Source organism: Lissotriton helveticus, chromosome 7 (assembly GCF_964261635.1).
Source record: "Lissotriton helveticus chromosome 7, aLisHel1.1, whole genome shotgun sequence".
Classification (NCBI taxonomy): domain Eukaryota; kingdom Metazoa; phylum Chordata; class Amphibia; order Caudata; family Salamandridae; genus Lissotriton; species Lissotriton helveticus.
Genome location: NC_136068.1, coordinates 454155131 through 454227219, shown reverse-complemented (window position 1 = coordinate 454227219; position 72089 = coordinate 454155131). Strand labels below are relative to the sequence as shown.

The 72089-nt window shown below is 44.0% G+C and overlaps 1 long non-coding RNA gene across 1 annotated transcript; it reads left to right on the top strand.

Annotated features, from left to right (window-relative positions):
• Nucleotides 1-30896: 30896 nt before the first annotated feature.
• On the top strand, nt 30897-56686 carry LOC144766811 (uncharacterized). Its single transcript, XR_013597938.1, has 3 exons — nt 30897-31069; nt 54899-54986; nt 56553-56686. It is a non-coding gene; the product is annotated as an uncharacterized LOC144766811 (long non-coding RNA).
• The last annotated feature ends 15403 nt before the right edge of the window (nt 56687-72089 follow it).

Genomic DNA, 72089 nt, shown 5'->3' with positions numbered 1-72089 from the left:
TGATATTGTATGTATGCGTGTAAATTAAATAAAGAAGCATTTGCAAAAAATTACTGGTGGCACGTAATGTAAAAAAATAAGAGTGTCAGGGAAACTGAATATTTAATTGTTGTTGATGGTCCCAAGGCAACAGCGTGAGCAAGGAAGTCACCGCAGCTGCGGACGGGAAACTGAAAGTACGGGAATGGAGGGGGGAGTGAGAGCAGAGATCGGGGTGGAGGACCATGGAGAGAGACAACAATGAAAACATTAAAGCATGGCGCTCGTGAAAGGGCTTCATGCTGATATTGTATGTATGCGTGTAAATTAAATAAAGAAGCATTTGCAAAAAATTACTGGTGGCACGTAATGTAAAAAAATAAGAGTGTCAGGGAAACTGAATATTTAATTGTTGTTGATGGTCCCAAGGCAACAGCGTGAGCAAGGAAGTCACCGCAGCTGCGGCCGGGAAACTGAAAGTACGGCCGGCCGGCCAGCCATGATTAATTAGTTAGGGGAGGAGAAGCCGCAGAGCGCACGCTGGGCGAAGCCCTTTGATGTGCTCTGCGGCCGTGAATGCGCGTGCTTGTTTGCTCACGTGATACACGTGAACTTAATGAAAACCGCAGCGCAAGAAGCCCTTGGTTTTACTAGGATTTTGAGCACTTGAATTCTCGCTCCGCTCGATGCGCTTGCGCGCATCGATAGGTCGCGAGACCTAAAAAGGGACCACTTAAATCAATTGACCTGATTGCGCCGTAAGACACACGGAGCCCATATCAATTTTAAGAAGCAAGAGGATACTTCATTTAGCCTGGGCTTTTCCCCCCTCTTTTAAAGGCATAATGACAAGAGGAGATACTGTACCGAAACAACAATGCAATAATGCATAGATCGTGATTTACACCCTCTGTAACAGCAAGCTATTGGGAGGTCTTCACCAAGCTGGGACTTTTTATTTCGAAAAAGTATTATCAAGGGAGGCCTGCCCCCTTTTTTATAAGCAGGTGTCTGCATGAATATGTGTCACAAGATACCAGAGTCTTGAAAAAGATGGATTTATAAGGTTTCTCCATCGAAACGCGTCGACGCTATACCTCCATACACAATCCGTTCAGGGGGCAGTGGTGCCTAAAAAGCTAATTATAGAGTGCTTAACTCTACGCCTTTGAGATGTTACTATAACGGATGTGTAACTAGTTAAGACTAAGCTGTTTAGTCTAACTCGAAAGATGAGTTGCTTCGTGTAGTTTAATGTTAATTAAGTGGTAAAGTGTTTGACTGATATAACCAGAAATTCGTGTGGGACTCTGTTGTAATATTTACAACACTTAATTCAACCTACTAGCCTAACAAAGTCAGTACATGATGTGCCATTTTAGATGACAGGAAGAACTGTAAGACTGCATAATGCGCTTCACTGATGTACACCATAACAAGTGTTTTTCAACCGTGTGCATGCAACGCGCACGCAGCCACTTTGCATTACCCTTCAATTGGGAATAAGATGTTAAAGAATGAAAAAAACAAGAAGACAGAAAGTCTGGTACACTGTGAAGTGTCACCTTGATGTACCAGCTGAGAAACGAAACCAGGCCATGATAATTAAGTGCTTGAAGGTCGGCACTAAAGATAGTAATCTCTTCGTTCCCAGCATCAATGAGATGCAAATAAGCAAACAGCATGACGCGAAAACTCTTTGTTTCATTCGTTAAAAAAACAAGGAGGGCGTGGGAGAATGGAGGGGGGATTGAGAGCAGAGATCGGGGTGGAGGAACATGGAGAGAGACAACAATGAAAACATTAAAGCATGGCGCTCGTGAAAGGGCTTCATGCTGATATTGTATGTATACGTGTAAATTAAATAAAGATGCATTTGCAAAAAATTACTGGTGGCACGTAATGTAAAAATATAAGAGTGTCAGGGAAACTGAATATTTAATTGTTGTTGATGGTCCCAAGGCAACAGCGTGAGCAAGGAAGTCACCGCAGCTGCGGACGGGAAACTGAAAGTACGGGAATGGAGGGGGGAGTGAGAGCAGAGATCGGGGTGGAGGAACATGGAGAGAGACAACAATGAAAACATTAAAGCATGGCGCTCGTGAAAGGGCTTCAAGCTGATATTGTATGTATGCGTGTAAATTAAATAAAGAAGCATTTGCAAAAAATTACTGGTTGCACGTAATGTAAAAAAATAAGAGTGTCAGGGAAACTGAATATTTAATTGTTGTTGATGGTCCCAAGGCAACAGCGTGAGCAAGGAAGTCACCGCAGCTGCGGCCGGGAAACTGAAAGTACGGCCGGCCGGCCAGCCATGATTAATTAGTTAGGGGAGGAGAAGCCGCAGAGCGCACGCTGGGCGAAGCCCTTTGATGTGCTCTGCGGCCGTGAATGCGCGTGCTTGTTTGCTCACGTGATACACGTGAACTTAATGAAAACCGCAGCGCAAGAAGCCCTTGGTTTCACTAGGATTTCGAGCACTTGAATTCTCGCTCCGCTCGATGCGCTTGCGCGCATCGATAGGTCGCGAGACCTAAAAAGGGACCACTTAAATCAATTGACCTGATTGCGCCGTAAGACACACGGAGCCCATATCAATTTTAAGAAGCAAGAGGATACTTCATTTAGCCTGGGCTTTTCCCCCCTCTTTTAAAGGCATAATGACAAGAGGAGAAACTGTACCGAAATAACAATGCAATAATGCATAGATCGTGATTTACACCCTCTGTAACAGCAAGCTATTGGGAGGTCTTCACCAAGCTGGGACTTTTTATTTCGAAAAAGTATTACCAAGGGAGGCCTGCCCCCTTTTTTATAAGCAGGTGTCTGCATGAATATGTGTCACAAGATACCAGAGTCTTGAAAAAGATGGATTTATAAGGTTTCTCCATCGAAACGCGTCAACGCTATACCTCCATACACAATCCGTTCAGGGGGCAGTGGTGCCTAAAAAGCTAATTATAGAGTGCTTAACTCTACGCCTTTGAGATGTTACTATAACGGATGTGTAACTAGTTAAGACTAAGCTGTTTAGTCTAACTCGAAAGATGAGTTGCTTCGTGTAGTTTAATGTTAATTAAGTGGTAAAGTGTTTGACTGATATAACCAGAAATTCGTGTGGGACTCTGTTGTAATATTTACAACACTTAATTCAACCTACTAGCCTAACAAAGTCAGTACATGACGTGCCATTTTAGATGACAGGAAGAACTGTAAGACTGCATAATGCGCTTCACTGATGTACACCATAACAAGTGTTTTTCAACCGAGTGCATGCAACGCGCACGCAGCCACTTTGCATTACCCTTCAATTGGGAATAAGATGTTAAAGAATGAAAAAAACAAGAAGACAGAAAGTCTGGTACACTGTGAAGTGTCAGCTTGATGTACCAGCTGAGAAACGAAACCAGGCCATGATAATTAAGTGCTTGAAGGTCGGCACTAAAGATAGTAATCTCTTCGTTCCCAGCATCAATGAGATGCAAATAAGCAAACAGCATGACGCGAAAACTCTTTGTTTCATTCGTTAAAAAAACAAGGAGGGCGTGGGAGAATGGAGGGGGGATTGAGAGCAGAGATCGGGGTGGAGGAACATGGAGAGAGACAACAATCAAAACATTAAAGCATGGCGCTCGTGAAAGGGCTTCATGCTGATATTGTATGTATGCGTGTAAATTAAATAAAGAAGCATTTGCAAAAAATTACTGGTGGCACGTAATGTAAAAAAATAAGAGTGTCAGGGAAACTGAATATTTAATTGTTGTTGATGGTCCCAAGGCAACAGCGTGAGCAAGGAAGTCACCGCAGCTGCGGACGGGAAACTGAAAGTACGGGAATGGAGGGGGGAGTGAGAGCAGAGATCGGGGTGGAGGAACATGGAGAGAGACAACAATGAAAACATTAAAGCATGGCGCTCGTGAAAGGGCTTCATGCTGATATTGTATGTATGCGTGTAAATTAAATAAAGATGCATTTGCAAAAAATTACTGGTGGCACATAATGTAAAAAAATAAGAGTGTCAGGGAAACTGAATATTTAATTGTTGTTGATGGTCCCAAGGCAACAGCGTGAGCAAGGAAGTCACCGCAGCTGCGGACGGGAAACTGAAAGTACGGGAATGGAGGGGGGAGTGAGAGCAGAGATCGGGGTGGAGGAACATGGAGAGAGACAATGAAAACATTAAAGCATGGCGCTCGTGAAAGGGCTTCATGCTGATATTGTATGTATGCGTGTAAATTAAATAAAGAAGCATTTGCAAAAAATTACTGGTGGCACGTAATGTAAAAAAATAAGAGTGTCAGGGAAACTAAATATTTAATTGTTGTTGATGGTCCCAAGGCAACAGCGTGAGCAAGGAAGTCACCACAGCTGCGGCCGGGAAACTTAAAGGACGGCCGGCCGGCCAGCCATGATTAATTAGTTAGGGGAGGAGAAGCCGCAGAGCGCACGCTGGGCGAAGCCCTTTGATGTGCTCTGCGGCCGTGAATGCGCGTGCTTGTTTGCTCACGTGATACACGTGAACTTAATGAAAACCGCAGCGCAAGAAGCCCTTGGTTTCACTAGGATTTCGAGCACTTGAATTCTCGCTCCGCTCGATGCGCTTGCGCGCATCGATAGGTCGCGAGACCTAAAAAGGGACCACTTAAATCAATTGACCTGATTGCGCCGTAAGACACACGGAGCCCATATCAATTTTAAGAAGCAAGAGGATACTTAATTTAGCCTGGGCTTTTCCCCCCTCTTTTAAAGGCATAATGACAAGAGGAGAAACTGTACCGAAACAACAATGCAATAATGCATAGATCGTGATTTACACCCTCTGTAACAGCAAGCTATTGGGAGGTCTTCACCAAGCTGGGACTTTTTATTTCGAAAAAGTATTATCAAGGGAGGCCTGCCCCCTTTTTTATAAGCAGGTGTCTGCATGAATATGTGTCACAAGATACCAGAGTCTTGAAAAAGATGGATTTATAAGGTTTCTCCATCGAAACGCGTCGACGCTATACCTCCATACACAATCCGTTCAGGGGGCAGTGGTGCCTAAAAAGCTAATTATAGAGTGCTTAACTCTACGCCTTTGAGATGTTACTATAACGGATGTGTAACTAGTTAAGACTAAGCTGTTTAGTCTAACTCGAAAGATGAGTTGCTTCGTGTAGTTTAATGTTAATTAAGTGGTAAAGTGTTTGACTGATATAACATGAAATTCGTGTGGGACTCTGTTGTAATATTTACAACACTTAATTCAACCTACTAGCCTAACAAAGTCAGTACATGACGTGCCATTTTAGATGACAGGGAAGAACTGTAAGACTGCATAATGCGCTTCACCGATGTACACCATAACAAGTGTTTTTCAACCGAGTGCATGGAACGCGCACGCAGCCACTTTGCATTACCCTTTAATTGGGAATAAGATGTTAAAGAATGAAAAAAACAAGAAGACAGAAAGTCTGGTACACTGTGAAGTGTCAGCTTGATGTACTAGCTGAGAAACGAAACCAGTCCATGATAATTAAGTGCTTGAAGGTCGGCACTAAAGATAGTAATCTCTTCGTTCCCAGCATCAATGAGATGCAAATAAGCAAACAGCATGACGCGAAAACTCTTTGTTTCATTCGTTAAAAAAACAAGGAGGGCGTGGGAGAATGGAGGGGGGATTGAGAGCAGAGATCGGGGTGGAGGAACATGGAGAGAGACAACAATGAAAACATTAAAGCATGGCGCTCGTGAAAGGGCTTCATGCTGATATTGTATGTATGCGTGTAAATTAAATAAAGAAGCATTTGCAAAAAATTACTGGTGGCACGTAATGTAAAAAAATAAGAGTGTCAGGGAAACTAAATATTTAATTGTTGTTGATGGTCCCAAGGCAACAGCGTGAGCAAAGAAGTCACCGCAGCTGTGGACGGGAAACTGAAAGTACGGGAATGGAGGGGGGAGTGGGAGCAGAGATCGGGGTGGAGGAACATGGAGAGAGACAACAATGAAAACATTAAAGCATGGCGCTCGTGAAAGGGCTTCATGCTGATATTGTATGTATGCGTGTAAATTAAATAAAGAAGCATTTGCAAAAAATTACTGGTGGCACGTAATGTAAAAAAATAAGAGTGTCAGGGAAACTGAATATTTAATTGTTTTTGATGGTCCCAAGGCAACAGCGTGAGCAAGGAAGTCACCGCAGCTGCGGCCGGGAAACTGAAAGTACGGCCGGCCGGCCAGCCATGATTAATTAGTTAGGGGAGGAGAAGCCGCAGAGCGCACGCTGGGCGAAGCCCTTTGATGTGCTCTGCGGCCGTGAATGCGCGTGCTTGTTTGCTCACTTGATTCACGTGAACTTACTGAAAACCGCAGCGCAAGAAGCCCTTGGTTTCACTAGGATTTCGAGCACTTGAATTCTCGCTCCGCTCGATGCGCTTGCGCGCATCGATAGGTCGCGAGACCTAAAAAGGGACCACTTAAATCAATTGACCTGATTGCGCCGTAAGACACACGGAGCCCATATCAATTTTAAGAAGCAAGAGGATACTTCATTTAGCCTGGGCTTTTCCCCCCTCTTTTAAAGGCATAATGACAAGAGGAGATACTGTACCGAAACAACAATGCAATAATGCATAGATCGTGATTTACACCCTCTGTAACAGCAAGCTATTGGGAGGTCTTCACCAAGCTGGGACTTTTTATTTCGAAAAAGTATTATCAAGGGAGGCCTGCCCCCTTTTTTATAAGCAGGTGTCTGCATGAATATGTGTCACAAAATACCAGAGTCTTGAAAAAGATGGATTTATAAGGTTTCTCCATCGAAACGCGTCGACGCTATACCTCCATACACAATCCGTTCAGGGGGCAGTCGTGCCTAAAAAGCTAATTATAGAGTGCTTAACTCTACGCCTTTGAGATGTTACTATAACGGATGTGTAACTAGTTAAGACTAAGCTGTTTAGTCTAACTCTTGTTTTTTCACTCTCTTTTATACTTTCATGCAAATTGTTTTTTATAATTCACTGTCTTTTGTGATTTTATGAAATTTTGTATTGATTGACAGGATGTTTCCGTGTTTTTAACTTGAAAAATTCTTTTTGTATTGAGTACAATAAATACATGTCATATGATGTTTACTAAGTAGTAGAGTGACTTCCTTATTATATGTGGCCGAATCTTGAAATGTGTGACTAAAATGAATGGGTATAAGAGTAACTCAGGCTGACTGTGTTTTTTTGCGCCGTGTTCTCTACTTAAGTTTTCTACCCAAGGGATATTTTCCTTATTTCGCTAGAGCATGAGAGCCGGAGAGGCGAGCACTTAGATTAGGAACGGCAACCACCACATCACACTGAAACCTGAAGCTTGACCCACGAGAACCCAACAGCACATAGGGATTGGAATACCCCCACTTAAGCGCAACTCAAAGGGGCAGGGGGGACTGTTTCGTTAAAAGGGATGTTCAGATAAGCACACCAGAGTAACAATATTGTGCAATATGTACTGGATATGACGTAAATAATGTCTATGTATATTGATGATGTCTCGAAAACCTAATAAAATCTGCTTGTAAAAAAAATGAATAATGTGGTGAATTCAAAAGTGTTAACATAAAAACTGATTCGAAAATGCTAATTAGACAATGGCAGCTTAATCATTCTATTAAGCTTCTGCAACAGATTTCTCAACCCTTTGCATGCCTGTGCTTTCACACACAACAGTATTTCTTATATTGACCAAGAAATGTTATGCAGAGTGAAGCAACGTACAACGTTTTTTCTTTTATCTTGAATGTAAACAAAAAGAGTGAAAAGGGTACATAAAGATTTTCAGGCAAAGGAAAATAATTTAACAATGACATAATATTGTTAAAAAATAGTGCACAATCCTTGCTAAATGCAATATGTCAGAAAGGTGATGGGCATGCCCATTATATTTTGGTACCGTCATCGTGTAAGTCACCCAGAATGATAAAAAGACCTGCTCATAGAGTTATATATCAAGTGTCTCTGATAGATTAGAGCAGTGATCTTCAATAGAATTGTAGCTTTTTTTGCGATCTTGTAAGGCGTGCTCCTGAGATTTGTAGTCAACGTGTTTCAGTCTGGTGGTTGTAGGCCTCTTCAGGACTGGGCAAGGATGTGTATCAATACTTAAAGAGATGAATTGAGATTATACAGTTTAATTGTCTACATGACCCATTTATAGCTTAATATCAATCTATGTGGTGGAAATAAAGACATGAATGAGTGAAGCACACATGCGTGGCATGCAATGTACAGTGTCATGTAAGGCATAAACATATATATGCAAAAACAATGTGGACGAACCCACTCAGAGAGAAGTCAGGACTCACTGTTATAATGAACAGTACCAAGAAACCATTAGGTTTTGTTAAAAGACCCCTCACACCCTTCGCATCTTGATGAAAGTGTGACTATAGACGGTACCCCTCCCGGACCCTGAATTTCCTGCCTAACACTCTAATTCAGTGTTTTTACGGTCGGTTAGTAGGTATACAAACACCACTAAGCACCTGCAACACACCTTAGCAGGTGTGTTGTAAATTCACCTTTCACGTGGCAGGATTTTTGCCACTCACGCACTTTTCACTCGGCCATGACGAAAGCCCATTCATTTTTTATTTAGGGCTGAAACATGTATACCTCATTTCTGACAACTAAGAGCAAAATGACTCCAGTAGTTGCGCCATATGTTTTTAACCGTATCCTGGACCGCCATTAATAAACACATAAGGCAAGGATTCCCAGAGATACTTTTAACTTTCACTAAACCACCTGACACAAAAATTCACCACACCAGCTCTGCTGTAATCAGGCATCGTAGCACAACCGGGGGGCATTCTACCACCCGGTTGGGACCCCAATGATGAAGCATGACACCAACCAGGTTCGTGTGTGAGGGGTCTTTTAACAAAACCTAATGGATTACTGGCACTGTCCATTATAACAGTGAGTCCTGACTTCTCTCTGAGTGGGTTCGTTCACATTGTTTTTGCAAACATTTGAACTGGGGATAGGGACGTTCCCCATAATCTTCCTCGCTCTCTCCTTGATTTATAACAAAAAAAATATTCAATTTATAAACCAAGATGCAGTAAAAGTTGCTCCACCGCTGAATTACTACAGAAACTGCTATCATGCCTTTACAATAGGGTGTCTGAATGACATAAAACTGATATATATGGATTAAAAACAACATAGGAGTGCACCGGCCTATGTCTAGACAGTATACAAAAAGCAATGCATGCTGCTGTGCATTAGAGCTGTAATCCCGGAGGTTTGGGTGCAGGGTTATGTTCTGTTGTGTGAAACTCTGGATTACCAAAATGATTCCACCTCGACGCTCATTAGAGCATATGATTCCACAAGGATGCTCACTTGAGCATATGGAATGAGAACGCAGCCTAAAAGTAAAGATAAAGCGCAACCTACACACAAAAAGCGGGGTCACTTTTTTTTTTTTAAATGTTTTTATTATTTCAAAATACAAACAAGACATTAAGGAGGTCCATCACAATTATTCAATACCATGCAGTACATTCTGATAAATGACACAACAGTAAGTCAATAAGGTAACATCCCTCCTGGGTCTTATGTCAGTTGGTCCTCTATCATATCTAGGAAGCGGGGTCACTTGTTGATAGACTGTAGTGACACATCTCATTGGAACTTATTTGAAGCTGTAACTCAGGGTCCAGTGGGGGACTCACACCTCTTAGCACAGCTTGGTGAGTGTGCTCGGGTCGCGTCTGCGATCCTTGAGACAACCTCAGCCTTCTCTTCTGGATCATTCGCAGTCAGCATGCGGAACAGTTGCTGGAGAGGGGAAGAACCCCCCGCAGTGGAGCGAAAAGTACTCAGCTGCGTGGTGTGAGCCGAGTGCTGAAATGTGTCTGCTGTTTCTGAACTGGTGTGGTATCCTCCTCCCTGGTTGTGTGAGCCTCCTATCACTTCAGTTTTTCACTCATCACCCTATTTGTGCCATACCCATGTGGATCATATAGTGTCCACTCCCCACTCCATGCTACCTTTACCTTCTGTGTGGAAAACAGTCTAACATGGAGTAGATGTCTATGTGCATTGCCAACTGAGGGAGGAGTCACTTAACCTTGTGACTCAAAAGGCTTCTGCAAAGAAAAAGTTCAAATGTTCAAGCCCAGCCATAGATGAGGGGAGTATGCAGAGCATCTGAATCTACAGCACTACACACTACGAACAGATGCTTATGGGGTAAGTAGCATTTTCCTTACATGCCAAGAGTGCCCCCCGAAGGACCCAGATTAAGGCTCGACCAGTTGCCAACATCAATATGCTCAGGAGAAATTGCCCACAAGGGTGTATTTTCCGTTCAGAATTACAAGATATGGGGCACAGATTTATAGGTAGCGGTTATCCGACTTGCTTATTAGAAAATACTAGACATAATATTCCCCAAAAATGAAGGAAGGAGCTACTCAAAGCTAAAGTACAAAGAAAAACAAATAACAAGAGACTCTCACTGCTGCTTTTAATATGAATAGTCTTGTGATATACATAATTCTGAATAAACATTGGGAAATCATACACTGGAATCCCAGTCTTAATCAAGTTACACATTTCAAACCCTCCATTATTTACAAAAACTGGAGCATTATTAGAAATTTGGTTTGCCATAGTTATTTGGTCCATATAGGAAACCATAATAGAATAGGAGTGTGCACCATACATTGATTACGTTCAAAAGATAAATCAAACTGTCAAATCAATGAGATTTTAAAGGATGTATCAAAATCTTCTTTTTATTTGGTCTGATTCACATTAAAACGATAAATACAGCCAACAACAGCCAACACGTTTTGTCCAAAACATTGGACTTCTTCACGGCAGATAGCCAACTGAAATGTATGTGGGTGAAGCTTGGGATTACCCATTCAACGGTAACAACTTTGGGGCAGATTTATGATGACTGGCGCATCGCCAGGGATGCGCCAGTTATTTTGCGCCGCTGCTCCGCCACCCATGGTGCGCCGCATTTATAATGCGGCGCACCATGGGGCAAAAACGGCACAGATGCGTGACGCATCTGTGCCGTAAAGGTGGCGCATTGCTGGAGTTGCGTCGCAAGCGCGACGCAGCTCCAGCAAGGCTCGGGGGTGCCCCATCTTTACAATGCTGCGTCAAGACCTACGCCTGCTTCAAGCAGGCGCAGGGTTTTGACGCAGTATTGGCCTGAAAGTGACTGAGTGAAATCTTATAGATTTCACTCTGCCACTTTTGCGAGGCGCACCTGCCCCGGAACGCCCATCCTGCGCCGGAACGCCCACAAGTGGCGCAGGGCTTTACAACGTGACGCATCTGCCTAGATGCATCACGTTGTAAATGGGTCGTAGGGATGCGCCACGTTTACGCCTCAGTTGCGTGACGCAAACGTGGCGCATTCCCAACATAAATCTGCCCCATAGTACCTAGTCTCATTGTCTTCTATAGGCCACATTTCGATGAAATGTTAGACAATCCTTTTAATTAAGAATGAAAAGAGAAGGAATGGATAATTCCAGTAAGTCCACTCCCGGGCCTTCCAGGTCAGGTGGGCCAAGTATACATCAACCCTAAGTGTCAGCACCCAAATCAGTGCTGACCGTTCGTGTCACTTTCAAAACCGCACCAGGGAAGTTCGCAAAAGCACCCTTGGCCCGGGAGTGGACTTACTTGAATTAGCCATTCCAATTGCACCCACAAATAAGGACAAAACATTGATTTTTATGTAAAAACAGAGAGAGAAAGAGATACTCATTTAGAGGCGAATTGCACAATGTGGGAGCAGCAAGCTGGGATCAATCCTGACTTCCTAAATTGACCAAAGTTTGTCACCCTAGGCAAATATTTTATTGTATCACGTTCACTTTTCTTCATTATTGCATGAGAGTACCTTGAAATTTGTGAGTTCTGGATGAGTGCTGTACAAAAACCTCTCTTGTGTTTAATTCAATTGAGCATAGAGATTTTCCACATGTAATAATTGCATAGGGCACATATAGGGTGCACATAACAATTGACTTGCCTCTTAGTTCCCCGAATGCATTTTCATTAGGTTGAGAGGGGAATGTGTCTACCTTCATGTTTGAGACTATCACTTTTAATAGTTCAGTTCATCTTTATTTCGGTTCTTTAAAGCATAAAAGCATATACAAACATTATAGACAAGGGATGAATAACATTTGCGAAATCAAGTATTGTTTTATTGGTTGGTTGATAGCTTTATTTCGATATGCAGATATCATAAAAGCATTACAAGAATATATAAAACAGCACATCGTGAAAAAAAACCTGTTATAAGTTAAAAAACAGATGAAATAAAAGAGTTCGATTAATACATCAAATAAATTAATTAAAAAGTGAATTCAATTGAAATAGACAGTCTTTTTAAGCGGATCAACCATGCCCATTTTAAAAATTTGGAGACGCCACAGACTATGGGGGAAAAAGTGTCAGTTAATAAAATCCGTAAAGCCACCATATGCTGGCGAGTTCCCAATTGTCTACAAAGTGGTTTGAGCCAGCGTCTTCTTGGACGGGAGTAATCAGGGCACTCAAAGAAGAAATGTGCTACAGTTTCGGACCTAGATGGACAGAGAGCACAATGTGGCGATACCTGCGCAGGCTTATTCCATCTTGAGAGCAGGTCTCCTAAGGGTAAGGTACCCACTCTAAATTTGATGTAAAGTGCCCGATCAACAGGTATTGTAATCAAGTCCAGATAGGGCTCGAAGGCAACGACGTCCTTGATTTTCAAATAGGCTGCGGTAGAGTTGCAGTGACGCGGATTACTGATGAGCTGGGCAGAGACCCACTCCCAATATAGTTTTTTTAGGGTTGCCTTTGGCGGGGCAGATTTTTTAGTCCAACAAGACCCCAAACCCATGTCCCCCAAAAGGTTTTTGATGTCCCTTAGCCACTTGATCTTATGCCAGCCGCTCGTTCCCATCACCTCTGACAGCCCGTCCGCATAAGTTTTCAGTTCGGGGACCCTCCAAAGGCGAGCCCATAAAAGGAGGGGCCGGAGGCGAGCCTGATCCTTAATTGGTTTACATCCCACATCAAAAGCACCGGAACTGTTGGGGTGCTCAGAGGGATAGCCAGGAGGTCCTTCAAACATGTATCCTCTGCCTTGGATAGAGCCTCCGAGTTACCAAGGCCCCATAACTCAGCCCCGTAGAGTGATGCAGTCACAGCTTTGGCTTTGTAAATGTCAATTACTGGAGCTACACATTGCCTAGATGAGTTGCGATACTCCCTTAGCAATGTTCCCCCCACCCTTTTGTGGCTAAGGGTCATTTTGTTAATATGAGGTAACCAGCTCATAGCGTCGCTCATGCGAATCCCCAAATAATCGAATTCGGCGACTCTCTCAAGAGGAACAGAGTTCAAGACTGGTGGACGACCAAGTTTACGTGGAGGGTGCATGATCAAGTATTTCGTTTTATCCACGTTGATGACCAGCCCTCTCTTTGAGCAAAAATCCTGAAAACGGTTCAGAAGCTTCTGTAGGCCCTGGGGAGTCTTGGAAATGAGGAGGGTGTCGTCGGCAAACAACAGGGTTGGAATCCGCACGCCCCCCAGGGAGGGTGCATCTGCTGGTTCGTCAAGCAGGTGCTCTACCACACCATTCACATACAGTGAAAATAGTGTGGGAGCTAATACACATCCCTGTCGGATGCCCCTATTGACCGGGATCCTATCTGTCTTTTCCCCATTTTGGCCCCATCGCACTTGTGCATAGTTGTCATTATGTAATTTGATGAGGAGCAACAGAATGTAAGGGGGCAGCCCGAGACCCTGCAGGACCCTCCAGAGTTCCTCCCTATCGTATATGTTTTATTAAAATAGTTAAAATCCTAAAACCATTTTGAAAGTTATGAAAATCAATTAAAACGATATGTTACCCTTCACAGTCCATTTCTACTAAACATGCAATTGACCATAAAGGAGGGGCTTGGTGTAAAGAAAATTAAATATAGTAGCTGACATTTTCCCAATAAAAGTACAAAAGCTACAGTACCCGTATACAACAACCCAAGAATATCATGTGACATATGAATGAGTACTGATTGATGATAAAAATAAATATATATCCAATTAATACAATGCACCCTGCTTTTTCTTGTGTAGCCACACTGTGTAATTATATCAACTAACACCATATACCACTACCTGGCTAGTGTACCATCTCAAAATGTGGTAGGCCTTCCTGTATGCCCTCACACCCCAGAGTGCGCACAGTGGTTTGATCCATCTCTGGCTGGATCCAGCATAAGCAGGACAAAAAAAAGGATGTGTTCAAAATTCTCAATGGCATGTTTACAAGTATCACAGTTTGGGGAAATAGTTCGGCAACACTTTAATTTCTGTGTCAATTTATTTACACGGAGTGTTCCTAGTCTAAACTTAATGTACGCCATTTGTGGTTGAATCTGGTCCATGTATGCTTCCTTGGCAGGGATAACTTTACAAGCCAAGAAAGCCTCTACCAGCCCCCCAGAACTCACTTTTTGGTGATTGCTATTAACTCTCTTATCCCAACGCTGCTTTGACTCTACCCTTTGTGTATGCCCCTATTTAAGATGGATTGGTCCAAATGTCATCAGGCCCAGGTCACATAGATGCAATTTGACAGAGGAGAAGTTCAGCGTTTTCATGCGACATGATGTCCTCCAGAGTTAGCCTGTAGTGGGCAACCTCCGATGTCGACCACAGCCTCACCCAATAGAGAAGTGGCTTTAGCACTGCTAAGTCAGCAACTCTTTTTAATCCAGTGTCATAGAAGAGTGGGAGGGTGGGTGTACTCTGCTGGAGGCTAACTAGAGATATCAAAAAGTTGTTTTCCTTAGATATCCAGCCTTTGGTGTTAAAAGCCCCCCAACTTCAGCACCATATAAAGCAGCTGCCTGTGTGCTTGCTCTATATACCTCAATAGCTGGGGATGCAGACCTAGGGGTAGTTGCCCTGTACTTGTTGGTGATGGCCATGGCAGAGTGTAAAAGAACTGCCTCGCTCTTATCCAGCTGAGCTTTCCATGCCCTGCTCTTATCAATACTAATCCCCAGATAGTCTAATGTACCTACTACCTGGAGGGGTTCCCCGTTCAGCTGAAAGTTCCCTCTGTGTGATTTGTGTGAGTTAAATACCATGATCTTTGTTTTGGATGGGTTCACCTCCAGCCTGCGGATGGAACAGAACTCCTGACATTTATTCAGAGGATCTCGAGCCTCGATGGAGCACGGAAAAGCAGAAGAGTGTTGTCTGCAAATAGAAGCACTGGGGTGGAGCGACCAGCTAGTTTGGGAGAGTCATTTATGCACTCACCTAAGAAGGAAACCACGCCATTTATAAAGAGTGGAAAAAGCTTGGGCGCGAGTACTCACCCTTGCCTTACTCCACGCTGTACTGGAATTAAATCAGTAACATCACCACCCGGACCCCATCTAACTTGTGCTGTGGTGTTGCTATGAAGTCTGATAAGAATATCCAGCAAAGATGTATTAATGCCCATAGCAGCCAAGGTGGACCAAAGATGATTCCTTGGGACCAAGTCAAAGGCAGCCATGATGCCCACAAAGGCTAATTAGAAATGGTCCCTAGAAAGCCTAAGGTACTCAAATGTTATGAGGTCGAACCAAAAGAGTCGGTCCACTGTGCTGACCCCAGCATGGAAACCCACTCGTAAAGATGCCTCATCGATCCAGGCCTGTATTCTGGCCAGGGTCTGGCGGATAAAAATCTTCTGCAAGTTATCTAAAAGATTGATGGGTCGGTAATTGTTTGGGGAACCTCTATCTCCCTTTCTGAAGCTTGAAATAATCTCAGCATTTTTCCAAGATCTGAGACCTGTCCACCTGCCAGTATATCATTTGAAAGTTCATTGATGTATGGGCCCCACACCGGAGGTTCAGAGCGAAACAGATCCCCGCGTATTCTGTCAGAACCTGAAGCCTTCCCAGAGGGCATATCCACAATTGCTCCAAGAGTTTCATCAAGCAAAACTGCAACAGGGAACTCACATAAACAGATACCTGATCCCGGGGTCGATATTCAGGGATGTCCAAACCTGAATTAGAAATAGAATAAATGTTTGAGAAATGACCGACCCATTGTTGGGGTTGTATTGATAATTCTAATGGCCAGATCACGGGCAACCATGAGAAAATATTTGCCAAAATGTCTGCGAGTCATTGTTACTGGATGTCTCAACTAAGGCTAGCCAATCTGCATGCATTCAATTTTGTTTGTTAATATAGGTCAGTGGTTTGGAATTTGATCAGGCTACCTGGATTCCCTCTTGATCTCCCATTTTAGCTGCCTCAATTAGCATGAACTTTGCCTGTCTGCTTTCTTTGTTGTAACAAGATGGAGGCTGTCCAGGTGTACAAATATTTTTACTCTCTTGAACCTTAGTACAGTGAGACTTCAGGGCACTGAACAGGGTAGGGTGGTAATCTAATAGCAACCCTTAGCATGGATGATCAACGAGAGGATTAAGTATCTCAATAAATGCTTTGTAAATGCTAGCTAGGGAGGTTGAGTCTATGGATAATTTAGACCATTTTATTGACTTTCTGTTGTTGTTCAGACTAACCCTGGTGTCAGACTTCTGTCCCAAGTGATTGAAATTCCAGTGGGAAGAACCTCCCAATTTGAGCAGCAGGGCACTATAACCACTATCTGTGCAAGGGAGCACTTCAAAGTCAACTGCTAAATGCCATAGCTCTAGACCCTATAGGACGAAATAAATTCTGCTGTGCTGGAACCCCGTGAAAATGTGTGAGCGCACTTTAGACCTGACGAAACCTTCCATAGTTTGCATAAATACCATGATTTAGAATTAGTGTAAACAGTTGCATCACTGACAGTGGCCAAGAGGAAAGGGAATTAATCTCAAGAGAAGGAATGCCTCTGGCTTCGTCTTCCAAACCAAAGACGGTGACAAACCATCCAGTGGTTTGAAGGTTACATTGAAATCTCCTGCAGTAACCAACAGACAGCGACCATCTCTCGAAGATTACAGATATGCCAATTGGTGTAGTGCAGGAGATTCCCTGTTAAAGGGAGATGAACAATTATAAACATTGTATAGGTCAACCCTGGTTCCTTTACGGCTTCTCAAAGAGAGATCCAGAATATCATTACTATGGGTTAACAGTTCTTTAACAGTTAAGTCCATGAAATTCTTGATATTATGTATTGTAGCATTCCGGGGGCGTGGTTTGGACGCCGAGGAAGATGGCGGTGTAAAGCGTTTCTCCTCCCGTGAAGCGATCCCACACCAAAGTTTGGAACGCTTCTTCCCAGCTGAACCCGAGATGTGAGAGCTGATTTGCAAATCGGAAAACAAAAGGAATGCAGTGAGCTGTTTTTCAAGAACGGGGCTGCTCGAGAACCGGCAAAACTTCGATCGAGGATCCGGACCGCCCCAGCTGTGAAGTCGGCGAGGAAGCGAGCGCGGTGTGCCACACGGACGACGAGGCGGACCAAATGCCCAGAGAGACGAAGAAGGTCTGAGGTGCAATGAAATTCTGAAGGGTTGAGGGCTCATACCTGCTCTGGGGCTACAGTGCTGTCGGATTTCGGACGCGTGAGTACTTTACAAATTCCGACCAGTCCGCCATGCTAGCTCTCTTGGCACCCAGCACCTTTACCAAGATGGCGGCCGCCATCTCTGTAACTGCCTAACACGACCCTCTGACGCCTCTAACACCGGCTAATCAGTTAATGGGCAGTACTGACTTCATTTAATAATGAGCTGACACTCGTAATACTGCTCAACTGCAGATTTCAACCAGCAACGAGGGTCTGGCGAACAAGTGGCAAACAAGTAGCGCACATGCTCTTCTATTATGCAGTGCTTGCCCCCATGACGCCACATGTCCTAACGGCCATAAGTGATCTCCTGCAGCACCCCGTGGCGCGCCTAAAATCAACGCCGAGGGTGTTTCTTCGAGGCTTCGCGTTTTGTGACTTGGCCAGCTATGTCTGCAGAGGTTATGTGTAGCTCCTCACGTGTAACTGCTCTCCACGTGTGACACAGAAGCAAAGCGATTGTCACCTGGGGGACAGGTCCTTTCAATTATCGTCAGATGCTAAGTCCCACACAGCGTTTCAATATACCGGCTCTCGCTTTCTTTGTCTAACAGAAATGACGTCCCAGCTCTAATCAACCTATCTAGCCTTCAACTCACATCAACGGGGGACGCTTTCCTGTGCTTTTCTATGCTGTGGGATTTGTTTCAGGATCTGTGGCAGGGCGCTTCCAACTGCAGGTGAGAGACTCTCCAAGTTCTTGATATTATCACAATAAGAAGCTGTGCGTGACGACTGCACGGGCCAAACACAGACATCGATCGAGCTTGATCTACGTGCTTGTAGAGACGACTCTCACGAGGCACCGTCTAGGATCCAGAGTAGATATAATGGACACCAAAGAGCAAACTTCCCTGAAAAGGCTCAAATCCGACCACTCGAACCCGGGATCACCTGTCAAAACCAAGAAAATCACCACCGAAGCAATAGACATGATCCTAAACAGATTAGATGAGGTTAAAGACTTGGCCAAAGCAACCAAGGAGGAAGTAGTGGCAATTTGGCAGGATATTAGGGACACTAACGCGCGTCTTGCAGAGACGGAATCCAGGATTAGCCGACTTGAGGACATTGAAGTCAAAACATGTGCGGCTCTGAAACATCTAAACATATCCTCAGACCAAACCACAAGAAGGCTGGCCGAATTGGAGGACAGAAATAGGAGAGGGAACCTGCGCATTTTCGGGGTTCCGGAGGGATCCGAGGATTCACAGGGCTCCTGTGTTCAATTTTTGGAATCATGGTTTGCTCCGGCCACAAATTTGACCTTCGTCAATCCTCTAGAGTTTGACAGAGCACACAGAGTACCGGGAAGGATCACTAAGACGCAAAAAGGCCCCAGACCCATCGTTTGTAAGCCACTGCGATATCAGCACGTGGAACAAATCCTCGCCTTTGTCCGGAAAAACAACCATATTCTATGGAAGGACGCCAAGATCTACATCTCACAGGACTATAGCAAAGACACAGTAGAAGTGAGGAAAGCGTTTCTGGCCCTGCGCCCACAACTAAAATCTAGGGGTTATCAATTTGGCTTTGTGGGTCCGGCAAAGTATAGAGTGATTGTTCGTGGGTCTCCTCACATCTTTTCGGATCCCATGAAACTTAAACGTATGCTAGATGATTTGGAGGAGCGCGACATGGACACCAATAATCCCGACAATATGGCGGCCTCGGCCTCTGGATACAAATGAACATTTTTGGAATATACTACCTATGATTCGACCCTATTGTTCGCACTGATTCCCCATATCTATGGGTCTGTGGCTCTGGTGTCTGCACGGCCAGGGTCTTATATTCGAGAGCCTCACCTGCTACTGCGAGCTCTGCCCTAGCGCACTGCTCTGGGTTAAAATTTCAGCAAACCATTGTGCTCTTGACTCCTTGATGCCGCTTCTATTTGTAATACTCACCTCTGTATGCACCTAATTGGCCTCTTGTTTCATTGTTTTAAATTACTGTTCTGCTCTATTGCTGTGACCGGTTACTAGGTTGTCTAAAATGTGTGGTATTTTCGCCTTTTCTCAAGTGTTAAAATTGTTGGCGAAAGGCGCAGCTGTTGATAGTAAGTCGCTCTTGCTTATACATCTTTTCCTTTAGATTTTAGGAAACCCCAGACCAGCAAGTCTGGTAACATAATTAATCTACGATGGCTTCCTTTCGGTTTTCAATCACAAGATTGTCTCGTTTACTGTTCAGTATGTAAGAATTGGTTAGAATAGCCGGAACTGAGGTTCCATGATTGAGTTACACTGCTCATGGTTCTGACAGGCATAGTATAAAGTTCAATGCTCAGAAGGTTGTTCCAATGTTTACGTAATATTAACATTGACGGGAGGGAATACTGCGGTTTTCCTCAAGTCACCATGCTTACTACTTGCGGTAGGGGTGGGTGGGGTGGGGGGAATGGGGGGATAGGGGGGGTATGTGTTGTATGCTCTGGTTCTTATTTTTACTTTCGTTTTCTTGCTTACTCTTTGTTTTGATAAGATGTGTCGTTTGTATGCCATCCCTACATGTTAAATAGGGATAGCGAGACACTTAACACAATGACTAATAAGAAATACGAATACAATAAACTGGTGAGTGAGAGGGCAGGCGTATAGCTGGACAGACGGCGAAGATTTAAACTTTGCGAATCTAATAAGGCGGGCAAAAGCCTGGCCGCCTACCTAAAATTCGAGGTTCAGAAGAACTCAATCAATGTTATTAAGGACTCTGCAGGGGTAGGCCATTCAGATCCACATGAAATAACGGACGTTTTTAAAGACTTCTATGAAACCCTATATGCTAAGAATACGGCTGTAGAAGAGGGTAAGATTCAGGACTACCTAAATGAATGTGACTTACCAAAACTGTTATCAGAGGAACAACGGAGTCTAAATGACCCGATCACGGAGATTGAGGTAGAGAAAGCGATCAAAGGCCTAAAGTGTGGAAAAGCACCTGGCCCTGATGGCTTTACGGCCAAGTTCTACAAAAGCTTTGCATCGGAACTGATAGATCCTCTTCTTCACCTATTCCAAGAAATTACTGACACAGGTGAGGTGAAGGGTACCTTAGCGGAGGCAATTATAGCGGTACTCCCCAAAGAGGGCAAGGACCCATCCCTGCCAAAAAATTACAGACCAATTTCCTTGATTAATCTCGATTGTAAGATCCTAGCTATGATTCTCTAAGCCCGACTCCAGCGAGTCCTCCCTCACCTGATACATCCATCTCAAGCTGGATTTTTAAAACATAGACTGTCCAGCGATAACACCAGAGTATTGGCACATGTGTTGGAAAAAGCAAAACTTCTAGATACCCCCACAGTGGCAATCACGTTGGATGCCGAAAAAGCCTTCGACAAGGTAGATTGGGCTTTTCTCGAAGCAGTGTTACACAAATTCAACTCAGGCACAACATTCACGAAACTTGTAATGTCCTTGTACGCCTGCCCTACTGCAAAGGTTAGAGCAGGTGGCTCCTTTTCCTCATCTTTCTGTCTAAAACAGGGAACGAGACAAGGATGTCCTCTCTCCCCATCCTTGTTTTTGGTAGCAATTGAACCGTTCCTATATCATATAAGGCATAACGATGCCATTGCCGGCGTGCCATTCAATGGCTGTACTGTCAAACTAACTGCGTACGCGGACGATATGCTCATTATGTTGGAAAGAGCTGATGAAGCTATTCCTGCGCTGATGAATACTATCGATGAATACTCTAGGGTTTCCGGCTATAAACTGAATAAGGACAAAACGGAGGTCAAACTCCTGAACAATGTCGGAAACAAAGACATACTCGGAACCTCTGGCCTTACCTGGCAACCACAATATTTTAAATACCTGGGTCAGGATTTCGGGAAAGACTTAATATCAACCTTAAAAGTGAATGAGGAGCTAACCTTAAAAAAGATCTCCACATTGTTGGACGGCTGGTCGCCCAAGTTTCTCTCCTGGTGGGGTAGGGCTGAAACTCTTAAAATGATGTGCACACCACTGGTTAATTACTTAGCTAGCATGCTCCCAATGACTTTTACGGACGACTTTATCAAGAAAGTGGATAAGCTGTTTGGGGAGTTTCTGTGGCGAGGGAAAAGAGCCAGGATTTCATTAAATAAGTTGCAACTGGCAAAAGAGAAAGGCGGCCTCGGCCTCCCCTCGTTCAGGAACTACCAGACGGCTTTCCTCTGCAAATCGGGTGCTCTTTGGCTGGTAGACTCCCCATCCTATGTTCCAGTGTGGCTAACTATTGAAAATTCTATCATCGCACATGCACCCCTTCCAGCCCTCCTTACCATGGATTTAACACACTTACCTCACTCCAAATTAAGCATGAGCGCAAAATCCGCTCCGATCGCGGATTTTGCGGATTTTCGGTAAATTCGCGGTCCGCGAACTCTCGCGAATTTACCGAAAATCCGCAATCCGCGATCAGAGCGGATTTTGCGGTCAAAAGTTCAAGCGAGCCTAATTTACGATGGCGCCGGCAAGCTGCCAGCGCCATCCTCAAATAGTTACTTAATTAGCTTCAACAGGAAGCTCTAATAGATAAGATACAGCAGGGGCTCGAGCGCCTGCTTTATTTTATCAGTTGGAGCTTCCTGTTGAAGCTAATTAAGTAACTTTTGCAGGATGGCGCTGGCAGCTTGCCGGCGCCATCGTAAATTATTTATGATGGTGAAAAACGGTGGTGTCTTCTTGAATAAATATGAAGGGCAGGGTTCATTCGGGCACGACGGTCCTGGCACAAAAAATAAACCTCAACAGGAAACACTTGCAGATATCAATAAAGCATGTGTCCTAGTTGAAGCTTAAATTCAGTGACTCATTCATCAGCCCAAAAACAATCGTGAGCGTTGTGGGGGCTGGGCAGGTGTGCCTTCTTCCCAAATATACCATCGAAAATCCGCTGTGATGCTGGCCAGAGGCATTTGCATCTTTGACTTTCACGAGCGCAATCCCCGTGCTGTTCCTGTGACCAGGAGCTTCTGTCTCTTAATCTGCTGCTCTGATCGGTCTCTGACCTTTTATACACACAAGAGGCATGTGCGCTCGCATGGAAGCCCCGTCCGTTTGGCCCCGCCCACACACTCGAGGAAGCCCCGCCCCCAAATCCGCCGATCCGCAAAATCCGCGGATTTTGCGGATCCACGATCCATGAATTCGCAAATTCGTGAATCGTGGATCCGCAAAATCCGCCCATGCTTACTCCAAATACATCCTGTTAAATACTCGACGAGCCCTACTAAGGCTTGACCAATCCCATAAAACTAACTCCGTAGTTAAAAAATCTACCTTGTTGTCGCTGTGGAGGAATCCTATGTTTAAGATAGATGGCAAAACCCTCTATTGGGATCTGTGGGCCGAAAAAGGCATTAACATGGTTAAGGACCTCTACGATGGTACACAGCCCATCCCTTTCTCGACATTGCAAACAACTTATAACTTGCCACCCATAGAATTTTATCAGTTCCTGAAACTGAAATCCACCATCTCTAAATGTACCCTTATTACGAATCACCTTGGCTTATGACGCGCTTACCAATTCTGACCCATGCTAGCCATTTTGTGTCTAGAGTCTATAAGCTACTCCTTCCCATGCCCAAGAAATCTCATAGGCTAGTGGAAGGTAAATGGGAATCGGAACCTAACTCGACAGGAATAGCGATAGACTGGGATGTAATATATAATACTGCATTGTCCAATTAGGTTTCCCCAATCCTCTGCCAGACAAAATACATGCTGTTGAACAGAGCATTCTGGACTCCTCAGAGGCTGTATGAATGCCATCTGAAGGACACGCCCAATTGCTGGAATTGCCAGTCAACAACCGGGGATCTAGCACACATGCTTTTCGACTGCCCCTTATTACAAACATTTTGGGAAAAGATCTTTGCTTATATCCACCAGATATTTGGAATTGAACCTGTGAAGGAATTTATCTATATCATACTAGGCGCACTAGACACACAATTGCCAGTCATACGTGACCGACAACTTTTAGATGTAATGTTAACGCTGGCATGCAAGGTCATCCTCTGTAAGTGGAAACATTTAGCGGAGGTCAATTTTAAAATCTGGTTGGAGTGGCTCTCTTTCTTGAGAGGGGCAGATAATCCAGCGCTGCAATCGGCTACATGGAAACCTTCCAACAAAAAGTTATGGTCCTCTCTAGATGTATCGTCCTCCCACTTTGATCCCCCATGATGTAGACTTGCAAATGTTTGTTATCTATGTATGCTCCACTGACTGTATATTCTACCTCCGTATGCTCCACTGACTGTGTATTCTACCTCTGTATGCACTGTGAATAATGTGCCCGCTGATTGCTTGGATTTGATGTATCCAACACACTTGTCCTTATTTTTCTTTGATTTCGTGTAGGCATCACTTACTACTATGGTTGAATCAATCTATGTAATGGATGATTTATTGTATTGTCTTTTATTTCTTTTTTCCAAAATTTTCAATAAAAATGATTTGAACTAAAAAAAAAAATGTATTGTAGCATTCCTAACTCTACCTTTTCAAAACTAACTGTTCCTATGACCTTAGCGTGCTACATTGGTGGGCATGATGTCAAGCATGCCACATCTAATCACAATGATATGTCTAGAACTAGTACTTGCCCAATGTGCACTGTTGCAAAAAACTAATGTTTTCCTCAAATATTGAATTTAAAATAATAATCAGTTTCTTCAAATACGTTTCATTTCAGATCGTCATACATTTTAAACAAATTACGAGTACAGTTTCTCAGAGAAGTACATTAACACTTTTTCTATTCGGTTCACACCACAGAAGTTTAATCTTCCTATAATTCATGTAGAAATATTCTGTTCATCGTCCATGCCCAATGCATTTCGGGACATGCGTCCCTTCTTCAGGGAACCAAATTTATGAATAACAAAAAATCTTAAATGACAAACAACTTCAGGGCCTGTAGTTAAAGAAACTCTGTCTCATGTAGATTGTACGATAGCCAGTATAGAGGGTGAATTAGGGGGATGTAACGTGGAAGTGCAGGAAGATGATAGTCAAAGCATCATCTATCCGTCTATAACCAGTTTACGGGGTAATCATTGTATCAATATGGCAACTGGATTTTCTAGTTGCCATATTGCTAGCTGGAATATCACGGGCTTAACCTCCAAATCTGATTGTCTGGGGTGGTCGGAATTTTTGGCCCTTTTTGATATCATATGTTTTCAGGAAACGTGGTGCAAAGATTTTACAGGATATTATGGATTTGTCTCATATCAATTACCCGCCACGGCATCTACCTCGGGTAGAGCTAAAGGTGGGCTCTTGGTTTTGATTTCTGTCAAAATCCCTTTTATTGTTAAAAAACATGTACTGGTTGGGGCACATTCCCAGATTTTATGGCTCTCCCAGAAGGAGGGTAGAAATATCCTTTTAATTAATTTTTACAATAATATTTTTGACAGCACCAGGGTTCAGGTGGTTAATGCTCTAGCAAGCGCCCTGGATGACATTATAATGGGCTCCAATGTTGTTTTTGATTTGCTTTTGGCAGGGGATTTTAATACGTCTGTTTGCCCCTCTCTAACCTTAATACTTGTGGGGTGGTCAATCGCTATAGAGACAGAGATCTCCATTTCCTACACAATCAGTACGGGGAGTCTCTGAACAATCTCTTAGCATCATATGACATGGATATTTTGGCCAATGATAAAAATGATCTAGGTGAGACAATCCCCACTTTTACAGGTCGGGGGGCCAACACTGTGATTGATTTTATTTGTATTTCCTCTAGCCTTGTGCCCTGGACTTTGGCCCCTAAAGTTGTTGACATTTTGCTCAGCGACCATAATTGCATAACTATAGAAGCCTTTCTCTGGAAAGAGAATAGGATATCTAGTATGGGGCTTATTGAGAATATTGAACCCTATAGACCTAATGGGACAAGACTAAGGTGGAAAGGGGATAAAGCAGAAATGACGTCGGATTTTATTATAAATAGCTGCTTATTTGAAATCACTGAGATTCTTGAAGATATTGACGTCACTTCCGAAATAATTCGGCATTTTATTCGAATTAACTTTGTTATTGATTGCAAGCTTACTACTTCAGTTAAGCGCGTCAGACCTCTTAAGGGGGTGGTTTGACCAAGCATGTACTTCTGCGCTCAAAGAGCTAAAAAGGGCACTGGCAGCAAAACCTAGAGATAAGAGCTTGGTTTTTAAACTTAGAACTAGCTACAGGGTTACCATAAAAAGAAGGAAATTGGAACTTCAGCAGGAGGCCTGGGATAATCTGGCTCAGGCAGCCGAAACCAATAATTGTACCTTGTTTTGGGCCACAGTGAATTGTCCGTTCCTCAAAGATGAGAAGGTTCCAGAATTAACATCCAAGGTTAACAGGGAAACTTGGATTTCTCATTTTTCTAGTATTTTTGATTCTGACAAAGCTATGGCCCTTGAAGAGGACAGTTGGCCCATCGTCCCTTTGGACATTACTGTCACAGAAGTTTTGGATAGCATCAGGGCCAGCAAAGGGGGGAAGGCACAGGGCCCGGACGGGGTGCCTATCTATATTTATAAATTAGTACCAGGTCTATGGGGCCCTCTTTTAGCTTAAAATGTTAACGCAGCAGTTTATAATGGGGTGCCCCCTACTTGGGAAGAATCCATCATAATTCCTATTTACAAGAAAGGAGACCGGGGGGATGTGAAGAATTACCGCCCGATCTCCTTGCTAGATTCTTCAGTAAAAGTTATGAGTAGGGTGCTTCTGGTCAGGCTAGAAGAATGGGTAGAGGTCAATGGCATTTTGGCAGAATGTCAATTTGGGTTCAGAAAGGGGCGGGGGACGATCGAACAGTGTCTAAACCTCGAACTGTTGATCGGAAAGTATACGCAGGCCAAGCCGGACACTATTCATCTCTGCTTCGCAGATTTGAGTAGTGCTTTCAACTTGGTGGACCACACAATTCTTTGGGCCAAGTTGATTGAAATGGGGGCACCGGAGGGTATCGTTTATTTTTTAGCATGTCTTTACGCTAAACTACGTACTTGCGTACGATACGGTACCCATGGTGAGTGTACAACCAAGTTTAGGATAGGGCGGGGTATTAGACAAGGGTATGTTCTCGCCCCCCTGCTCTTTACCCTTTTCATTAATGAAGTGGTTTCCGCCCTAAAAACCATTGCTGCAGATGCTCCTAAAATTAACGATGTCAACGTCCCGGTATTACTTTACGCGGATGACGCCGTTTTATTGTCTCGCACCCCGATAGGCCTCCAACGCCTGATGGATGGGTTTTCACAGTTTATAAAAGGGAGAAAACTTGTGATTAATAAATCCAAGACTTACATCATGGAATGTGGACAGGGGCGTAAAAGGAAGTTATTTATTTTATCGATGGACATAAGGTTCAACAAATTGAAAACTTTTCATACCTGGCTATCACATTTTCTAACAATTGCAGCTGGTCTAGCGAGCATAAAAATGTGAGGGCCAAGATGGCAAAGAGTGCACATGGAGTGTTTACATTAGCCACGAAACTAGGGGATAGACATGCTTAAAATATTCCACTCTAGATGCCTCTCTACCGCTTTGTATGGTGCCGGGGTTTGGGGCTTCGCCCCGGCCGGGAGCCTGCAAGTGGAGGAGAATGTCTTTTTAAAAAGACTTTTGTGTCTACCTAAATCTGCCTCCAATGAACTAGTACATAGAGAACTCGGCATCCAACATCTTACCAATTTGATTCTCCTTAGACCCCTTATGTTATGGCGATTGATTTGGATGAAAGATGAAACTTCTCTATGTAGAGCCATCATCAATGACTGCCTCTCTTTGGATAACCATTTAAAGATCCCGTGGATTAAATACAATCTAGATAGCTTCCAAGTGATCTATGGCCTCGATATTAAATTAGACAATTACGGGGCCTCTGATTTATCCAAATCCGAAATGAAGAAGTCCTTCTTGAATCTTCTTTCCGAGAGGCGACTTGGTAATAGTGGCAACCTATCCACCTGTGTGTCCAATAATGGCTTAAATGAATTTGTGGGCTATCAACCCTATCTGACCCAAGTGACTAGAGCATCACATCGGTTTGTCCTAACACGATTAAGGATTGGGATTGCCCACAATTTGGTGGCTTTCCCTTTCCAGAACAAGCACCCAGTCAGTCCCTGTCCATGTGACAATATTTCAGCACAAAGCACTATGCACTTTATTCTGTTGTGTCAAATGTATAGGTACCTACGAATTGTTTATTTAAAACCTATTTTTGTGAAGTTTGGAGTCAGGACTGTAAACGACTCCATGAAATTGCTTTTTAACTTGCATCATCCTGATGTTGTTTTTTCACGGCGACCTTCCTCCTTAAAGCAATAAATGCAAGGAAAATTATGAGTTTTTAAATTATTTATTTAACCCCTTGCCTGTATATCTTGTTTTTAACATTGGAAATTGTCTAAAATGTTTTTACTCTTTCATGTGCTTTTATGGACATTGCTCTTTGTTCCGAATAAAGCCTTATGAAATGAATGACAATGTGCAGGGAGTCACATTCTTCCTTCATACGAAACAGAACCCCAATTTATCATTTCGCCAAACATCTCAAATGCATTTAAAATGGCGCCGTCGTGTCGTTAGTATCATCGAGCCAATCCCAATGTGCCAATGTGTCAGTCATAAAGCTATGCGTGTTGCACCTCGTGCATAGCAGAATCTATAATTAAAATATGTGGGAAGATTAGTACTAGCACAGGGCTTTACACGCCACTGGTAGTTCAACGTGCTCTTACTTGTTCAAAGCACCAGTCCTGCGCTAAAATGATGACAATCGGTGTAATCTATAAATCAACAGAATCCACAAATGATCATGATTGCAAGTTCCTCTGAGTAGTAAACATCCCTAAGTGCCATATATTGGCCGTGAAACCACCAGCTGCGCTCATTCACTGACCTGGGATAAAATGTAACGTCTCCGGATCTGAATGGGTGTAACTGAAATGACTCGAGTGTCTGAAATAACAATATTACAACAATGGGCTTCTCATTCGCAATGCTGGTGCAAGAGTCTAACTAGCGTTCAAATATACATGGAGAAAATCACTCACGCACCCTAAACCGCAGACGCTCGCCCGGACGATGTCTCTGTCAGACGTTTTGACGCCTTGAGGCAGTAAAGACCAACGCGCGAGCCCAATGCCCAAAGGATAGCGCAGGTTAACATTTAGTAACAGTTTCTTTTCGCATTACAGCATAGAGACGGGGATATACCACCCCACCCCCTCAAAATAAATTAGCATCGCAGAACGTAGCAGCATTGTAAGGACAATACGCCCGGACAACTACTGATGAAAAGCAGAAAACCCTGACCAACTCTATCGGGTTAGTGTAGGAATTGTCCACGTAACACACATATGGTTAACATCATGTATGAAGTGTAGATTCCACTTTTTTCACTTGTCCCTTTACCTTTTTGCACTTTGTGGGTATGGTGAAGGTGTCCCATCTTTACTTTTGGGAATTTCCCCTAGTGGACTATTTCTCACTTTTTTCTTCGTTTAATCACAGTAGGTGTACATTTGATCTATATAGGTGGAGTAGCAAGCACGAGATCTTTCATGTGTTTTATAACTTAGTATGATCAAAACCATTACTCTGGGCATTTTTAATAATAGAAAACCCTTCCATTTGCAGATTCCCCATCACACCTCTGCCATTGAAAAAGAGACTAAAAATGATATGGCCCTGAGGAAGGTGAACACAAATCAATTAAATCCACCAAAACGTACGTTGGCTTAATGTATTCCCGGCCGACGGCAACACCATGGATAGCTGAAAAGAATTCTTACCATGTGTACCACTAGCACGTTAATTTAGGCCGGGAAGTTGATGTGGTTCTGAATGTGTGTATGTGTGCCTGGTTCTGGTGAGGATGAGATGGAATGAGAGGTGTGGTATGATGAGATAAGGTGTTTTGTTCCTTTTGATGGGGATATGAAGAGTTGTTACCATTCTGTCGAAGCCTATTTGTATGTACTGCATTTTACAATATAGAAGCATTGTTTCCATGTTTGTCATGTCTTAAAAATATATGAAAAAATGTTTTTCTCTTTAAAAAAAGTATTCTTAAACTATTCAAAAAAGATGTCATGTTATATCTTTATAAACAAACAATGAAGCTTAAATACTTCACTTACAAAAAAAAAGTATATTTTGAATAAAATGATTAAATGAAATGTTGTAGTATGTTCTGATTCACACAGGAAGGGATGCCCATAAGAGCTGTGTAAAGCCATAGTTAAAGTATTATAGGTTGTGTGGGAGATTTCTTCTGTATATTTTTGTGACTTCCGCCTGTGGCAGAGATACTTAGGGGCATATTACCAACGATTAGCGATATTTATCGCTAACGAGGCTTAGCAACGAATATTTTAACGTTAAGCATCGCCGGAAATTATCGCAGAGATAACTTGCTATTAGCAAGGTTTATCTCAGAAGTGATAAAAATCCCCGCGCTAACTGCCAAGTGAGAGATTATCGCTGGAAAACCAATGATAATCTTTTGAAGTTTGGCGTTAGCTTGATGATAGGGGCTCACAAACTTAGCCATGATATCCACTTTCCATAGGATATCATGGGTAAGTCAGGAAAATACCAGGTGTAAAAAAAAGCAGTGCTAACCGCGGTTAGCGCTGCTTTTTTTAATCACTAACAGGGTTAGCGAAATCCTTGATAATAGGAGAAATGTCGCTTAACAACATTTCTCCTATTGTTTTTCTCTGGAACGCCCCTTTTGCATCTCATTAGAGATGTAAGGGGAAGCGTAGAGAAAAAGGGTGCTAACATGCGAATTTGTGTGTTAGCACCCTGTTGCTGATAGGGAAATAATTTTATCTCTGCTTTCTTTGCTTTTAAATCCAAAAAAGCGGAGAAAAATCCCTTGATAATATGCCCCTTAGTTTCTGATAATCCTTATTGAAGTTAGTCTTTGAGATGAATCCTCATAATGTTGGCGCCTAGATGATGATTATTATAAATGTTGGGCTATTGAGGATTATGTTACTTTTGGTTCTAGATAATGATACTCATAAAGGTTGGACTATTGTTAATAATCCCTTAATGAAGAACCCGTATTAATGATTTCACTAATGATAACTATGAATAGTACAGATTATTAATATTGGGTCCTGATAATGATTCTTGTTAATGGTGGGCTTCTGATGATGATTGGATTCTTTATGATGATTTATTAATGCCAGATCCTAGCTGATGATGATTGTTAATAATGCTGGTGTTTGTACTCTCTCTCTCTCTTCCCAGCTTTTCCCACGCCTCAAGCCATTCCGCAGTTCCGTAATGCGCCCTTACCATTACCTACCATGAATTTTCGGGTTGGTGGCAAGCACACTACTTTGTGGTTTGATTACAGTGATGACAGCACTGATCGGATCGCCGAGATCAGCAAACTTATTGGCGAGAGACCGAAATACTTGTTCTTCGGTAAGATGAGCCCAAGTGGCCTTCCTGTATCCCTCTCCCTGGTGTCAACCTACTTCTGTTCACTGCCTGCTCTTTATTGCTCCATTCAGGGTCCCCAGTGGTCCAGGTTTTAAAGGAGCAGCCTTTTCAAGCTATCCACACTTTATCACTTTACCTTAGAGTCTGAAGAAGTCTCACCACAAATGTCTTTCCCTTTGAAGAGGCTGCCCTGAGCAAATGGATGGCTTTGGCCTGAAAATGTATCATTAATTTAAAAAAGATAAGACATTCCTTCAGAAAAAGAACAGTTGCTTTCTGACCTCGTCCGACCTATTACAAATCGAGGGGTCGGATCAGAAATGTTTTTAACCAGCACTGTTTCATGTCCGTGGTGCTAAGTGAACCCCTACTAAGTGCAAGCACCTTTTTCCACCATCTTATCATGAAGCAGATTTCTGGAGGTAGTAATGTATGACAAGAATGTTTGTGCATATTTGCCGTCTTGCATTTTGCGGTAGTGGTGATGTGCTCTGTCAGGGCTGGCTCTCGGTCGGTGCGACCGGTACCACCGCACCGGTGCCGACTTCAGGGGGCGCCATGGTTCCAAGGTTATTTTTGTTTTAAAAGCATCTGCTGCAGGGTTTTATTTTGGTTTTAAAAGCACCTGCTACTGCGTTCCTTGCCTCCAGAAATTTCCAGGCAACAATTAAAAAGTCAAGATAACTCTGATGATTAATGTTCTTCCTGGAAAGAGATGGGAGTTATGACTAGTTGAGGTTTTGACTGATCATAAAATAGCACAGAAGAATAACATGCCTGCTGCACAGAGCATGCATCATGCAGATCTCAAAGTGCATATAATGTAATGTATATATATGTTTTAACAGATATGATTGTACATTTTTTTTTATACGTTTAATTAATAATTTAATAATTTTAAGGTAATTTAAGTATTTTTAAGTATATTTTAGCTATTTATTTTTAATATTATTTTAATTTTACATTATTTTTAACAAATTCGATATTTTTACAATGTACATATATATAAACCATAATTTGGATTCGATATTTTGGTACTTACCTGTTTGTAGATAGGAATTCGATATTTTGTCCGTCGATATTTTGGCGTCGATATTTTGGGTAGTCTATATTGTGTCCGTCGATATTTAGTCAGTGATCCCAACTCCTCCAATTCAACACACCACTCATTCACACACTCCCCCTCCAGACTGGTGAGACAGGTCCTCACTGCCCCTGACTCTCAACCTGTACTCCTCTTACTGAGCACCAGGCACCATACTCTGGGAACTGAGAATGGGACTTCACGCACTGGACACATTTTAGCTGCCACCACTGGATCCTACCATACTGGGGAATCCAGACACACACACACTACACTCAGGGGATAACCACCCTCCCGAGCAAGCCATTTCTCCTCCACACTCCCTCTCTTCCATCTACCCACACAGGGATTGGGCACTGGACCCAGCAAGGGATTCCTTATCTAAGGGAATCTCCCCCTCTACTGGCGTCCCGCCCTGTCGTTTCCTCTCATCTGCCACTAAACATAAAGTGCAGGAACACCATTTGAAAATGACACTGTTGAGGAAAAACAAAATCATAAACAATAATCCCAAACATGTGACTATCTAAAAATGCAGAGTTTTGTAATGTAGCCAGCTGTCGCTGTGGTACTGCGCAAACACAAGTCCTAATCCTTACCGCTGTCCAACAATGTTAGAACTGGGATTTCTGGTAGGCTAAGGCTGATGCCAAAGCCAGGCAGAAACCACCATTCTAGTCAGGGCAAGGGAGTCACACGCCAAGATAACCCCTGCTCACCCCCTTGGTAGCTTGGCACGAGCAGACAGGCTTATCCCGGAGGCAATGTGTAAAGCATTTGCGCACGCACACAACAGCAACAACATCCTAGGCACACCACAAAAGGAACTCCACACAAGGTTATATAAAAATAACTTGTGTATTGTCAAAGCACATCAGATAGAAGTCACACATGTACATTGTGCCAACTGGCACGGGCAATATTCACAAGGGATTATGTACAGGACAGGGCCACATGGGCCACTGTCAGAATCAACACTTTTAGAAATAGCACTTCTAGAACTTAGAATAAGTGTAGCACAAAAGAACAATTATAGGTCACAACCAGTAACTACTGGTAAAGGTAGGTACACACTACGCAATCCTAATAACCATAGGCCTAGATCACGCATGGACACATAACCTCTCTAGTATAACTCTACTAGGAAAAACACAACCACCCAAGAATAAAATACATTTAGGGGTATAAGCATGAACATATTACACATGATGCATCACAACATTCAGAGGTGTAGGGAAGGAAAACACATGATGCATAAACATACATTCAGCGGTGTAAGAACAAGGAAAAACACATGATGCATAAAACATTCAGAGGTGTAAGAACAAGGAAGACACATGATGCCTAAAAACATTCAGAGGGGCCAGAACACAACTCAATAGCGCAGAAACACATGATGCCTAAAAACATTCAGAGGTGCAGGAAAAACCACACAATTGCGCAAAAACTTACATAAGCCGCCACCTGTGGCAGTCCCTAGGCCAACTGGCCTTGTTGGGGCTAGGACGCCCTGTGTGCCAATGTCAGGGGCCTAAACATGGCAGCTGCCCACTAAGTGCTGGGCAGCTGTAGCAATAACGAGGGGGCCAACGTGGGAGCCTCGCAGGCTCTGAACAAAGGACTGGGCCCCCAGGGGCCTCTCGTGGCTCAAACACAATGTGGGCTGCCCAGGCGTTGGAGTCCCCCCTCTGGGGACTCGGGAGAAATGTGCCCGGGATGTTTTGAGGAGCCTCGTGGGCTCTGAAACTGCTAAATGCCCCCTAGAGCCCTTATGGCTCTAAACAACTGTGGGGCCATGGAGCCGCTCAGGGCTCGAACTACAAATGCCCCTTGAGCCTCGCAGGCTCTGAAGAAAAATGCGGCGTCGTTGGAGCCCCCCTCTCTGGGGGCTCAAGATCACGGAAATGGCCCCGGAGCCTCTCTGGGCTCTTAAAACAAATGGGCCGGGCTGAGCCTCTCTGGCTCAACAATGCCCACTGCCCCCAAGAGCCTCTGAGGCTCGTAAATCAATATCGGCCGAATGGAGCCTCTCGGGGCTCCAGTAACAACGCAGTGCCCCCGGAGGTCGCTCTACTGGGAGGGGGGGGGCGGACACCGGTAATGTGTCCCGACGCCCCCTTCTCCTCTAAACCACCCGCACTCACCGGCTCACTGCTCTGGTCGTGCTGGACTGTGGAGGCGGGGTAGGCTTCCGGCTTCGCTTTTGGAGCCTCTCTGGCTCCCACTCACGTCGGACTCCTCTGCAAGCGGGCCGGGGCTCTGCCCGCACACAGGGCTCTTCACTCGAGGCCACGCTGGTCTCTCGGCGCCGCTTCTTCCTGCTTCCTCTCTCGGGGCTCCCTCAACACACGGGAGCCCCGCAACAGGCCACATTTCCTCTTCCCCTCCTTCCGCCTCAGGTCCTGGGCCGGCAGCCAATCACAGCGCGGACCGGAAATGACGTCACAGGGGTGTCCCGGGCCGGCGGGCGGTGATTTCTCGGGGCAGTACCGAGGGGTGGGCACCCTCGGTACTAAAACAAAATATAGAAGCGAGGTGGGCACTCGCTAAGGGGCCTATAAACGGGAGAATACCCGTAAATATAAAAATAAAGTGCACACGAAGCACTCGGGGTCACACAAAGGGCAGGAGCGCTTCCCCCCTGGGGTAACCACAGCGCTCTGCCAGAAAATGAAAATAAAGCGCTCCAGTGCGCAGAGAGAGACCCAGGGGAATTTCAAAACAACGCCAGCACCCCCAAGGTGCTGGGGCAGCCCCCAAGTCCCTAGGGCTACAGGCAGCTCAGCATAATGGTTCCAGCAGTCCTGGAGGGATTAAGGTGGAGCAAAAAGCAGCTCCCAAGAAGAAGGAAAGTCCTCCAGCCTCCAAGTCCATCAGGCATCCAGGGGCTGGGCAGGGCCCAGGGAGGCAAGCCTTCCCCTGGGCCCAAGCAGCAGCACGCCCCTGGCAGGATTCAAGTCAGAAACAAGAACATTTTGTAAGGGGACACAGCCCCTTTTTATACCATAAAATCCTTTGTCTAGCCGGGTGTAGGCAATGTGAGAACCAGCTACAACTGGTTATAAGGAACTCCTTTCACTGGCCAGGCTGGGGACATCAGACGCACCCTAGGGGGTGGAGCCAGCATTGCGGCAAGCAGGCACAGCCCTATTCACTCCCAGGTGCTATCTCCTCCCACCACTCTAGTTGCAGATGCAGTCATTCAACCAAGGGCTGACTCAGACAACCTCCTGGGGGCTCCCCAGCCCCTGTCACCCTCAAACCAGACAGTCAATCCACAAGCAGGCCCAGGCACACTCCTGGAGCCAGGCGCCAGCCAATCACGTGCCAGCAGACTCACTACACACGCACACCGATGTCTAGAAGTGGCACTTCCATCCTAGACACATTCATGCCGCATACATCATTACGCAGCATTCAATCTCACGAGTTCGCACATACCAAACTCGACCCTGCACTCCCCACACATCAGGAACTACCATGGTCACACATATTCCCCATGCATTCCGATGGGAGGGCAGGTCACTCACCACACATACACAGAGAGCTCACGCACTTTACACTGTACCACAGTGAAAAAGTGCGCAGAAACAGGCTAGTAAAAGCAAAATGTTTCGGGGTGAACCTGCCAAAAAGGGCCGGGTCCAACAGTCAATAGTCGCTGCAATCACTTATAACTTCCTAGAGGGGGAAAATAGAGCCAGTTGTTCAACTATTTAAGGCAAAGGTGAGTCCAAAACTGTGGCAAAGGCCATGTCCTAAATGAGCACTATCAGTGCTTCCTTTATGTGATACTGCCCCAGATTTGCAATAGTTGTTCAGTCCCCGGCTTCAATACACTTTGGCACAGCAACATACATTCTTTCCTTCCAGTTCAGTTTTAATCACTCTACTTCCTAAACAACACAAACAGAGCTTTGCAATATTATGTATGTATATATGTGTCACCTACTTCTAGGAAAACCAGCGATATGCCTTTTTATGTCAAAATCATCATATTTGCCAATGAACTATTAAGACTGATTCTGCTTCCTTTGAGGAAGTTTTCTTTCCTTATCTACTGTGAATCCTGAGGCAACCTGAGGCTCGTGTGTTAGAAATGGGATTTCTGGTTGGCTAAGGTTTGCGCCAAAGCCAGGCAGAGACCACCACTCTAGTCAGGGCAAGGGAGTTACACGCCAAGATAACCCCTGCTCTCCCCCTTGGCAACGTGACATGAGCAGTAAGGCTTATCCCGGAGGCAATGTGTAAAGCATTTACACACGCACCCACCAGCAACAACATCCCAGGTCCCCCACAAAAGGAACTCCACACAAGGTGATATCAAAAATAGCCTTTGTATTCTCAAAACACATCAGATAGTAATCACACAATATACTTTGTGCCAAGTGGCACAGGCAATATTCACAAGGGATTATTTACGCATGACAGGGCCACGTGGGCCACTGACAGAATCAGCACTTGGTAAAGGAATAGTACCAGAATATAAATGAACTTAGAACACAGCCAGTAATCACTGGCAGACACTATACTCAGAGTCAACCTGTAACGTAACTCAGAACAGGCACAATATCCCACCAGTTTAAATACATTAGACCCTAACCACCTAAGTAAGAATTACACTAGTGGCGTAAATCACAGAGGGAAGTATAATCTTCCTAATACAAACCTAAACAGGTAAAACAACCTCCTATGCATAAACCATATCTAGAGGCATCAAAACAGGGTGCGCAAAACACACTACACACAATACATTTCCTAGCATCCAAAAGCACTAGTACATAAATCACATTAGGGCCTGGCGCCCTATAAAAGTAACCACCCCCATGGCCAACTGACCATCTAAAAAGGGGCTCAAATGCCCTATGTCCAGAGAGCCAAGCCTGCTGCTTAGGTAGCGAAAGTCAAGGTTGCGCCACTGCGCCAAAACCTAAACGTTGCAGCTGCCCACTACTTGCTGGGCAGCTGCGAACAATGAACTGGAGGCCTAAACACTGCAGCTGGCACTAAGTGCTGCGCAGTTGTGGAAGGCCAAGGTACGGCGAAGGAGTGCGTCTCACTCCTAGGTTTAAAAACACATGTCCCCTGAAAGAAATGCCTAAACGGTGCAGCTGCCCACTACTTGCTGGGCAGCTGTGAACTGTAAACTGTGGCATGGGCTCTCACTGGCCCTTGAACAAATCTGCACCCAAACTTTGGAGCCATCTGGCTCTGAAAATAAGCATGTCCCCCCAAACACTGGGGACAGGACACAAGCCCTTAAAATAATGGCCACAGCGTGGGAGCCACTCAGGCTCTAACAATCTTCAGCAACGCGGTGGAGCCCTCTAGACTCTAGAAGTACTAGGGCCTAAAACATGTGGGAGCCACTCGGGCTCTAGGACACACTCTGCCCCTGTGGAGCACACTGGCTCCTAAAATCATCATGCCCCCAAAATACTGTGAAGCGTTGGAAAAGACAAGGGCCTTTTAACAAATCATGCCCCCTGTAGTTGGAACGGCCCTCTGGCAGCGGGGCCGCCCAGGTGCCGACAATGCGCCTCAATGGGGCTCCAGACACTGGGACCTCGGGACCCCCACGGGGGCCCTCTAAAAAACTATTTCAACGTTGGAGCGGCCCGCTGCACCAAAGGGGCCGCTCTGACTGGGGGCCTCTCTCCACCCGGGCATTACGGCAGAACATGGACGGCAGCCCCCCTTTCACTCACCGGGGCTCTCAACGCTGCCGGTCTCCTCTTCTCCTTCACTTGCGGCGGGGGCAGACACCAGCACTGTGCCTCGCGCCCCCTCCACCTTCTGCTGCTACTGGCTGGCGCCTGTGGGGCTCTCCCTCAGCAATGGGAGCCCCGCACCGGCAGGCGCCAGCATCCATCTCCCGGGCGGCTTCTCCTTTGCGGGGCTTCTTCTCGTTCTCGGAGGCCCCGCATCACTCCTCTCGCTAGGCCGCACTTCTGCTTCCGTCCGCAGGCCCCGCCTACGACCAGGCGGACCGCGGGGGCGATCTCTGTGCTTTTCGGCTGCAATGAGGGGTAGACTCCCTCGGGCACCCGCGATGCGAATAAACGGGTAGGAGCGCTTCCTTCTAGGAAAACAACAGCGCTCTGCCCACAAATAAAAATAAAAGCGCTCACGAGGTGCTGGGGGCACAGAAACCACCAAGCCCCCCAAGGAATGACCCCCTACAGCAAAAAGGGTCCCAAAGAAGTCCTCCAGCATCCAGGGGCTGGGTAGGGCCCAGGGAGGCAAGCCTTCCCCTGGGCCCCAGCAGCAGCACGCCCCTGGTAGATTCGAGTTAAACAAAAGAACATGGGGTCACAGCCCCTTTTTATACAGACATTTCCTTTGTCTCCAAAGGTACAGGCAAGGGGCGAACCAGATACAACTTGTTCTGGAGCACTTTGTTTTGCTCAGCCCCTCTCCCTATTCACAGGACAGGCCAGGGACATCAGACACACCACAGGGGGTTGAGCCAGTATTGTGGAGGGAAGGCCCAGCCCTATTCAGGTCCCAGGTGCAACTTCTCCCTCCCATCTACATGCAGATCTCCCCATTCACCACCGGGCAGACCCATCCTGACTCCTGGAGCCCAGCACACCAGCCAGCTCCAGCCAATCACAAGCCAGACAGTCAATTCACATTCACTGCACAGACATGCCAACTTCTAAAAGTGGCACTTCCACACTAGACACTTTAAATCTGCGCACATCATCGCGCAGCCTTCAATCTCACGAGTTCGCACATACCACACTCGACCCTGCACTCCTCACACATCGGGAACGACCATGAACACACATATTCCCCATGCATTCCTATGAGAGGGCAGGCCAATCTCACCAAACGCACTCAGAGAGCGCACGCACTTTACACTGGACCACAGTGCTAAAGTGGGCAGAAGCCAGAAATCACTATCATTATGTAATATTACAAGGCAAAAAGTTCAGGGGTTAACCTGCCAAAAGGGCCAAGTCCAACATTGTGGTTGTTATTAAATTGGCCTGGCAGTGTATCCAGGAGAGCCTCCTCCTGCTGCAGACTGGCACCAGTTCTCTGTAGATAGAAAGTCAACCTATAGTCTTGCCTCTTCGCATTCTGCAGCACACATAGAAAGCGGAAACCACCTGAATTAATTGATTTTGTGCAGGAAGGTGTCCCCTTCCTGCACAAAATCAATCAGCCCTGTAACTCAGGCACCCTTGCACCTTGGTGCAAAGGTGTCTGCGATGGCACATGGCAGTCCATTGTGTGCCGGCGCAGGGGAAAAGGACAGGAATGCACCATATCACATAGATACCGTGCATTCCTGTTTTTTAGTTTTGACGCAGGGCAGCGCAGCAAGATTCCTTGCGGTACAGCCCTGCTCTAAAACCTCATGAATGAGGCCCTGAGTGGCTGGAATTAATCTTTCATTATCCCTGCACCTAACTACTCCTCTTATGGGTTACTCCCCAACAAAGGTAGAATGAATGTGCAAGCTGTTTTTTCCAGTGGATTCTGCGCGGGATTCCTAATTTTGAGTCCAGTAACGCTTACATTGACCACCTGCTCTGAGCATATTGTAGGTGCGAGCAGGGGTAGGTGTGGGTTGACAGTTAGAGGAGTGGGGTGGGGGATGGAGGAGAGTGATGAGGAAAGGGGAGAGTGTGGCTTAGCAGGAGGGCCATTACATGCTCCCCCTTGCCTATGAAGGGAGTTGGGCAGGTGTGAGGACGGGGCCCGGCTGGACTTTCAGCTCATTCACAAATCGATTTTGCCAGCCAGTAAAATTGGTTCTGCTTTTCCTGCACATGAGAACTCTGGGGACACCGCTCTGCTCAACTTAGTAGCGGTTACTCTAGAAACAAACATTGGCAAATCCAATTGGTTTTGGAAATTCCAGAGGTATTAGCGCTGTCAATGTCTTTTAGCTGTGTTTAGCCATAGACCCTCTGACAGTTAACTTTTTAGCTATGTTTCAAGCTGGTAGGATATGAAACAGAAAGTGCTTAAGTGAATTAAAAATTAATAGATAGATAAAAGATAGATAGACAGATAGATAGAAATATAGAGAGATAGATAGATAGATAAAATAAAGATAGGTAGAAGATAGACAGATAAAAGATAGATAGATAGAAGATGGATAGATAAAAGATAGGTAGATACAAGATAGATAGATAGATAGATAGCTAGATAGATAGATAGATAGTGGTATGACTGACAAATGGAAGGCGCCTGGGATTGCCAGCAACAAGCTATTTTACCATATTTCTAATAAGGCGGATTTACAATACTATGTTCTCAATTGTGAATGGTACATGAAAGGTTTATAAGAATGTTTGAACGGTCCTAAGAGGGTTAACTAAATAAAACATTCGAAAGCAGTATGAGTATGTTTTTAATACTTTTTACAATTTCATGAAAAGACCATAGAACTATCTAGTTAATGGGGTCCTGTTCATTTATACACAACTCTGATATCACAAAAAGCAGCAAGTTAGTGATTAATAAAAACATCAAGACAAGACAAGATTAAAAGCTACAGTTAGCCCTATTAAATTGCAGGTCAATGTCCAGACACAAGCATGAGATCCACGATCTATTAAGGGAAAGATAATTGGATGCTCTATTCCTGACCGAGACATGGCTTATCGAGAACTCTGACCCAGATGTACTAGATGCCATCCCGAACAAATATATGCTAGTAAGACAAGATAGGGAAGGCCAAATGGGGGGGGGGATAATTTCTCACAATCTATAAAGCTGTTATGAAATGCGAAATCAAACAGGCAGGCCTAGACAACTGTGAGGCATTCTTATTCACCCTATCCACGGCGGAAGATAACACCATAGCTGGCTTTCTAATCTACCGTCCACCAAGCCCAAAAACGCAGTTTATGGCGAGCCAGGAAGGGAAAGTAGTACACCCAGCTCTGAGATACAAAAAGTTTCTGGTGCTAGGGGGCCTAAATATACAATTTGATGACACACATAACCAAGAAATACGGGCAGTATGCACGGACATGCTGACACTGAATTTAACACAAAAAGTGGAGTCACAAACACACCAAGGGGGCCACATTTTAGACCAAATTTTCTCAAATTTTACTGAGATAGAAGTAGGAACACCATGGCCAGTTCCGTGGTCCGGTCACTACCTAGTCCCCTACGCAGTGCCATCTCATAAAAGGAAGACACAACATCCAAAGAAGGAAATTACAATGAGAAAGTGGAATAAATTCAATGCCGCATCCTCACCCAAGCTCTTAGGGAGAAGAATCTCACGCTAGATAAAGACATAAATCTAGCCAATAATCAGGTGGAGGTATGGATTACTGAGGCACTAGATAAGACAGCACCAGGGAGCACTAGAATACCTAAGAGGCAAAAAGTAACAGCACCATGGTTCAATGAGGAATTAATGAAGGCCAAAAAAGTGTAAAAAACTAGAACGAGTTTGGAGGAAAGACTATTGTAATAAGTCCAAAGAAGAATATAAAAAGGAACTAAAAGACTATCATTCATTAATCAAGAAAATCAGATGTGAATTTTACACGGATAAAATAGAAAGCGCCAGCAACTCCCACAAAGAAATGTTCACAATTCTGAAGTCTCTCAAAACTCATGAAGAGAGTAAGGACATAACAACCTCCAAAGAGAGCTTTAAAAAGGTGGCAGATTTTTTTGCAAATAAAGTAACAAAAATATACCAGACTTCCCAATAGAAGTACGGCAGGGAACCAACTTAGTCGGTATAAGTCATAGGAACTTTGCAGGAGTAACACTGGATGAATTTAAGATCCAGAAAATAGATGAACTCATAGCCACAGCGAAAGGAATAAAATCTGGTTCCCCTTTAGACCCAGTTTGACCAGAGAGAATAATGGAGGGGGCGGACACGGTTCTGCCGTACATCGCCGAACCTATCCTCTGCTCCTTCCAGACTGGAGTGGTCCCTACCAAATGGAAACAGGCCATTGTCAAACCACTCAGGAAAAAAACATTGTTAGAATACACGGTCTTAGAAAACCTACGCCCTATCTCATTACTACCTTTCACGCCTAAGATCGCAGAAAAAAATCACAAATAAACAGCTGGTTGACCACATCAATACTAATGATTTACTGCACCCATGCCAGTCAGGCTTTAGAATAGCGCACTCCACGGAGTCAGCCCTACTGATGGCCACAGAGACGCTGAGAAAATATGCCGATGAAGGGCAAATGGCTGCACTGATCCTGCTGGATCTCAGTGCAGCGTTTGACACCGTCTCACACCAATTGCTTCTCTTAAGACTAGAGGCCTGTGGCATCAGGCGGAACGCGCTGAAGTGGAGGGCATTGTTTCTCTCCAAACGAAGCTTCCAAGTTGCACAACAGACTCACCTGCCCGAAAGCTTCCCTCTGCTCCAGGGGGTCTCACAGGGATCAATCCTGAGTCCCACTCTTTTCAATCTTTATGTGGGGCCACTGGCAGAATGTGTGGAGAAACACAAGGTGTCAATAGTGTCATATGCGGATGACACACAGCTGATTGTAATGCTGTCTAAAGACAAAGATCAGGCAGCTATTCGTTTCTCCAAATGTCTAGAAGAGGTGGCTGACTGGATGTCAAACCCCTGCCTCAAGCTAAACGGGAATAAGACGGAGGTAATGGTGGTAGGTAAGATACCAACCATATGGTGGTCCGCATGGTAGCCAGAATCACTGGGCCAACTCCCCACCCCAAAAACAGAGGTGAAAAACCTCGGAATCTGGTTCGACTACAAGCTGACATTTGACAATCAGATTAAGAAGGTAGATGGGAAATGTTATGGGGCTATGAAAACCCTGAGGAAAGTCATTGATTTATTACCATCCAATGCCAGAAAAACCATAGTACACGCAGTTATAACTTCCCAAATGAAATATGGAAATGTATTATACCTTGGTGCATCTAAAAAGGGCCTATCCAAACTGCAGAGGGTACAAACTGCGGCGGCACGTTTGGTTTTCAGCCTTATTAGGAGAGCTAACACGAACAAAGCCCTGACAACCCTACACTGGCTGCCAGTAGGAAAGAGAGTCGTGTTCAGGGTAATGTGCCGCTGTCACCGCATCCTATCAAACAATGGCCCTAGATATCTTCAACCACTACTGACTAAATACACCCCAGGGCGCCATTTAATATCCATGGGGATGGCTCTGGTGACAGTTCCAAGAATATTCAAAGCATGAATGGGGACTCGCTCCTTCAGGTACCTAACAGCAAAAATCTGGAACTCAATGCCAATTGCCATAAGAACTGAACCAAGCGAAAGAAGCTTTCGTAGACAACTGAAGACATGGCTGTTTACAAAAACTGAATAAAATACAGCTCAACTGGTCTTGCAGTGGGCAGCAGCAGATTAACTAGCTATGTCTCAGCGTGGGGATACACCGGGTGGTGTAGCCATGGGCTCTACAAATGAATAAATATAAATATAATATAAATATATCATTACGATCGATCACGAAAATGTGATTTTGGCTATTAGCCTTAAAAGCACATAAGATTTTTTTTAAAACATACAATCAAAAGTTAAGATGTGTCATATAAAATGTGCAATATTATAGGCATTATGGCAGCCACTACCTCCTTACTATTTATGCAAGCTCCTGCAACAGGGTACTTTTATGCAATATGCCAAGTAGTGCAAGGTATCTCCCTGACTCATGTTGTTCATTAATATAATTGTGTAACAAGCTAATCCTAAAACTGCACAACAAGCTGTACATAAATTAGTACACACTAAGGTAGTTTGGCCAGCCACTAAAGATTAAAATACATAAATTCTCTAAAAATGTTGCTATAATATTTAAATAAGTGTTGTGCATCGTATTCTCTAACAGTAATATCTCTAACCGTTTTACAGATCGCCACTATACAAATTTTCATGGGAAATGCTCATCTTGCGCCTTACTCTTCACACACCCATCAGAAAATGAGAGACAGCAAAAATGATGTACATATCTCAGAATCCTGAGTGCTTCTTTGTATTCCCTAGTTTTCAAATTCCGACAGAGCGGAATTACCAAGCACCTCCTATAGGTCAAATAGGGTGGGCAGAAGAAGATAATGTGCTCAATAGTTTCTTTTGAATCCCCACAAGCCGGGCACTTCAGCTCATTGACCCGTGGCGTACGGTCCCACTTGGGAGTGAAGGCCTGGAGGAGCAAGGTTCCATATCAAAATTGTAAATACAGTCGCTTAGCTATAGGGGGTTCTATTTCATCCAGAAGGCCCTCCTGTTAAAAGGAGTCCCTAACTGTAAGAAAGGCATTTGTTAAAGATCCCTGGCTCGACTGACAGTGTAAGTGGTTATCTCTTTATTGCCAATATTCTGTTTTGATAAATGTTTTGGAAATGGCCCCAGCCTGGTCCCGGGTACTCCATAGACCATAAAGGCCATTCTCTAACAGTGCACCCGTCACATGCTTTAGCCATAGAATTCTACAAGAGCCCACTTGAGACAAAGTTTCCCCTAACCCTTGTCAATAAGCAGATAATTCTGGAGTAGCCAAGATCCTCTTCCAATTATTTACATAAACAAGGACAACGGGTGAGCTCACTTCAAAGGGTTCAAAGGGTTCAAAGAAGGTCTGATTTTTAGAGTAAGAAAGCTAGCTACTTTTGGGCAAACCGCCGGATGGTGTACTTGCAGTCTCAGTCCAATGTTGTACGCACTGTTTGGGGAAGGTCTTTGATTGTTGATAATTAGTGGTGGTCACTACATTTTAGCTGGAACTTTTTGTGAAGTCTGATATTTCAGTGGTTGTGATGGTGTTTATGGAGACCTTAAAATACAAAAACTGTATTTTATTCTTCTGTATAATAAAACTGATTGAGTTTCCGAAATTCTCTTCTCTTTTTTTCTTGTTTTTTTGGGTGGGGGCCTCCTCTGGACTAGTAGATTAAGTTGGGCAGGCCCAGTCAATGGCAAGAATTTGCAACTCAATGGACTTTGTGTATTTGTCCATCTACGTGTAACTACATCAGATGAGACGGAGACAAATATGTAAGATATTCTGCATACAGACAATTTAGCATTTTCGCCCTCAGATGTGAACTAGGTGGCTAAGTTCCAACCTCAAATAAATAGTTACAGTTCTTTTCATTTTTTTCTTCTTTCACAAAATATTGGCAAGCCTGTCTCTGAAAATTCAGCATGACAGTATGTCTCACAAGAACAATGTGAAGCACACAAGGATGCAAAGAGATGGCATCCAAAAGGAAGAGACAACAGAGCAGGACGGAAGTGGGACTCTGGGGTCTCCTTCCACTCAGGGGGGGAGGGAAGGGGGGTGAAGGGGGGTGTCGCATGGGGGAAAAAAAGAGAGTTCAAATGCAATATGTTTTTCCACACTTTTATGACTACGGTATGAAGGTTATTTATCGATCTCTAGCACATGCCACTTTGGCTCATTTTTGGATAACGATAAATTGACAAGATCCTATAAATATAGTTGCCCATTTTGCTCTGGGAGGCGACTCAAACTTATTGCAAATTTTTTTTTAATTTAAATTTTTTTTTTTTTTTTGTGTGTGAATTGTTTAGCTGCTTACTTGCATATCTTGCACAGACAAGGGTACTCAATTGTATATCTATCTTCATGCCCAGCACAATGAATGGCATATCTCCTCATACATCACCCTACACTTTTGTCGCTAGCTTGCATATTTGCACATGGAAACTCAGTTTTTTATGAAATTCTCTATGAACTCTTGCTGCCATTGCTCTTTATTGTTTTTTTCTTTTTAGTTATCATTTATCTATCCTGCTACTGCTGTTTATACGTTTGCTTATTCCGCACAATTGCACTTTAGCTAGGGGCCACGTCCAATGTATTGAATATCTAAATTTTCAAAACCGAGCTGCTATCTCTTCTATCTTCATGTCTTGTGCAATGAATGACGGGTCTCCTCAGATAGCACTTTACATTTTTGCTGCTCGCTTGCATATTTGCACATTGAACTTTAGATTTTTCATGATTTTTTCCATGAATATCTGTTACTTTTGTTCTTTATTGTCATATATTAGTATTACTTATCAGTTTTTCATGTTGTTGCTGATGTTTGCATATTTGCTCATTCTGCACTGCTGCACTTTAATTGAGGGCTACGTTCAATATCTAGAACATCAATAACATGGTGAAATGTATTTCATTAAATGTTAATGGGTTGAATAACGTCCGTAAAAGGAACGCTATTGAATGCTGGTTAAAAAATCTAATACCTGATGTCATCTATTTGCAGGAAACCCATCATAAAGATCAGGCAGAGTCAGCTAAACTCTTTAAAAACTGGACGGGCTATAACATATCTGCTTCTGCAGGGTTGGCCCAGAGAGGTGTTTCTATTCTAATAGGAAGACATGTAGGTTTTAACCTTGAAGGGTCGTGCATAGATCCTAGAGGCAGATGGGCAGTCGCACACGGTAAATTAAATAATGTCAACGTTATCCTTGCCACAATTTACGCACCTATCTTGGACGACCCGCAACCTATTTTACAGGTTAAGCAGGCATTAACCGGTCTTTCTGGACCAATAATTTGGGGGGGGTGATTTTAACCTATTACAAAACCCTCGATTGGACTCTTCCAAGAAAGATCGTCAACAGAATAAACCCCAAGTCTCTTTAGCTGTTCAAAGCTGCAAGATAGATCTTGACGTTATTGACCATTGGCGTAATCTGAATCCCACCAAGCGTGAGTACACATGCCATTCAGCAAAATATAATTCTGCGTCAAGGCTGGATTTTTTTTTGTCCTCCCACGATCTAGAATTATATAATTACGATTACCTACCCAATGCCTTTTCGGATCATGCGGCTCTTTGCATGGAGGTTAAATTGGGGAATTATGAAGCACGATATATAAATAGATGGTTTTTTAACAAACTCAACCTCCTTGACCAACAATGGTGCACTGATATTAATGAAAAGATCGAGCTATTTTTTTCACAGAATAGAGGTACTGCTCCTTTAAACATAATCTGGGATGCATTTAAAGCTACTTTACGTGGAATAATCACATCTAAAGAGATCCCCAAGCTTAAGGCAAAACGGGAGGAGAAAATCGAACTTCAAACTGAACTGTCCCAGGCTACCCAAGAGCATTATAGGGTTAGATCCCAGATTTCCAGCCACAATCTCCTCGAGGCGAAGCGTAAAATGAAGGAATTTTATTATGAACTAGGTGAGACAAATAGTAATTTTCAGGCACAAAAAATCTATGAGGAGAGTGAGTTTACAGGAAAGCTTCTGGCCTGGCAATCTAAAGAAAAGCAGACTCGTAACAGAATAGATCAGTTAACTGACCCCATCACTAAAAATCAAGTTAAGACCACCACTGCCATTGGCGAGCTGTTTTTAAAACACTACGAGGGGATATATCAAGCATCTGCAGGGACCACACCTGAATCTATCACAGATTTTCTTCAGCCATTGGAAATACCTAAAATGGATGCTGAGGGCAAGAACTACCTCACTCAGGATTTCACATTAACAGAACTAGATGAAGTGATAGAGTCTTTCCCCAATGGCAAAGCCAATGGTGAGGATGGTCTCCCAATTGAATTCTTTAAAAAATTTGGGGGAATATTGCGTAAAGAATTCTTGGAATTAATTAATAATTTACTTCAAGGAGGTCCCCCACCAGACTCTTTTCACACAGCGGTGGTGGTCAGTATTTTAAAAAAGGGAAAGGACAAGGAAAATATAAATTCTTACCGACCGATTAGCCTCCTGAACACAGATTATAAAATTTTTACTAAACTTTTAGCAAACCGATTAAATAAACTAGTAGGATCACTAATAGCTTATGATCAATGCGGTTTTATTGCAGGTAGGCATCTCCATTCCAATACTACATTTTTACTGGAGGCGCTAGACTATTTTAAAACTAACAAGGTGAAGGCTCAAATTTGGTTTTTAGATGCGGAGAAAGCCTTCGATCTAGTCTCCTGGGATTGTCTGTTTGCAGTTTTACATAGTTTTAATTTCCCGAATGCTTTTATCTCTCTTTTACGACACTTGTACACGAATTCAAGGGCACAAATTATCATCAATAATACCAACATTGGGTCCTGTGAGGTCACTAGAGGCACACGACAAGGCTGCCCCTTGTCCCCAATTTTATTTGCACTTTTTATTGAACCTCTAGCGATCGCCATTAGGAATATCAAAGCTGTCACCGCCCCAATTTTAGAAATGACAAATATAAAACTATACGCGGATGATATTGCCCTTTTTTTAGACTCTAAACCCTCAAGTCAATTGAAGATTCTAAAAATCTTCTCTGACTTTCAAAAGCTAGGGGGTTATAAAATTAATGTAAACAAAACAGAAATTATCCTACTTAACTGCACTACAGACACTTTAGCTCCTGAATTCAGGCAGATATACAACACAGGTCCAAAGAGATATCTTGCTATATTTATATCGGATAGCCTAGACGATCTATATTTCCTAAATTTTCTACCTTTATTAAAAAAGGTGGGCTCACTTTTAGATCGTTGGAATCTACTACCCCTGTCTCTTATAGGGCGGGCATCGCTAATTCGAATGTCGGTATTACCCCTTTTTAATTTCCTCTTTAGTGCGATTCCCTGCGCAATCCAGGCCTCATATTTTAAAAAAATAGAAGCTCTGATTTCCTCTTTCCTATGGGCAAAAAAATCTCCTAGACTTGCACTGAGCACCTTATATTTATCCTCCTCACAAGGAGGGTTGTCCCTCCCAAATATTAAAGAATATTATTTTGCGTCTTTTACACATTATAGTCATAGGTTTTTTTTTTTCTCTAGATTGCCAAGAGACAGACAATTTTTTTATGAAAAGGATGTTGTTGGAATTGAAAATCTATGATCCGGTTAGAACCACGAAAGACCCAAAAAAAGTACGATATAAAACTTTGCAGTGGATTTTTAAGGTTAAAACTCAGTTCTTAAAATTTTATGATTTACCCAATGTAAGTAATAAGACAAATGTAATGAATTTTAGCCTGGGAGAAGCAGGTTGTATGGACAAAAATATAATAATTCTCTGGAAGCAAAATGGTTTTGAAAAAATTGAAGACTTCCTACTGGGAAATAGGTGGAAATCTTGGGATGAAATTTATAGCCAGTTAATTCACTCGCACACAATTCTGAACTGGTCATTTATCACGATAAGTCCAAAACTTAGGGAACTCAATATAGGAAATTTATCCCACAAAGAAAGTATCTCCACTACCCTTAATAATAAAACACAAAAGAAAATGAGTATCTGGATTAAAATATTAATAGAAAGTAAGGACCAGGACTTTTATAGCAAGATAATTGAACGATGGAAAAAAAGGGAAGATATTATAATCAATCAACAGGTTTGGGACAAAATAAACAAATTTAATAAAACCATCTTTCGAGGAGCAAACTTTAAACGTATGCAATTCTACAATAAATGGTTAATATATAGAACCCCGTCCTTTTTACATGATATCTTCCCCCTCGTAGCCGACAAATGCTTTCGATGTGAAGAAAAAGGCACTTGGAAACACATTATCTGGGAGTGTCCTAAAATCCAGGTTTTATGGAAGGAAATAGAAAAATATCTTTCAATCGTTCTTAAAACAAATATTATATTTAACGACCTAATTCCCCTCATAGGCTGTTCTCCTTTCCACACCCAATATGATGAGCCCCTTTTTATAGCTTCTTTAATAGCTAAATCCCTTATATTACAGTCCTGGAGAACAGATTCTGTCCCATCCTTCCAGGCATGGAAGGTAAAATTACAGCGAATCCAGGGTAGGGAGAAAAAATATGCCCTTAGATCAGGGGCTCTCAAAAAGTATGATAAATATTGGAGCGTGTTCAATGTTTAGATTTCTCCCGTTATTACTTAACCTGATTTATGCTTTATTGAAAATATTTATTAGTCCATTACGACGGTTCTACCTCCGCACGCTGCACTTTAGAACTTAGCTTTGGTATATTAAATGTGAAAATATTTATTATATATGTATGCTATGTATTCTTTCAATTCTAAACAAAATCTTTTGATTATTCGAACCAGTTTACCAATTGTCTGCTCTTATACAACCTTGCACTTTATGACTTAAATGTTAAAACGATAATTTGTATGAATGTTTTTCAGTATTTTCCTTCCTCGCACTGTGTTAATTGGATTTCAATTGTATTGTATTGCTATATTTGAACTCTCAATAAAAAAATAAAAAAAAGAACAATGTGATTGGGTGACGCATAACTGATGATGGTTTCTGTTTATTCTTATTTTATTACTGAAAGAAAAAGAAGAACATAATGCAATGTCAAGACAATAATTGGGTCTACTGTATGGTTTTACACAGCACAGTGCAAACAGGTTCAGAAAAGTCCAATACACATCCCCCACCGGTTAGAAGTAGCAAGAAAATGTCCAGTACAGCCACTATGCAGCCTTTACAGAATGGTAAAATGTGGAAACCGGGCACCCACACCAGTTGACACTGAGCAATCGATCAATCACTTTAATCAGTCCCGGGGGCAGGCACACGGTCGAGTTCAGGGAGGTCCAGTAATGCATGTCGTTTCACGCTGTAATTCAACTGTAGGAGATAAACAGATTGTGCCTCTATATCTATTCCACTTCCCTCATTTGTGGTCCCATTTCTTGGGGCACCCCCTGTGCTTGAATACATCTTTCTCAGCAATCATAGCTCTGTCCATGTCAACCGCCCAATCCCGCCGGGTCGGGCCACCCCCACTTTTGTGCAATATTAAGTTTGCCGATGGCCCACCCTAGTGAGGCTCATGTTTTCTCCGTTTGTGTTAGATCTGTGGATTCCCATACATTTAAAAGGCACAACTGGGGGGAGGCGTTCAGAGTCTTACCACTGACTCTCTTCATCTGCTCAGTAACTGTATCCCAATATTGTCGCACTATTGGGCAATCCCATAGGATATGAAAGAAGGTTCCCGGTTGACGGCTCCGCCGGAGACACAGGGCGTCCGCTCTCCTACCCATTTTAGCCAAGGTCTTCACATCTACGTAGACACAGTGGAGGATCTTCAGTTGGACCATGTGCAGTCACATAGGAATGGCCACCGCTCGAGGAGAAGACAAGGTGTCACGCCAGTCCTCATCGAATTCCCCGTAGGTCCGCCTCCCAGTGTTGCCGCAGGTGCAGCATGGGGTCCGGGCGATTGTTTAACAGCTTTTTATATGTGAGGGATATGGCTTTGTTGGGCATAAGGTCTAGTTAAAGCCTGTCCTCCAGCGGAGAGGACTCGGGCAGAGTGACATTTTTGGTTAAAGCAGCTGTGATTGCATCGCTAATCTGCAAATAGCTAAATGTCTCAGTACGCGCTAATTGATATTTAGTCTGTAGTCCACAAAAGTTTCTCCTTCACCCATATGTCCCCCACTGTCGAGATGCCTATCATGACTACCTGTCAAATCTGGGGAATTTACTAAGCTGACCCAGTATGTCTGGTACCTAGAGCGGTGTGGCTTTCGTAAGTTTATTATGCTAGCCCCAGTTCTTACTTATTGCATGCCAAATCTCCACTGTACGGGCAGTGGGTCCCGTGAGGCAAAGTTTACGGGGGTTTGTTTAGAGTGCTCTATTGTAACCCTGCCTTCCCAATAGCCAACGATCTGTGCGAAAATTGGGGTCTTCGTTTTCTCCATGCACCCATTTGTTAATGGCAACCAACTGGGATGCCTGATAATATAGTCGCATGTCGGGTAGGAGGATGCACCCGTCGTACCATCCTATAGTCAGTTCTCCCATGGCTTTGCGTGGGGCCCGACCATCCTACAACAGTCCCCACACCACACTGTCAATACTGGTAAAATAGGTGTCGTGAATCTCATTGGTGGTGTTCTGTAATGCATAAAGGAAGCGCTGCAGCGCCAACATCTTAAACAGAGCCGCCCGTCCCAGAAGAATAAGGGGTAGGGAGCGCCAATGCTTGACATCGGACCAGAGTCGAGTCAGGGGTCCCAGCAAATTCGATTCATAGATTAAGGTCGGGTTTGGTGTACCATATATACCAAGGTATTTGAAGCCCTGGGATGCCACTGATATATCATAGCCTCTAGGGCTGAATGGAGGTGCTCCCCACAACAAATGCAGTTGGGACTTAGTCCAATTAATCGCATACCCCGAGTGGGCACTAAAAATATGGAATATATGGAGGACCCTTTGGAGGGACAGCAAGAGCGAGGCCAAATATAGGAGAATGTCGTTGGCATATAACGAGATACGGTACTCGTGATCCTCCGTCCATTTGAACCCTCTAATCTCAGGGTCCCCCCTGACCCAAACAGCAAAGGGTGCCAGCACCAGGGCAAAGAGCAGGGGGGACAAGGGGCCCCCCTGTCTAGTGCCTCTCTGCAATGGGAATTGCCTATAGACATGGTTATTACCTGTCACATGAGCGGTTGGCTGGGCATAGAGCAGTTGAATCCACTTGATAAAGTTGGGCCCAAATCCCATCCTTGCCAGTACAGCAAAAAGATAGTCCAACTCAATGATATCGAACACCATAGATGAGTCCAATGACAGCAGCGCCGCATCCTCCCTGATCGAGTCACGCCTACCCAGAATACCATGCAGTCACCTTAAAGTCAAGACTGTGTTCCTCCCTGGCATAAACCCGGATTGATCTGGATGCATGAGGTCGGTAAGATAGGGAATGAGCCTATTGACCAATAGTTTAGCTAAGATTTTAGCCTCTGCTGTGATAAGTGAAATGGGACGATAGGCCCCACAATCATCAGCAGGTTTGCCCGGCTTGTGAATGACCACTATGGAGGCAGTCCTAACATCAGCTGGCAGGACCCCGACTTCTAAACTTTCAGTATACATTTGCAAAAGGTGGGGTAAGAGCTTGGAAACCTTTGGCTTAAAGAACTCTATTGGGAGCCCGTTGGGTCCCATAGCTTTACTGGACCGCAGAATTGCCTTCTGGATTTCGGCCTCTGTGATATCGATCTCCAGGGAGCCTCTGTCTTGTGCAGACAGACAGGCTACTTTAATGGTTGTGAGAAGGTCCACCGCTATGGAGGACTAGGACTGGCAGCTTGTCTCTGTAATACGAAGAACAGCAAGGGTTGTAAAGAATCTCGGTTTCTTCGTTTCCAGTGTTATTTTGCTTATTTGATATAGATGGAAAGTCACACTCATCTGATGGTCTTATGATTAAAGGTGTGATTCTAATGGTCTTCTTAGTTTCTGTTAAATCTCTTCTTGCTGTAAAGGAAAAGAGAGTTTATATTAATAGTATCGGATATCCAACTTTTGTTTGTTTAAAGTGACCCTGCACTTTTTGCCCTATTTTTCCTGTGCTCTCTCCTGTTCAGTGAAATGAGTTTTTTGGTTTTTCCCTAATTCAGGAGTAACAGACATTTATTTTTAAATGCTACTATTTACTCCTGTGATTCTTCCTACATAGGTTTGTATATTATTGTTCATCTCTTGTTTATGTCAGACCTGCGGTCCTTCCACATACTAAACATTGTCCTTCCATTTAGACACTGGGAGTATTCTACAGCCCATGAAAGTTGTTCCCCCCTCACGTACTTGGCATATATTCATTTGCAGGTATCTCATTAGAAATAGGCGGGTTAACATACAGCCAGTTACTTGTATTCTTGATTAGTACTTACCTTGTGTTTTCTCCTCCAGGAGTCCTGGAGATCACCCCACAGAAAATCCAGTGGATGTCTACTCCTTCTTCCTTCCCTTGTTTTGTTTCACCCTTCCAAACCTTTCCTCTTTTGCTATGACCTAGTTGGGCGAAGGAGGTAGGTGAGGGAAGTTGGGACGTAGCACTGCTTCTATTCATTTTGCCCCTGTAGTAAATCCAGGTGAGCCTCACAGTAACTTGTATCTACACTCCTTTTGACCCACCTTATAGGCTTGCCTACAATTTCTAATCAGTTTCCCACCCCTCAGGGACTGCTTCAAGGCTACCTTCAAGGCTACTTTCAAATGGCGCAGGGTTTGTGAACATTCCCTGTCGAACCATTTTGGGGATTGTGACTTGTGTGCTATTGATAGCGATCGTCAAGAGTTTACTGACCCCTGGACTATGCCTTCATATGCTTCTAGTACCTCCCCTCGTGTCAATATTCAAGCAAGTGTTACAGTCATGCAAACAGGAAGCGAAAATAGACCTTTGTAGGCGCTGAGGATCCACCTGAGCCCAGTTAAGCCTTCTCCTGTTATCCATAATGGACAAGCTCGTGCCTTGGCTGTAATTTTGGGCCCACAGCAATGTCCAAGGTTAGGGATAATGGATTGTGATCACTGAAAGGACTAAATAAAATACAACAATTTAAGATCAGGAGGTATAATGGTGTAGAGAGAATTAAAAAATCAATAATAGAACCTCTACCCCTTTCTTTATAAGATGGACAAATAACAGGGTTCAAGGAATTCAACAATTTCTCCATGGTGAAGGTCAGGTTGTAAACATCTAGGAGCTCTATTTTCTTCAAAAGATGCACACGGTTGGTGTATGATTAGACATCAAACCCTGCCCAATGAAAAAGAAGAAACCGTGGGGCACCCCTTAGAATCCTGATGTTCATGTGTAATGTGTAACTAGGGCTCTGTGCTTTTTGTTAATATTGAGTGGAGGGTGCCCTTTGTTTATTTTGCCTTTATTTTGCCTTTAGATATCCTCTTTTGCATTATGTTTTTAATCACACACCAAGTGTGGCCTGACCTCCTTCCTCTCTTCAGGTCAGTTCTACGAGCTGGTGCAGGATCTGCTGGTGTTGGGTGTCGGTCTGCTGCTGCTGTTTTTCTTTTGGAAAATCTTCCAATCAGCGTGAGTATCAAAACAGCACTACTGCCGAATAGCGTCCTACACTTCAACACTAGGAAAGCACTGCTTGCAACGACAGCATTGCCAATCGGCGAATCCTGCAGCATGGAGAGTAGTTAGTACATCCTCAACAGGCAGCTCTGTACCCGGCACAACCACAGCTTGACTAGCATGCCAGGCACTACTCCAACCCACTCCATGCAACTGGAGATTAGCCTGCTGAGCTGCAGCAACATCTTGTTATTATCTGCACTACCAAAGCTAGACCACACTTTACAGCACAACCGGGCATCTTGCAGCATAGCTAGTACTTACTACATCCTCAACAGCAGTAACACAGCACAACCAGCACTACTCTAAAATGACCAGCACTCATGTATGACATTCAGTGTGACAATTACTACTACGACCCAACCATGTTATTACAGCCCGCCTAGTCTATTACAGCAGCAGTACTGTACTACCTGCACTGCTACTGGATGGTGAGCACTATGTTGTAATGTACCTTTTAGTTATTGCACTCTCCCTACAGTAGTTCTTTGCCTTGCTGCTCAGCCTGCTCAAACGCGTGTTTTATCATGTTCACACATTTTTAAATGTTTTTAGTTGCTATAAAGGGGGAGATGTGTTGTAAAGTACCTTTTAGTTATTGCACTCTCCCTACAGTAGTTCTCTGCCTTGCTGCTCAGCCTGTGATGAGGTCATATAGAATGTTGAGAGGGTTTGTATATGGAGAGAGTCAGTTGGTGTGGATGGGCTGAGCAGCGAGGGGGCTGCTCCTGGTGGGGCACTTTAAAGGATCTAACTTACATCTGGTCACCTGTAACTATGAAGAGATCTTAAGAATAAAGTAGAGATCTTATTCAACATCACCTGGTCTACGCATCTTTCATCTTTGTAACACTAAAATGATACATTCCCCCCCCACTTGCTATGATGAGCATAACAATCAAATGCATGGAAGAAGTGAATCATACAAATGAAGTAAAGAAAGATGCATGATGTACGAAATAACTAAGATCACCACACACTACTACAGCCTGACCAGCTCAGGGCTACTACGACAGCATGATGAACAGCAAAACAATAAGACCAACACTACTGCAGCACGGCCAACACTATTACAGCAACACTGTGGTGTTATTAAAACACCATCGACACCACTACACCATAATTTGCACTACTTCAGTACCACTACTACAGCATGAACAGCACTTGCACAGCACATCACAGCCTGAGAGACACTACCACATTCCAACGCATGCTCCTACAACTAAGATTGAGCTCTTACAGCCTCTATGCACTATCACATGCATGTCCAGTGGCACTACAACAACATGATCAGCACAATAAGGACTACTTCATCACAATCAATAATACTGCAAGGTTGGCAACATTAGTGTTTCACACCCACCACCAATGCAGTATATGACTGCACAACCAACACTATCTCAGCAGAAGTGATACTACTTCAGTATATCAAGAGCACCACTACTCCACAACATGCATTACTGCATTTCCACGAGCAGAAGCAATGTTTTTGTGACCTTCGTTTTCTCTTTTTTGCAGAATGGTTGCTTTTCGGAAATGATGCTCCCGGATCCACGGAGTACAAGTTCTACTTTCAGCGCTTTTGCCTTTGACATGTTTAATTTTCACAAATTTCCTTCTGAGTTGAGTTTTTTATAACAATAAAGAGGCAGTTGTTATTTACCTGTATTGTTTTCCTGTCAGCAAGTGGGTCGGGGATAAAGGCGGTCTCGCACTCCAGTGTACTTGGGGAAAAAACCTTAACAAAGCTAACAAATGTCCCCTTTTCACTTTGTTACGGTTGAACAACAATGGCCAAAAAAAGCACTATTATGTATATTGTTGGACCTGGATCTTTTGCAGAGTTATCCCCAGACGTGATGCCTTCTTCTTCCTATTTTTTCTGGCCTGTGTTTGTTGGGCTTTGGATTCTGGGCACTTTACTACTGCTAACCAGTGCCAAATTGCATATGCTCTCTGTCTAATTTGTATTGGTGATTGGTTTATCCATGATTGGCATATTTGAATTACTGGTTATGTCCCTAGTAAAGTACTCCCTGTATGCCCATGGCCTGTAAATCAAATGCTACTCGTGGGCCTGCAGCACTGATTGTGCCACCCACATGAGCAGCCCTGCCCTGCCACCACAGGTCTATGTGAGCATTTTTGAAACTGTCATGTCGACATGGAAAGTGCACCCACTTGCCTGGCCCAAACCTTCCCTTTTAGTACATGTAAGTCACCCCTAAAGTAGGCCCAAGGCAGCCCCCAGGGGCAGGGTTCAGTGTATTTAAAAGCTAGGACATGTACTGGTGTGTTTTAAATGTCCTAATAGTGAAACACTGCTAATTACGTTTTCCTTTTAAAAGCGCCCAGGTTCTCTTGCGGCGTGCGAATGCTGAACATGCACCGAGGGCGATTTTGTCAAGTGCTCATTTAAATGAGCAACTTGAAAGTTTCTCTTGGTGCAGGGCGGCCTTCAAGCTTTGTGAGTCTTAAAGAAGTGTGAGGGCACACAAGGGCATGTTGTGCAAAAACTAGCGTTTTTTGCAAACGCCACCAGCTTGGGACAGCTGCTGAGGTGCTTTTTGTTGATAATTTAGATATTGGAGGCCGGGTATTGGGCACAGTATGATGGGCCTTGTGCTGAGTAGAGATGGGCGGGCGGGGGATGCTGATAAGGAGGAGTAAAGCAGTCCTGTGTGACTGGTGCCTGGGGGGAGTCTGGTAAAATTAATTGAACACTTAGCAGTCGATTTGGGCATCAAAGCGCGTTTTGCATGACACTGGCCTCTCAGTTTTCGAGCAGCCTATGGTGGAGTAATGGCTGAGGGGGTCTATGTGGGGTAGGTCCAGTAAAAACAGTAATGTGTTCACACCAACTACTAACAGGTACATGCATCATTGTTGCCGTTTGCGATTCCTTAATTGCGAAAATTAAGGAATCGCAATTAAGGAATCGCAAACGGCAATGCATCAAAAATTCGCAATTTTGTTAGCGATTCCTTATTCTTCCTTAATTGCAATTCACAATTTGCGAATCGCAATTAAGGAATCCCTTCCCATTGATTCCTATGGGCCAAAAGTCCCATAGCAATGAATGGGAAGACAATCTCAATTTGCGATTCGCAATTAGCTAATCGCAAATTGAGATTGCGATTTCAAGGGTGCAGGGGTGTCCAAAGGACACCCTGTTGCATCCCTGAAATCAATCTATGCACATATGTTGTGCACACACATGCCCTAAGGGCATGTGTGTGCACAACATGACAGTTTGAAAATTGCACAAAATTGCATTTTTCAGAATTTTCGCAAATTACCATGAGGTCCAACCTCATGGTAATTTTTTCCTCCTAATTGCGAATTCGCAATTTTTTTAGGTGTCATGCATTGCGTTTAAGGAATCGCAAATTGCGATTCCTTAAATGCAATCGCATTTTTGGAAATCGCAAAAAATAGCGATTTCTTGTATTTTTGGTTGATGCATCCCAAATAGTGATTTAGAAATCGCAAAGGACGAATTTTGCGATTCGCACCGTTTGCGATTCCTAAATCACTTGATGCATATGGCTATAAGTTCCTAACCTTAATGTTGCAGGTAAGAACCATTTTCCTCAAAAATATGTACAAGAAACACTAAACGTAATATAGATCAGCAATTCAGTCACTGTTATATTTAACTTTTTCGAATTCGTGTTCCATGGTATATTCAATGCTGCTTCCTAGGAGTATTTTATTTGACCAGATGTGTTTCAGTGACTTATTTTTCATTCAGCGTATAAATTGTGTACGGTGCATCATGCAAGCTGGATTTCCTCCCAGTGTTTGGGTGAGTTGAGGGTGTGAATGGGGTTGGCAAGATTGAGCATTCTGAAATTGTCTGAAATCCGTTTGAGTTTGTTCTAGTGCCTCTCACTGGGTCATTATGGTGTACAGAAAGCATGCTCGTGCAATCTTTGGCCTCTGTAGAGCACAGAGTGAAAGTAGCATTTGTGCCATTTGGAAGAAAGGAAACACACAGCTTTGTAGATATTGACAGTGAAGTATAAGAGGTGTGTGGGTTAACCAATTAACAGGGTGGTCCGAGGGATGGGTATGACTTGGCTCTAACAGCCTGTGCACAAGCCAAGTCCTCATAATGTCTGGTGTGTAAATTATGTAACAAACACTACCCAAAAAGATGAGGAAGTCTCTTCAAAATTCAAGAAACATATTTCTTTAACATACTGAAGCATTTCCATTTAGTAAATCACAATAATTCACTGCGTTGAAAAGCATTTAATAAAACTGACAGTTTTTAAATATGAATTTATAAACAGGCATTCCTCCTGCCATGATAACAATGGCATTCGTGAACCAAGAGGTAAGTCAGTTGTAATGTACAACCTATGCTTGGCCTATATTTGTATTGTAAGTGGAGCAACATTATAGTCAATTGAATCAAACACAAGATATGGTTTGTACAACACAGATCCTCACCTTACACATTCCAAGATGCTCTCATGTGCAATAATGAAGAAAAAAGAGGAACAGGTTAATAAAATATTTGCCTTGGATCACACAACTTGGTCAAGCAGGGAAGCCAAAATTGGTCCCAGTTTTTTCACATTGTCTAGTTCTGGCACTAGATGGGTATTTTATTCTCTCTCATACTATACATCAAGGATTACTGTTTGTCTTCAATTATTGGCACAGGAGCTTAGAGTATGAGGCAGAAGCCACATGAAAGCTCAGCTCGTTTTACTTTTTACTCGTTTTACTTGATTGCAAAGAGGACCGCAAAGTGAGCCAAAGCTAGGCATCTGACTAGAGCCTCCAATGGCTCGTCTACCTCTATGAAGTGCTGACAGTGCCAAAGGGGAGAAAACATTGTGAAGAGGGAGTGAAAGCATGATGCTTTGAGGGCACAAAGGAAAAGCATAATGGGAGAAGACATGTCCTGGAAGGGTGTGCGGTGCTCAACACTCTGCAGAACAATTGTTCCATAGTGATGGACAGCTAATGATATAAGTGAAATGGCATCCCTCCTTTACAGGTCACATGTGTTCCCTTAAGGGCAATCTAAAGTGGTTTTGCAATTCTGGAGAGGAGGACTGCTGCTGCTGTCCTTGGCGACCCTTGTAACCACCAAGTCCTCTGTATTGAGTTCTACTTTACAGGTTGTGAAGGGTGGCACTGCCAGAAGGGTACAGCATTGTCTGTGGAAGTGAAGATCAGGGGAAGCCAGGCCAATAAGCATGCCACGCTGCAACCCTGTTTAAAATGCTCTGAGGGCAAGTCATCCACCTTTCCAAAAACATGAGCATCATCAACGGGAATGTTCATGAGAATCAACTGGCCATCATCAAACAGCCAGTTGAGATCCTGCAGGCATAGTGATGCATGGCAATAAACAAGCCCATGGAACTCCCCACAAATCCACAGTATATAGGACAGACCAGAAGTGGTTCTCTTGGCCATGTCCTGACCATCATGCAACATTATCGCAAAATGGTCCCAAAGGTGATCAGGGTAGTTCAGGAGAAACATTTGTGCAATCTCCTAAATATCATGAGAGTAACAGTCTAGAAGGCAAGTCCCTTTCATGGAGCGAAAGGGCAAGGCTCCCTGAAAAGAACAACTTCTTCCCCACTGCCTAATCCTCTTAGATTCCCTCTTGGGAGTAAAGAGGAAAGAGTCAGGATTTTGCTAGGAGTCTCCGGAAATGAGCCAGGGAAGGTTAAGGTGAAGGAAGAATGCGTTGGGTAACCTGATGATTTATAATCTGAGCAGAAACTTGTTTACTCCATGTGACCAAAATAAGATCTATGAAGGCCTTGTTGAAATGGAGCAAGGGATCCAAAGCAGAGGAGGCTGACTGCGTACTCTCTGTGGTTAGCTTTGTTTTCATCTACAGGCAAAGGCATTGAATAATCCTTAGCATTCTTGGGTAGTGCAGCCCTGAAGCAGGCACCCTCCTCTCTCAGAAGTGTTGATGTAATCAAGATCAACCGCAGGGAAAGTGCACAGGCCACTTGCTTTCTGCAGAGTCAAACTGTCCCTACCATCTGTGCTAATAAGGGGAAACAGATTGCCCACTTCATTACCATCATTATGGTTGAAGATCTTGGCCATCTGAATGTGATCTGAGTAAGAGCCAATATCCCTCCAAACCTGCCAAAGTACCTATCACAAGATGAAGGCCTGCAATAATATCTTTCTCCATCAAATGTTGGGTATTGCACTGGGATCATATCAAAATTGCTTTCGCCTTTTGGAAATTTGACACATTTTGTAACAGATCGGTGATGGTTAAAACACTAGCAGTGGATCAACTGCCAGTTTCTTTGGCAGAGGAAGAGGTTTGGCCAGTGGCATGGCATCATCAGAAAGAGGCTGAGAAGGGTAGACCAGTGCCAGGGCTAGAGTCTCTGGTGGAATCTTAGTTGGAAGCTATGAGAAGTTGGCCTGGTATATGATGTCCACTAATTAAAGTGGGCACCTTGTACCATTCCAAACAACCCTTATGGTGATTTAAGAGGTCAAAGATAACCTTATGAAAGCTATCAAAGTGGTAGTTGTGGAGAGCAGCTTTCAGGCATAGTTTTGAAGGAATGTTAAGCAGCTGTTTTACCAGAATGCTATGTTATTGTATTGGTTAAATGAAAGGAGAACCACACCCTAGTTATAGGAATATATATTTATTATGATAAAACCTTAAATACCTCACAGTATCTGCTACATGCAGATAAACACAAAGCACACAATACTATAGCACAGAACAATCGTAAGTAACACTAATACACAGTGGGCTCCCAGTGGTATAAGAACCGCGACTCGAGTCAAGACAATGTCTAGAATGCTTAGAATTGCTGGGACCCCAAGGAACCACCCGAGGTGAGTGAGTAGGGACCCCACGGAGGACGGGTGCAGTGTGAGAATCCGACGTCGTGCTACGTGCAATTCAATAGAGAGTCTCGGTTGCAATTTTAAAGTTAAAGTACCCTTCCCAGTGGATTACGAGGAAACCCTTTGGAAGGTTGGTGAGTCACCCCACCCATGGATACCAAACTACCAGAGTTACCTATCCCAGGGAAGCCAGGTGCATAATTCTGAATTGGCGTCGGAAACCGCTGTTGTTCTCAATGGGAGTCTTCAAAGAAATGCCACTGCTGGAAAGAAAAAATGTGTCCGGTGGAATCTGCAGGTGGACTCTTGCTGGAAGGAACCTGAAAGCAGAGGGGACAGAGTCTTGGTCACTCAGGAGTGACCAGGGCCTCGGTAGGCGAATACCCACCGATGTTGAGTGCTTCTGGTGTGAAGAAGGAGACCTTGACTCTACAGCTGCAGGGACCAGGAGACGCCGAGGATGACCAGGAGCCGGATGTGAGCTGTCCTACGAAGGATGTCGAGCACTGAGGGGTTGGTGTCTGGCGGGAGCACCAACAAGCCTTAGCAAAGGCAACCCATGAAGGAGGTCAAGAAAGGTTACGGTTTGGCCCAGCAAGGACCAGAAGACTCACCACAGCAAGGGGAGTCAGGGCAGGCTTGGAGCAACTAGGCGAGCCCAGAAAAAGCAGTGTTGTCCGTCAAATTGATCCACAGGCCAAAGGCACAGGAGTCGTAAGGGGGCCTTTAGCAGTTTCCCAAAGTAATTGCTTGCAGGACACAGAGTGTAAAAAGGCCAAAGTCTTGTAAAGTAAATGTGCACAAAGGTTAGGGCTATCGAGAGCCCAATACACAAAGTTGGGGAACACCAACAAGCATATGCAATTGCAAAAGTACACAGTGCATAGGAATTCGGGTTATACGGTCCCCACGAGGAATACTGGCCTCGAACCGGGTGAGAGGGCAGCTCAACCTCAACAAACATAGAAACCTACATCCTGTGTTGCTGGAGCCTTGGAGTATGCAGGAGTATGCAGAAGCTCAGGATCAGCAGACCAGTCAGTTGCATTATAGGGCTCTGCTCATGCAGGAGCACCCTCTGACGTAAAACTCAGCACACTGCCTTCAGGTTTGTTAAGGCCTGCTATAGAGGTGACGTAGGTTTTAAGTGTAGTGACCTATAGATATAGTAAACCTATATCTATTGGAAGTGGTGCATGCACCAGCTCACACAGGCTGCAATGGCAGACCCGTGGTTCCATTTTGCATGGTCTCCAATGGGTGGCATAATACATGCTTCTGCCCATGGAAGGCCTTTGGGGTACCTATGCCCTAGGTACATGTGTACCAAATACTAGGGACTTATAAGGGTACCCCCGTATCCAATCTGGAGCGTACCCAAATACATGTCAATACATTTTAGGGAGAAAGCAGATAGACTGGGGTCCTTATTAGCAGGATCCCAGTCAGACTAGTCAAAAACAGTGTAACATCCGGCAAAACAAAACGGGGTTAACCATAAGAAGCAGATCCTACTTTCCTCCAGAAGCACCAAGGACTCTTGGGGGTTTCAGGTGCACCAGAGAACACTGGGGGATAAAAGAGCCAGTATAGGCTGGGTGAAGACACCAAACTGTGCAGTGTCAGTCCCAGGAGATGGCAGCTCTCTGTAGAAAGCAAGAGGCCTGGCAGCTATCCTAAGCTTGTGCAAAGAAGGGCTCTGCCTTCCACTCCTTCATGTTCTTGCAGTGCATGAAGCTGAACTTCTTACATGATCCAGAGTTATGTTTGGGCACCAGAGGCAGATAACCGTTGGTGTCCAATGTCAGGGCATGGCTAGCTTGTCTAGGGCTGTCCAACGTCAGGCATAGCTCGCTCATCCAATCCTTTTTAGTTTTCGCCCTGGCCGTAGCACTGCATAAGCAGTGCTCCGCCCAGGGCGAAATCTTATGTCCTACATATGGGGCTTTGGTCCCGCCTCTGTCTTCCATTGGCTAGCTCCATAAATGGAGGCTAGCCATTGGAAGAGATTGGCTGTCAATCACTATTTCCCCGTCGGAACGCGATTCGGAGGCGTTTCCGTGTCTTTTTTTAAGTCCCGCCCTCTCCTCTTCCCATTGGCTGGAATTTTACCTTCCAGCCAATGGGAAGGGGAGAGCATGAAAAACAAGCCCCCGAATCTGCCGGCCCGGGACACCCCCGTGACGTCATTCCCCGGGCCGCGCTGTGATTGGCTGCCGGCCCGGGACCTGACTTGTGTTTAAATGCAATTGTTTGTAACTGGACATTGCAGTGACAAGGTAGCGGACTGAAGAGAAAAGCGAGTGTTCACGAACTAACTCATTTATAATGTGAAATAGTTTTGTTGTATTTTACATAAGGTTAGTTAAGTTATTCACATGCCAAATGAAAGCTTTTGATGCCTTGGCTCATAATCTGGCTCTTAGTGTAAAGCGAAAATCCTTGGCTCAGCTCCGGCTTGGGTCACACTATAGGTTCGACAAGCTCTAGAGGCACTGAACTTCAGTTAACAGTAAAATGCTAGTCTACGTTCCATTGAGAGACATGCGACTCAGGTAAATAATATCACTAGGATCAAGCTGGGGCATGCAGTGAAGTCACAGCGCAATAGAGCAATGTGGAAAACCCTGTGTAACAGTGTTTCACTGATGAACAGGAGTTCAGAATAGAAGAGGACTGCAACGAATACGATAGCATCAATGCAGAAATAAAGCGGCCATATTTGAAATGACATCGTTACATACGGAAGTCAGCAAAATATAAACCCAGCATTGAATTTCACATTGGTACCTTAAAAAATACTATTATGCACTTTTAATTTAGAACGTTTGTGGTTTTCTAAAATAAAATAGAAATTGGTATAATGTGAGTATACAATCACATTTACTTAGAAAATTAAAAAGTTAATTGAGCTTAGTATTACATTTTATTTTATTTATGGATTTTAGACGTTTATTCTTTTTCCTTGAGATCTTCTGTTACTATTCCTACTTTTAAATGTCACCCTTACAACGTGGCCGCCTCTTGCGAGGCTGCAGAGCCTGCAACTGAGCCCGCGGGGGTGGCAGTAGAGCGTTGTTTGTACCCAGAGTCCATCGTGCGAGACTGACACTGACGTGGCCGCGGGGACACCGGGATCCGCCATCTTGTTTGAAGGGAACCAACGCCTCGGAGGTAAAGCTGAGGCAACGCCGACTGCGGGCGTGGGAGAGAGCCGGGACGGGCAGAATAGGGTTAGAAGCTTGGTCGGGCACTGCAGGCTGGGTAGGGGAGGGAGCGGAATTAAACAAACTAGGCTGAATATAAAGGTAAAAGAAAGGCCCGGGAAGTAAGGAAAGGCCTTAGTAATAGGAAAAGGGTAGGAGGAGGGTTCAGAGAGGAGAAGCCCCGGTGGGGGATAGGGAAGTCGGTTCAATGGTGTATCCCTCACTGAGTACAGCAGAGGAAGATCAGCAGAAAGGAGGGCTGCAGAAGAAATGGGTGGGTAACAATTACACGGATGGGCTGGGGGTGGCGAGAGCAGAGAGAGGTGATGGTTGCTGACTGCTCACCACTGGGAGATCGGTGGTTCCTGAGTCTTGGTCGGTCATTTGGGGTGAACTCTGGGATATAGGTGATGGGGAGTGGACCATTGGTATCTCATGAGGCATGAACGTTGGTATTTCTCTGGTGTAATGTTGTAGGTGCTGACGGCAAAGCACACTTGTATGTGGAGGGAGGTTGATCACTGGATGAGTAAGTGGGCTGACATGGTGGTGTAAAGCTGGAGCAATTGAGAGTTGGTGGAAGTAGTAGTAAAAATAGGTAATGGGATATTTAGTGCACACTGGACACTGTACAAAAGCTGTTACCAAACGTTGGGGTGAAACAGTAGCTTAGAATGATAACATACATTGTAATATCAGATGATTTAATTTCAAATGAGTTTAAAATCCTCCATTTCCAATATCACACCATATCTGTCGTACATACATTTGATGTAAATCAACTTCCTTTTATGCAACTTAGGGCGTATCGTTAATAAGTGAAATGGCCTCCATGTATATTGCCAGAAATTGAGTGCTTGGTTGGGTCCTTCCAAATTTTCGTAGATTAACCTTGAGAGCAGTCCTAAACGCACAATGAAGTGCAATCGTCAGTTGATCGGACCAAGTTTGGCTAAACACTGATCGTTTGTATAGCTTTACTTTTGAACAAGCCACGGCACTCTTATGTCTAACGTACAGAACATTGTTGTTAAGAACAAACCGGATATAGCCTTAATTCGAAGATTGTCGCTCAAAAAAAGAGAAGAACGAAAATTGAAATAATTTATTAAGTAATTAATAATAAATCGTGCGCTCTGCTGTTCCCACAATAACGTCTGTAGGTCATTCTTAAGTTTGCATCCATTTTAATCGTGGTAATTCAGCTTTAGAACTCTAACTGTTTACACCTTGGTCTGTGCGTATTTTTTTCTGATACACAGTGAAATGGCATGCGCGGAACTTTTTTAATCAATGGAAGAAGAGCGTCTGAAGCCTGTAACACTAACTAGTAGGTTGGTGGCAGTAACTCCAGAATACTGAAAAGTGGTGGCTAGGGTCAATCACGATAGCAGTAGAAGGGAGTATAGTGTTTTCGTGAATACTGGGAGGCTGGTCTTTCTGACGTGGTGCCCGGTGGAAGGAACACTTGGAAGTGTGTGATGGTATGAGACGCAGGAGGGCATGAGTGGTGCTGAACACCTGGATGCGTTAGATGTCTTTGCACTAGAAAGCCATAGGTGCTTGGTATGTCGAAGTGGGGACAGATTTGAGATTAGAACTGGAGCTTTGAGTGCTGGTAAACAATATTGCTTCCTGCGATATTGCACTGAGCCTGTATCTAGTACCGACAGGGAAGCCTGAACCCGAAGTATCTCAGTGGGTGGGCGAACCTTGTGCCCAGTAGCAGGCCATTTTGGAGAGGAGCTCAGGCCCAGCGGTGGAACTCTTGGTTTCCTTCTCTAGCCTTTCAGTTACATACAATAATTGTGGAGAACCTTATTTAGAAGTCCTTCTTTTAGTTCTTGGTGATCCGTGAAACTATATTCTCTGCTACCAAATTCTTATTTTTGCTTTTTACAAAATTGAAACCTTTATTTAGAACTATATGCCGTTTTTTTTCTCTTCAAACTGAAGGAGTGTTATAACTGTGAAGATGTGAAGGAGGGTAATAACATGTGCGGATACTTTTTATTGAAAGAAGCGGAGAAAAGATCAGATCGCACATAGTCTTAATTATATTGTGCATAAGAAAGTACCTCAAACTAGCCCCCCCTCCCGCTGTCCGTGTGCCCGTTCCCACCCTCTCTCCCGCTGACCGTGTGCCCGTTAACCCGCTCCCTCCCGCTGTCCGTGTGCCCGTTCCCGCCCCCCCTCCCGCTGTCCGTGTGCCCGTTCGACTCCGTGGCCCGTCTCTCGCTTAACTTTCACCCAAAGTGTCTCCATGGTTGCAGCAGTCAGGGGTGAAGGGACTCCAGGCGGAGCCGGTTGTTGTAAATAAAACAGCGGTATTATTAAGCATTAGCTGAAGCCATAATGCATCAGTCCAAATATCTAGTATAGGGATTTCATTTTGTATTTCGAGTCCACCATTTTCATGCCCTACATTGCCATGTGCTCAATGTTCTGATTGTCCTACCTCTCTGCCAGTTACACTGTGGATTCTACCTAGCAACAGTTATTATTAGTCCTTCTTGAGAGTGTAGCGCATGCTCAGCAGAAGTAACAGTTGTTCCTTATTAGCATAGCCCTCCCATGTTCTAGAAATACTGTTAGCTCCACCCACTGATATATTTGGAAATGTCCTTACGTGGTTGTAACCTCTGTCTAAGCTGTAAGCTGAACCCCTTCCACTGTGTATAAAAGGGGCCATGTGCTTGTATTCAGTGTGCTACTCTGTACAATACTGTAGAAGTGTTGTGGAGGTTGTATCACCACCTTTAAAGGTTTATTAAACTATGTTTTTGTATTTCCAGTTTCCTTGCCAACTTCATTTGTAAATCTAAGGACTTTGTACACAGAAGGGCGAACCCTTTCGGTACCTTTGGGCCTTGCTGAGGCCTGAACTCATCAATTGGCGCCCGTCACGTGGGGCTCATCGGCGACTCGGAGGCTCGAAGGACTGGTCGTGACGAAGGAGTGGAACTCTGCCGGGGAAGTGATCACTGCCAGCGGCGTCTTTAGTCCTGGCATCCTGAGGTATTTCTTCCTTCCTTCCGATCTGACCATCTGGGTGGCGCCGGTCTTCGACTGAGACCTCTTCTGTCGGTTTGCTGTGGATAAGCTGTTTGAGCAAATTGTGGAACTTGGCAAGTGGAATCTGGACGCTCGTGCTTGGTAAGGACCAATGTATGGTAATTACTGTGAGTGTTTATGGTAGCCAGTGATTAGCAAGGCAGTTTTAGGATACGCTTGCTGTGGCTTATGGATATGGATATGGAGATGTTTGGATGATCGATCATATTATGATTATGAATATGGGTATATATGCGTTGCAACACATATAGGTAGGCAATGTGGAGATTTTTCTCCAACATATGGTTGTGAGCGGCGCAACGATTAAGTGCCATTTTTCTGTATAATATTGCGTATTTCGCACTATTTCTAGCATGTCTACTTTTAGCGCACTACGTAAGTGGTGCTGCTGTGGAAACCGGTTAAGTCTTGAAGAATCGCAGCCGGCTCCCCCAGAAGGGACGCCGAATAGGGATATGTACATTAAGTTTGGTCTTTCCCCTATAATGTACAGCACATTGTGGAGGAAGTATACCAAGAAGGATCCTGAGTTGAGATGGCCTTTGTATGGTTCGTTTGATGTGCGCAAAATTGAGTATGTGGAACAGTGCCTGTGTAAGCGCCGAGCGAGACAAGATATGTTTGAGAGTGTGCGAATGTGGGTGAAAGAAGTACGTGAGCGTGAGAAACGTGAACATGCGCTGATTGAGAAAGAGCAGAGGAAGAATGTGCGTGAGAAGGCGCAAGAAATGAGACAACGTGAACAAAAAGATGCGGAAGAAAAACGGGAAAAGGAACGTAGATTGCAGATATCTGGCCAATATCCCATTCGTCGGCCTCTTTATCCTGTCCTTAATAATGCTGATGATGATTTTTCATTACTAGATCGTTCTCCGCCTCCGTATGCTGGCCCGTCTGCTCCGAAAGGGGAAGATGAGGATTCTGGATCATTTAAAGATAAGGTAGACACGCGGTCTAAGCTAACATCTGATCGTATGGCGGAGCTCCGACAAATTTCTTATCGTATTCTTAAGGGTACAATTCCTCTTGCTGAAATATTGTTGTCTCTTGAAAAATGGCCGGACAGGGAAAAAATTTATTTTCTTGAAACCTTTTCTGATGAAGTAGTCGGGGCTTTTCGAAAATATTCTCCTGTTCTTGAACCTGATGACATAATACAAGATAAGAAAGAATTGCGTAAAGGTCTCTTTTCTCCTTCCCAGGCAGCTGATGCAGTTCGACGGTTATTCGTATTGCGGGATGAGGCGTCTCGGTTACGAGAAGAAAAGCGACAAAAGACGGTGGACGACAAAGAGACGGGTTTGAGTGGCGACGGGAAACAATCACCTATCTTTTCTTCCGATAAGGTTGATATTGTGCATGTTAAACCTATGCGAGAGGCAGCGCCTTTGTATGTTCCTCCTAAAGGAGCGGGTACTAGTTCAGATAAAGATTCAGCTGATGCCCGAGGGTATTTTATCTATAATTGGGTATATACTCCTTGGAATAGAGCGGATGTTATGGCCTTAAAGAAAGCGTTACCTGACCCACGGAAAAATCCTGCTGCCTTTTATGAGGAAGTTGAGGGGGCTTTGAATTCTTGTACTATGACATTAGCTGACATTGATTTATTCTTTGGTCTTATATTACCCCCTGACATGTGGAGATCAGTACGGAAAATTGATGATTTAGTGACGTTTAAAGCTAAATGGGAAGACATTGAGGAGGAGGACAGAGCTAGGAAACCTGCGCAGAAACCACCCCAGCTCATTCTAGACCTCCCTGCTGCTATTTTGATTAAATTAAAGACGATTATTCCCCCTAAAAAGATTGACTGGACTATGTTAGCATCTTGCAAGCAAAAGACAGATGAATCAGTTTCTGACTTCTTTACGCGATTTGAAGAAACTTTTCATGATTTTAGTGGTCAGTCTCTGACGGATGACACGGGTCGACATCTGTTTGTAGACAAATATGTTTCGAATTTATTACCAGGAGTAGCAGCTCGGTTGAAAGCGAGTGAAAGCTCCTGGACGACTTCGACTCCGGCATCCCTCCTGACAATGGCTCAGTATTACGAGCGTCAGGAACTAGAAGCAAAAAGTAATGAAGATAAGAAATCTAAGGATTTGAAAACAAAAGTTATGTTAGCACAAGTGTATGGACCACCCCAGAGAGGAAATAATAGAGGTGGTCGGGGTTTTTATGATTCTACATATAACCGCACAGACTTGGCTAAAGATCAATGTGCATATTGTAAGCAACGAGGCCACTGGGCCAATGAGTGTCCTTTAGCGCGAGAACACAGGGCTATGGGACGGGGTAGAGGTTTTGGGAGAAATCGTGGGGGTTTTTCTGGCCCACGAGGTAACCTAAATGATAGGGCTAGATTCGAATCTAAGGAGCAACAACAAGGAGGGTCTAATACCTTTGATAGACGAAATCAGTATCAGATGTCTGACTATGTGCACCCCGAAAGTCATGATTCCCAATATGCATAGGATTGCGTAGGATGGGGGGAGGAATCAGTTGAAGTACCAGTAGATCAGAGGGGTCCTTATGTTACAGCACATGTTTTGGGTTCTACTGATCAGTTTCTGGTTGATACAGGGGCTACTCGTAGCGCTTTGTCTAAACAATTGGTTCCGAGGGCTCCCCTGTCTGGCTTAACGATCACATCTGTAGGGTTCGATGGAACACCTTCTCTTAGCCCATTATCCCAACCCCTTGCATTTCATGTCGACAAATTTACAGCACCATGTCCATTCTTGCTTTCCTCAAACACGCCTGACAACATTGTGGGTCTAGACATGCTGAAACATTTTAGAGCCACAATCCGCTGCTCCCCTGAAGGAGTACGCGTGATTTTAAATGACAATTACCCTGCAAAAGAGAGAGTGTGTATGGTCGCTGAAAGTGCTGCATTAGCCTCTTTACCTCACACGTTGTGGGCTACTTCAGACACTGATGTGGGACAGATGGTCATTCCTCCGGTTCACATTAGTGTGAAGGAGGGAGCTGTGTTACCACGCCTGCCTCAATATAGGATTTCACAGGAGGGTGAGGAGGCGCTCATACAGATTGTGCAGGATCTCATCCGAGTGGGGGTGGTGGAAGAAGTCCCATACAATGTTTGTAACAGTCCTATTTTACCAATCTTGAAGAAAGACACTGATACTAGGGTATATCGATTTATTATTGATTTGAGGGAGGTGAACAAGATAGTGGTGCCCCAATACCCTGTTGTTTCTGACATCACGACACTCCTTACCTTGGTCCCACCAACAGCGACAACATTCTCGGTTGTCGACCTGAAGAACGCCTTCTTTTCGATCCCTATTCACCCTGATAGCCGTTACCTTTTCGGCTTCACTTTGAATAATCGATCGTATAGATTTTGTAGAATTCCACAGGGCTATACTGAGAGCCCTAGTATCTACAGTCAGGCATTGAAAAGACAGTTGGATTCCTTTGTCTTGCTTGAGGGGGTAGTGCTTATTCAATATGTCGATGACATTTTGTTGGCTGCTGACACCCCTGAGCAATGTGAGACTTGTACGTTGTCCTTGCTTTCCTTTTTGGCTTCTCACAATCATAAGGTATCTATGAAGAAATTGCAATTCTGTAGACCTAAGGTGACCTACCTAGGCCACCTTTTGTCTAAGGAGGGGCGTGCACTTACATCAGATCGTATCCAAGCCATCCTGGACACACCAACACCTTCTACACAGAAAGATGTTCGAGCATTTTTGGGTCTTACGTCCTTTTGTAGGCAGTGGATACTGGGGTTTTCACATATAGTCAAACCACTGTTAGCGCTATTGACAAAAGACACTCCAATTCCCCTTCCTTGGACAGATGAATGTGAAAACGCTTTCCAACAGTTACGTCAGGCCCTTTGTTCAGCACCAGTGTTAGGCACTCCTGA